A 72,089-nucleotide genomic window follows, 5' to 3' on the forward strand; every position below is an offset into this window, starting at 1 on the left:
CTCCCATATCATACTCTACCCTCACACCCAAGTTGAAACTGGTAAGAAACATCAACAAACAAAACAACAATCTACATGTTCAACCAAAACTCACAAAGAACAACAGCAAACAAAACAACAATCTATGTATAACTGGTATGCACTTTCGAAAACTCGTATCATAATCATCCCGCCTACTCCACCACAACCGGTGACGACATCACAACACCGTCACCAACAACCGCACCGCAGTGCGAAAATACCCGCATCACAACACGAAGTACCGTGCCCGGATCACCACCCGAGGCACCACAACCGCACCGATAGACATCACAACTTACTCAAACCCATAAACACCGACTCAAAGATAACTTCTCAGACAAGAAAAACTTACTTAAATCCACTTTATTAAATCACAACGCAACATATTATATGGATAAACAGATAAGCACCTCATGAACATCATCTCTACCATTTCACGGAATACGCATGTGTTATCAATACACATAAAATTATAACTAGACATGCCAAATCAATCAAATTATTACCTTTTTAGCCTCATTCCATTAGATTGTCGTACCCTACATATATCACAAACATTCATATAACATCTTTATAACTATCACACCATACCGCTTCTCGTGAGGTCAGAACCTCACACAAATATTTATACACATCATAGACTCATAATCACATCCAACTAGTCAATCCTGATCACGTAAGTTACCACTCGATAAAGGTTACTTGTCGCCCGAGCTTAACTCATATGCCCTTCATAACATATTTTCCCATTCGCATAACCATCACCTCATGCCATACCATTAATATTCAACCACTAGCGCTCGCCTCATATAACCACATCTTATACTCCCTTACAACCATACATATCAATCCGACCTTTGTAAACTCAACCTCTCTAGGACTGCTGTCTTTCTTATCTATCATCACCCTTAACCACTAGTGACAACACCACAATACCACCACTGCTCGTATATCAAACCTCTTACACTCATATCAAAACAACACGGTTTTTCTCCTATCTTTGGTTAACATCCCCAAATAAAGAACATCAAACCCATCAACAAAATTACCTCAACATTATTCCCAATACTATCTTAATTGTATCGTCATCTAACTTTCCACCAAAAATCTCATATCGTGTAAATACTCCACCAACTCTTACTTCCTTAATTCCTCGAAACTCATTATTAATCATGTTGTCCTGAAGCTCCCATATAACCGTTAACTAACATCCTCATGATAATATCACACATTTCGATGATTCCTAACCTGTATATCACATAACTCCGGTGAAAATTTTCCTTAGCTTACTTTTTACTCTTCTTTTCTCTTCACATTCAACAATACCATTTAATAGCTCAACTCCTTATTACTTCTATCTAATTCTTTAGTGCTCCGGTTACCTTCTCATTCCGCCAAAGCTCAAATCCCATTATTTCATGTCGATATTATCTCACTCTTTCTTACCATGTATCTTCTCTTATTATGCTATCGCTCACACTTGTCACTAACCTATCCATAAAATCAACGTTCACTGTTTAAACAACTTCATTTCATGCCGTTAAATGCCCAAAGAAATCACACGTAGTTTCACCTCTTAATAAACCAAATCTCCCAAACTCACTCTTTGTCTACAATTCCACGCAACATGTCTCCATAAAGTTCACTATATACCACTCTTCTCAACTCCTTTAAAACGAACTTTCTCTACATATATTCTTGACCCACACGACTCCTAACCATCTCACTCCATAATTCTTTACACATCTCAAGTTGCCACTATCCAAACCTTCCTTTCAATCTTTTCATTCTCACGTTCCTTAGACCCACATCATCCCTTACCCACTTTCACTTACTTTTACATCACTCAATTTCGCGAATAAATCACTCACCACGTCTCACCAAAACTTGCACCATGCCTCAATCAGCTCATCAATATTCTTTTTCTTTTTCCACTTCTCAGCACAACCACATATAGCTCATCTCCTCCAACCAAACTCATACTCACCATAAGGTGCCACTCACCACCCCATAAGATTGGGTAACTTACGTATCAAGACCAACTTACATGTAAAACAATGCATAAAGAAGTAAAATAACAACTTTGAATTAAACATAATATGCAACGAATGTCAAAAGATAAGCATATGACCTAAAACAGGGGTCACTAGATCGAGTACGGCCACTCGATCGAGTAAGGGACTTACTCGATCGAGTAGGTGAAGATCAGAAGCACGTAAAAAAAATCACCAGGGCTACTCGATCGAGTAACTAACGTACTCGATCGAGTTCCCCATTACTCGATCGAGTACCAAAGCTACTCGATCGAGTACCCCAATTCTCAAGATCAGTTTTGAAGTAAACGGTCATAACTCACTAATTTCTTGGTTGTTATGAGCGTGTGACCTATCGTTAGAATCGTAAAAGGACAAGCTATCACCTCCATTTGGAATCACATCAAAATCATTTATGCATCTCAAGTTATAACAGTTTAAAGACAACCTCTTTATAATCGAAAAACACAACTACTTGATTTTACTTCCAAACAACTTAAACAACAACCAAGCAAACAAAACCAGTCCAAAACTCATAAAACCAGTATTCATAATCATATGTTACTATTTTCAAAAGCCAAGCAACAACATTAATCATGCACATAGATTATTTAACTTGTCAATCACGATTTACCACATGCTTTTATTTTATAACTTTACGTACACAATAACATAATATACAAAATAAAATCCCCTATTCACATGTTACAAACATTGCCATATTATTAAAATCCATTACCCACATAAACATGTTCCACACATGAATTTCATATTTTTATGCAATTACTTACTTAATCTCTTCCAACCAATTCATTCATTACACCTACACACTTCTTACCACATATGCACATGAACAATAGTGGACAAGTACATAAACTTATCATGCAACCTTATGCAAACCAAATATACGTATACGACACAACATTCCTATGCACATGTTATTATTATGCCACATTATGAATTATCCATCCTGCAACATCATCATTCATCACATATTATCACATATGAACTACTTCCTTTTTCTACCACATCATTCATCATTCTCATATACTTTTCCTACAATTCAAAACAACATTGTAAACCAATTATTATTCTTTCAATCAATAGTTTGCGAAATCACATCATCACCATCTTTTCTACACATTCCCCATTCTTCACATACATACATCCACCGATTCATGCCACACATCACCATATAGGTACACAATTCACAAGATAAACACATAGCGATCCCGACTCATATCCCATGGTGACCGATTCAAAATTGTAGGGCGAGTTCGCGACTTTAGGACGTCTCCCACGCCTTTGCATTAGCTCCTACAACCTTTAGCCCGGGTTCATTTTAATTGACTTCCTATATTCATTAAATTCATTGGTTACAGGTTTCAGGATCGTCTCTCTAATACCATTTTGTAACACCCTCACACTCCAAGTGCCTTACCAGGACCACTCAGGTATAAGGATGCCACCATCTCGGTTACCCGAGGCATGATATTCATAAGACAATAACGAAACAACTTTAAAAGTAAATAAAGTTTAAAGTGATTACATAGCAATTCCAAACTGATAAAAAGAAATACAAGATTCTCAGACGGTCTACTAATAAAACTATCAAAGCTATAAAACATCGTCTGACACAGCGGAAGAATTCTAACTGCCACGTGATGACTCATCCCAGCTATCCCATACGCGTCATATCATACCTGCTCAATAACTGTTCACCACCCCCCGAATGGATCACCACAGCAGTTTTTAAAACATTTAAACGGGGTCAGTACTAATCACAAAATTTATATAATCCAACAACACAACAAACAACACAGCTCAAACGGTCACACACACACAATCACACCACTCCCATCAATCTCCGTCAACGACTGTCCACTGGACCAGCCCTGCCTGTGGGGGACCGCAGCCGTTCCCACCTAAGCCCCGCTCATCATACCGAGCGATAACCCTGTCCCATTAATGTGCACATCCCCTTCCGTGGCGGGTTCCACGAAGGGCGAAACTAGGTCGTGAAGCCACTCCCGCAAGTGACTCCACTCAGCCGAGAACGCATCTCGAGAACCAGAGACAAACAATCACATCCACAATCACAACCGTCACAAAACAATTACGATATTAAACAATCAATCTCAACACATCAACAATCATCCCATTATGGGACTAATACTGAGTAGGAAATAATCCTACTTGGAAAGCACAACCATCAGACGGTATCAACAGTTGTATCAAAAAGCCTCTTCTACAAAACCTCCTCCTATCATACAAACACATAAACACTACCAAATCACAATCTACACAAAACCCCCAAATCCCCATATTAGGGTTTAACCAACTTAAAGGAAAAACAATAAAAAAGGTACATAGATCTTACCCTCGACCAATGTTTTCAGGATCGGGATTCTACTTTGGATCGATAGGAAGGGTAGGATCGAATCGGTAGAATCGGATCGTAGAATCGCAAGATTCTACAAACTCACTAAATATAATTTTTTATTTGGTAAAAACATATAATTGAAAATAAAAACACTTATTTATTAATATTTATTCATAAAATATTGGTAATTAATGATTTTAGTATCATTGTGCGAACAACTTACACGAAATTTGGGTTTTACGGTGTCATTATATAAAAATATATATTAATTTTTTTATTATGGAATCGGATCGTAGGATTGTAAAATCGTAGGATTGTATTATGATCCCATCTCTAGAAATTTTTAAATTAATAGGATCGTAAGATTCTACAACTATGATAGAATCGTAGTATCCAGGATCGGTCAAGCATTTTTGGATCGTAAAATCGTAGAATCGTTGGATGGAATCGCGATTCTGACAACACTGCCCTCGACGCAAGGATCTCAACGGTATAACAAACGATGAAAACCGACCTTCCAAACTCCGGAATTTGCTAACAATGCGATTAAAGGGATGAACGTACTTGCTTTCTCTCTTTGACAGTAATTTAGGTTTTGAAAAGTGTTTAGAATGATGACGGAAAAGATTATATACCTTAATCGCATAATTAACAAAACCCGAGAAATAACTCCCTGTAAACCGGCTACTCGATCGAGTAGCTAAGGTACTCGATCGAGTGCCCCCTTACTCGATCGAGTATCTACGTTACTCGATCGAGTACCCAACAGGTCAGAAACTATTTTAAAACGCAACACACCCTTACTCGACAGAGTAAGGCCTACTCGATAGAGTACCCAGAGACTCATAAAACCGTAGTATTACACTTTTGACCAGAACCTTGAACAGTTGTAGCCGACTGGTTACCCGCCTTTACTCCACTTGCCTGATTTCCATTACCCACATTTTGCCTCTAATATGAACCATTCCCATACTCCTTTTTATTGAGGTACTGATTGTACATGTTGCTGTTGTAGTTACTTCTTTGATGATTCCCTGAATTGCTTCTATAACTGGACTGAGGAGTCTTGGAACCACCATCTCCTTTGCCATTATTGTAATTATTTCTTCCCCCTGATTTGCATTCGGCTCTTACATGCCCGAACTTCCCACAACCAAAGCATTGACGCTTCTGGATGAAGCCTTGGCCGCGGCCTCCACTGACCCCACGGCCGTATGTAACACCCCGGCTCAAACTGGGTCGGGAGCAGTTACTTATGATAGCTCACCAGATTGTGTACATGGCCCACATATCAACACGGGTCCTTTATAGTGCATTTTAGTCCTCCCTCGTGGGCATCCCGGAAACCTTCCCAGGAGGTCACCCATCCTAAGACTACTCCCAGCCAAGCACGCTTAACTTTGGAATTCTTTCGCATGGATGACCATAAAAAAAAGTGTACTTTGTTGATATGAGTAGTACATTCAATCCCTTTAAGCACTAGTCATTTCAGCCTATCACTGGACCTCTTCAATTAATGTGGGGTGTTACAATCATCCCCACTTGAAGAAAGCAGCGTCCTCATTGCGCCTAGGAGCATAACCGCTAACCCATAATCCTCCCCCGCTAGGTCGGTGATCATGCAGAAACATGGACCACATAACCTGACCAAAGGCCTGCAGATCGCCACACGGTCGCAGGGTTGCTCTGATACCAGTTGTAACACCCCGGCCCAAACTGGGCCAGGAGCGGTTATGATAGCTCAGAAGACTGTGTTTATGGCCCAAAGCTCAACACGGGTCCTTTATAGCGCATTTTTGTCCTCACTCATGCGAATATCGGAAACCTTCACAAGAGGTCACATATCCTACGACAACTCCCTGCCAAGCACGCTTAACTTGGGAGTTCTTTCGCATGGTTGACCATAAAAGAAAGTGCATTTTGTTTATATGAGTAGTACATTCAATACCTTTAAGCACTAGTCATTTAAGCATATCACTGGACTTCTTCAATTAACGTGGGGTGTTACACCGTAGCTCCCACTATTACCTCCACAGCTGCCCTGCCCGGCCCTATCAGTGAAATAGGCCCGAAACTGGTTATGCTTCTTACTCCTACCTGCTCCTTCACTAACCATCTCGGCCTTCCTCTTCTCCCCCTTTACTTTCTTCTCCTTCTTTATCATATCTGCTATCCTCTCCGCATGACCAGCTCGCTAGTAAACCTATTCCAGAGTGGTTGGCTAACCAGCAACTAGCCTCTTATTTATGCTCACAATCAATCCCTTCTCAAACCTCATCGTCGGCATCTCTTCATTGAAGTTCAGGTCCGCTACATACTCTGACAACTCCATAAATCGTTTATGATAAGTCTCTACCGTCATGTCATCTGTCATCTTAAAAGAATCGAACTATGCCCTCATCTTGCTCCTGATATGTTCGGGAACAAATGTAGCTTGCAGAATCTTCTTAAATCCTGTCCACTTCACGTACGGGTTGTTATTATTAGCACTAGCTTCTCTTATGGCCTCGTTACTGCGAGTCAACCACAACCTAGCTTTTCCTTTTAAGTAGAATGCAGCTTGATCCACTTGCATCTCCGCAGGACAACTCATTAGCTCGAATATGTTGTCAAACTCGCTACACCAGTTTCCTAGTAGTGATGGTTCACCCAAGCCATCATACTTCGTTGGATTGTGTCTTGCACTAGCAGAACTCATTGTTGCAGGATCTTGGGTCGAACTCTTAGCCTTTAGTGCAGCAGTCAAGGCTTCATTCGTAGCGATCAGTCGGTCTATCTCTTCTTTGGACATTGTAATAGGGACATATTTCTTTGGAGGCATTATGTGATTCTATTAAGAATTATAAGACAAGGAATAGGCATTTACTTATTGGAAATATTTAAAATATATTATATATATACTACTACTAATTGAAGACTTTAAAAGAAATGATAAGGATAAATCCCTACATCAACAATAAACTACTCAGTCGGGTTTATTTCACCCCGAACTGAGATAAATAATCTGGAAATGAGCCCTCCTTAGAGCACAAATTTCAGTCCTCAATCACTTTTATCCACTCTAACATTCACTTTATCATACACTAAACTTACTACTTGGCTTAGGGGCACACATTCCGTATGTTATATTCACAATACAGTACACAAAAGAATTCAAGGGCTCACTTGCACATTAACATGTTAAATAAACAATCAATAGTCACTAATAAACATGTTATCATGCAAATGAAGTATATCTTTTCCTTTTTATTTGGCATATTTCATGGAAACTTGGCATTGGGCACTTTACATTTATTTCTCTGAACCTTACGGTTCTACACCCTCCACGGGTAATTTCCTTTTTGCCATTAAGGCAAAATTTTATCATATTGTACCTTCACCTTTCATTAGTTACATAAGCATACAAAATAATACATAAAAGCATCCACACTAACTACCCACTCTCATTTACTCTCCCCGAGGTGCCGGTTCAAAACTAGAAGGGCCATAACCCGAATTAAAGACGTCTCCTAACTCGAGCTAAGGGGGCTCCTAATAGTTTCAACCCGGTGTTCATTTTACTTAGACACATCCTAGGTTCATTTAATTCATTTAATCTATGCCCTAGGACCGTCGCTCTGATACCACTTTGTAACAACCCCACTTATCCAAGAGCCTTGAACTAGGCATCTCATATAAAAGATGGTGTTACCATCTCAGTTACCTGGGGCAAATAGCATAGAAACTCCGAATCAAAGGTACTTTAAAAAATAAAATAATGAATGGTAAGCATAATTGTCCGCATTGGACTTATAATACTCGTGGCCTAAACGTGCCAATAAAATAAATAATGAACTAGTTTAAATAATTTACAAACCAATAAGTGAGTCCACTAGTAAAAAACATGTTTAAGTTGAAAATTAGGTGATGACACGATTCCATCACACTCGTCCCATCCCCAGCAATCATCCAGAAACAACTATACCTGTATTAATCTATTCCCCATAACGGAAACAAACATATAAGACACACAACAATCAAAACAAGTCAACCTCATGATCTATAATAAATAAAAGGACAACATGTGAATAATATAAAATAGACAGTGAAATAAATATGAAGTCACAATGCCACTGTCTCAACAATAAGTCACAAGTAGTCTGTTGCCAAGGCTCTCAGCCCAAGCTCAACCACACCATATGGACTAGCCACGCCAGGTCCAGGGCCAACTCCGAACACAATGCCCTGCCTGTCCTATCCAAACCAATGTCCACGACTCTTCAACATCCCCGTGCCTCGCCTATCCAAAACACAACCGTTCTCACAACCACGTTGCCAATATAACACTAGTGCCAATAACTATAACCAATAACAATATAAATACCAATCATAAGATCTTTCCACAATGCCAAGTTCCATTTGATAAGTGAACAATAACGGAATACAAGCCAGTGTAAAATGCAACAAGATAAAATTCCAATCTAACATAAATAAGGCCAACTAGACATAATAAATTTCAATGACACAATAGTCACACAATCTCATGGCCTAAGGCCCATACAATGATCAACAACTCAATTATTCAACACTTAAGCAACTAAACCATTAACCAAGACAATTAGCATATCATAAAACCCCGCAAGTAGATGTTGAGTAGCTAGCCTACCTTTGTGCAATTCCAAGCTTAGCAAATCATAAGCACTAGAACGCTTCCTCAACAAAACCGTCACCTAAACAAAACAAGTAATATACAATTACTAACTAGTCTAAATAAATTTAGTATAAAAGTTAATTAACTATGAAACTGAAGTGGTCAGCCCCAGCTTAGCCGATCATCCCTGACTTAGTAAAGATAAATGCAAGAATGTGGAAATAAATGAATAAATGAAACATATTTTTCATAGGTCCTCAACAGGTCAACAACAACCAAGTATCAATTTACTATCTGCTACTGAGTGGCTTGTCTTCAACATCTCGCTATCACCCTTACCAAACTACCCATATCCACAAGGTGTCACACGGGTTCAGCCTAGGCAGCCACAAGAGCCCCCTTTTTCGTCCAAAACACCCACCAACAGCCTTACAACACCACCACCATACTCACCCACATTAACCACCCTACACAACCTTACAAGGCAGCAGCAATAGCGAGCCAAAGCCCAGCCATACACGGCTTAAATGTGTGTTGGACAGTTGTAACACCCTGATACACCAAGGTGCCTTACCAAGATCACCCTAGCATATCAAGGTACTACCATCTCGGTTGCCCGAGGTTAAGTATATCAAATAGAACATCCAAGAATGTTTATTAAAAGATAACAAACTATTTATCAAAGATACAACTGAAAGTCTAACCAAAACTGTCTACAACGAAACAACCAAAAAGAGTAAAGTATAACTGTCAGCAGAAACTAGCTAAGCGATCGGTGATGACTCGACCCCCATCCAAACCCGCAAGCTATCCACAGCCATACCTGCTCAATCAACTGCTCACCATCCCCGAATTGATCACCACAGTTTTGAAAACAATAACGGGGTTAGTCAACTGCATAATCAAGATAAGGATTCACAACACAAACAATATTACCAATCCAATTTTAATATCATTCTCCAAACTCCATTAGTAATCAATAACTAACTACACACCTAAGTCTGTAGCCGTGCCAGGTTACCCATCGCAACAGGTAACCCTCACCGCCAGTGAGGAACCGCAACCGTTCCCACCTAAGCCCTGCTCATCACAACGAGCGCACCCAGATCATTAATGTGCACATCTCCCTTGTAATAGGAGCCACAAGAGGAGAACATGGGTTTGTAACCATCTCCCGAACATGGTCCCATTACAACAATACCAATCACAATATTACTCAACCAATCTCAATCCAATGCAACATATTAATCAATCAATCACAAACATTCTGAAATTAATTACGCAATCGACTGAGTAGGGAAACCCTACCTTATTTGCAAATCTGAATCAACAACAATAAGGTTGCTAGGATTGTTCTTTAACCAACTCATCACCTAGCAAGAATCACAACAATACAATATCAAAAACCATACTAATCAACTTTACCCCCATCATCAATTTTCAAAAGTTCGTTATAAGTTCGTTATTTGTGGGCCCATCTTTGGTGCGCCTCTTCCCCAACACCATATATCATATAATTGGTCTATTTGGCATTTACTTTTGTCCGGACCAGTATTTTATCTTCGAGCAGACAGCGAGTTGTCGTAGTATTTTATGTTCAAGTCGACTGTGAACTGTCACAATATTTTATCTTCAAGCAGACTGCGAGCTGTAGCAGTATTTTATCTTCAAGTAGACTGTGAGCCGTCATAATATTTTATCTCCTAGCAAGGATCTTCCAGTAAGTACTTCGCTTGCAGCAACGAGCGGATTTCCGACGGTGTTTCGACATGCCTCCATCAATACCCTATTATTTTCCCAGCGAGAGTTCATGACAGCCGATTGTACTTCCCGATAGATAAAGTTCGCTTGAGACCGATGCAAGCAGATCTCCCCAGCAGTTTTTATCGACGTTCTGCTGTCCACAATTTTATTCCTTTCGAGAAGGAAGTCTCATGTATGATTTCTTCTTATGGCTGGCGAGCTTCCTTACGTAGTCTAATGGACTTTAAACGACCCTCCCCGATAGTCGACAGACTCTTAAATGTTCCCGACGACAGGTCATTGGCTCAGACCCTTTGAGCCGCCTCGCGTCGCCATAGTCGTCAGGTTGTAATCTTCGAATGACCTGATGGCTATACTTTGACTTTTGCCTTGTCCAAGCCTCAGTCAAAGTGGGGGCTCTGTAGATACTTCATTTCTGCACCTCCCGCAAGCCACCCGGTGATGATTAGGCCGCATGTTTGGTATACGGAATGATTTATGACAGTTCGTAAGTTTATCGTCAAGTGATAGCTCAAATACTTGTGTCTACCCCTTGGTTATCATCTACGCGCTGATACAGTCATTTTGACAGTAATTAGAGTTCATTTGGAGTTCGGGTCAAAAACTGCTTCATTTTCTAATAAACCGTTTAAAATGACGATTCGGAATGTTCTAGAATATTCCGGATATTTTTTATTCCATAATTTAAATTTATATTCTTTTGGTAAAATATATCCCAAAAATTTTATTTGAAGGAATAAGGAAGTTGAGATCTACCGCAATTCCATAAAAGAAACGCAAAAATCTTTCTTCCGCAGGAGGAAACCTTTGGGGAAAGGACGCAGCAGCTGCTGCGCCTCTTCCAAGAGTTGCAGTAGCTGCTGCGCCTCTTCCCCAACTCTTTTCTGCGTATTTTCATATTTTTTTCGAGATTTGTTTCAAAAGTTTGAGTCATTCCATAATTCCTCCATGTGATTAGTATAAATAGGGACCTCCGTTCCACATATTTCTCACGCGAGTGTCCGCCCTTCTCTTCTCCCTTTGCATTCTAAGACCGTGCTCTAAGCTTAATGACGTCTACGTGCTTGATCAATCGACCACGTAAGCTCGGATCCTTTTGAGTACCAGTCACGTTGCATGACCGACCAATTTGACTAACTACACCTCAATTAATCAATCAATCAATTTAATCTAAATCCTCTTACTAGAGCACTTTCTTCATACATTCGATTCGAGCAATCACTAAACGTTAACTTAGTTAATCTCGTTTCGTCAAACATGTAAGTCTGAGGGTGTAAATTCCATCTTTTATTATTGTATTTGATTTTTGTACTAATTAATGTAAGATTTACGTCAAAAGTATACTTAAAACCGATTTCTAAAACCCTTTTGTTAAACTGTTTTTACGAATTAACAGTTGGCAGACATCAAGAAGAAACGCAGCAACTGCTGCGCCTCTGTGCCTCTTCCAGAGGCTGCCGCAGTTTCTGCTTTTCTTCTTCTTCGTCGCCTATCTGTTAATCCATCCTCGTTTGATTTCTTTTTCTTATTTTCTTCTCTTTTATTCGTATATAATAATTTTAACACGTATTCTTAATAATTATCGCCTTTAATTCCGACTTAAATCCCTTATAATCGATATTTGCGGGTTTTCGTCATCAAATCAAACCCGGATTTTTAGAGACTCGATTTGTTCATATCAAGTTTCTGAAGTTCGACTTTGTACATATTTTTACCGTTTATTTCCAGTTTGTCTAATTCGTTTCCGTTTCTATAAATAATCCTAGTTAATCTGTAATTAGTTTTAATTCGTATTAATTCGTTCTAATTCGTTTTAATTCATTTTTATCGCTTTCATGACAATTTCATATGTAAAATAATCTGCTAAATCACTTTTATCCAAGTCAAATATCCATAATCAACCATTAAATACACCAACGAATGTAAATAACCCGCAGTTCTGACTTCATTGCCAGAACTCACCTCAGGAACAGACGTAGTGACCACTGCACCTCTTCCAAGAGACGCAGCATTGTTGCGCCTATTCCGGGTTAAGTTCTGTCTTTGAACTTACATTCTTGCTTAGACCTAATTCATTAGTTTACGTATTAAATTGACTATTAATTGTAATATCACCCTTAATCTGTCCGTATTTTCTAACCTAATTTATTTTCTCATGTTTTCCTCAAATTATCCGTCTTAAATATATTTTTGACGTAAGTCAATTAATTCAATGTAATTATTGTAATTTTAATTATCGCAATTTATTTATTTATCGTATTATATATGATTTATTTACTTGTTTTCACATGTAATTAATTCTAAACCCTACTTCGACATTAATGAGTGCTAAATTATATGTCAACCGACTTAGTTAATTTTCACATGCTAGGACTAAAATGATGGATGTTGCATTGCATGCATATAATTAACAACATATCGAGTACAAACGATTTCCCTAATCATTAGTAGAGGCCGCTATTGAGGCGGGCGGTATTAGGTGTTCAATAAATGAGCTTCCTAATACATACACTCACCCCTTACTCCAGATCTATGTGAACATCCGTGTTCATTGGCATCTACGAGAGTCATTCTAGACATAGAATGCTAAGGGTAATGAGTTCTTAGTGTCTATGTCACTACTTTGTGTCTTGACATGACGCGAACTATTCGAATGGTTCCAATTTCCCATAAAAATTGGTGGCGACTCCACAAATGCAAACGCTTGTCCCAAGCGCCCCCGTGGCCCATGTCCACATAACCACAAATTGATTAACAAAGCATTAGAGACTTACCAACAAAACCGGTACGAAAAGACGGAAGAGTAGGCTCACAATCGATCAATTAGCCTTGGGAGTGGTTGATTAGAGGAGTGATGAACGTAGTTTAGGTTTTTATAAAATGAATTAGAAACTGTTAATAAGAAATATATATAATCTCTAATCACCTTATTCAAACTGCGGAAATTAATCCCGTCAGACCGGGTACTCGGTCGAGTACCTGGGGTAGTCGGTCAAGTATCTCACAACTCGGCCGAGTGTTCCCAAACTAGTAGCCTGTTTAAAAATACTTGACAGCCTACTCGACCGAGTATGGGCTACTCGACCGAGTAAGCTAAGACCACAAAACCATAGTATTACAGTTTTCCCTTCTTAAAACGAACTTCGTCCCCGAAATCTATACTATACCCAAAACAACATGCAAAACAAAACTATTAAACTCAAAAGACACCAACAAAACCCAACTCAAAAGACACCAATAAAACCCAACTATAACCAACTATGTTCACACAAACCGAAACGCAACCATACCGACCTCAAAACTACCCCAAAACACACATGCGACCATCTTCTACCCCCCTTAAAAGACAACGGTTACAACCCCGTAACCAAACATACCTGCTCAAATAGGTGTCGGTAGCGTTCCCTCATAGCCTCCACCGGCTCCCAAGTGGCTTCCTCCACGTTATTAATTAAATTATAGCACCTTTAGGAAGACGGTTTCACCATTCCTTGTCTTGCGCACCTTACGATCCAATATCTCTTTTGGTACCTCCGCATAAGTTAGAGCTTCATCCAACTCAATATTCTCAACTTCAAGCACATGTGACGGATCACTCAATATTTTCGAAGTTGTGACACATTGAACACATTGTGCACCCGATCAAGAGCTGGTGGTAAAGCTAGCCGATAAACTACTTCACCTACCCAAGACAAAATCTCATAAGGACCTATGAATTTCTAACTCAACTTCTCTTTCTTGCCAAACCTCGTAACGCCCCGCATAGGTGACACTTCCAAGAGAACCTTGTCACCCACTGCAAACTCTATGTATTTGCGATATAGATCTGCATAACTCTTTTGCCGATCTTGAGCTACTTTCATTTTCTGTCGAATCAAGTGCACTTGCTCAACCATATCTTGTACCATTTGTGGTCCCAAAACCACAGCTTCAGCGTTATCATTCCAACACATCGGACTCCTATACTTCTTTGCGTACAACATCTCAAAAGATGCCATCCCAATTGCTCGAGTGATGGCTATTGTTGTATAAAAACTCTATCAGATCTAGTCTATCCTCCCAACTCCCACCAAACTCCATAGCACAAGCTCGCAGCATATCCTCTAAAGTCTTGATAGTCCATTCCGTTTGACCATCTGTTGTAGGATGAAATGTCGTTCTCATCTTTAAGGTAGTCCCCATCAATTCCTACAACTCTTGCCAAAACCGTGATATAAACCTCAAATCTCGATCCGACACGATATCCTTTGTACCCTGTGTAACCGTACCACATGCTTTCTGTACCCAAAGAGCCAACTGAATCATACTCCATGTATCCTTCATCGGAATAAAATGAGCTGACTTTGTCAAACGGTCGACGATCACCCAAATCATGTTGTTACCATGCTGATTCCTTGGTAACTCCACGATGAAATCCATAAAAATCGATTCCCATTTCCGTTCCGGTACCTCAAGTGACTGAATCTTACCTTGTGGTCTCTATTGCTCTCCCTTTATCCTCTGTCAAATCAAACACCTAGCCACGAACTCTGTAATATCTTTTTTCATACCGGGCCACCAAAATGTCTTCTTCAAGTCTTTATAGAGCTTGTCTCCACCCGGATGTACCGAATAAGGAGTACAATGAGCCTCCGTCATGATCAACTTCTTCAAGTCAATGTCACTAGGTACACACCACCTCCCATCAAAGCGAACTCTCCCATCTGTATGGATAGAAAATCTCGAAACTGTGCCATCTCCTACTCTTGTCTTCCATTCCTGAATCTTGGGATCAAGTTCTTGTTTCCTCTTTATGTCATCATATAGTTCAGGCTCGATAGTCAAAGCATCGTTGGCATATCCCTTGCAAATCATATGAATCCCCATCTTAGTCATCTCATCCCTCAGTTTCATTAGTGACATGGCCGTGCTTAGCGAATGCACACTCTTTCTACTGAAAACATCCCCTTTCCCTCGTGATAGACGATCTCCATATCATAGTCCCCAATCAGCTCCATCCACCGTCTCTGACGCATGTTCAACTCCTTCTGAGTATAAATGTACAACTCTTATGATCTGAAAATCCCTTAAAGGTTGCCCCATACAGGTAGTGCCGCCATTTTGAGCAAATACAACCGCGCCCAGCTCCAAGTCATGAGTAGGATAGTTTTCCTCATACGGCTTTAACTGCCTTGAAGCATAGGCAATGACCTTCCTATTCTACATCAAAACACAACCCAACCCATTCTTCGAAGCATTGGTATAAACCTCAAAGTTCTCACTTCCCTTAGGCAAGGCTAGAATGGGAGTTGTAGTCAAATGCTCCTTTAATGTTTGGAACGCCGTCTCACAAATCTCATCCCAACGAAATCGGGTCTCTTTTCTCATCAATGCTATCATATGTCTAGCGATTTTAGAGAAATCCTTCACGAACCTCCTGTAGTAGCCAGCTAAACCAAGGAAACTCTGGACCTCAGTAACATTCTTCGGTGCTTCCTAGTTTGACACCGCCTCGATCTTAGTAGGATCCACCGATAGACCCTCTTTTGAAATCACATGTCTCAGAAAAGCCACTTTTTCAAACCAAAACTCACACTAGGATAACTTTGCATATAGCTGATTATCTCGCAAGGTTGGTAGTACCAACCTCAGATGCTCCTCGTGTGCTTCCTTAGTCTTAGAATAGAACAAGATGTCATCAATGAAAACCACCACAAACCTATCTAGAAACGAACTAAAGATTATGTTCATGAGATCCATGAATACTGCCGGTGCATTAGTCAATTCAAAAGGCATCACTACATACTCATAGTGACCATACCGCGATCGGGAAGCTGTCTTAGGAATGTCCTCATCTGCAATCTTCAGCTGGTGATAACCCCATCTTAGATCAATCTTGGAGAACACCCCAGCTCTAGTCAACTGGCAAAAAAATATCATTAATCCTCGGCAAAGGACACCTGTTCTCCACGGTAACATGGTTTAGCTCTTTGTAATCGATGTAAACCTCATACTACCGTCCTTCTTCTTCATAAATAGAACTTGTGCACCCCAAGGCGATGCACTAGGTCAAATGTATCCCTTATCCAACAACCCGTTCAGCTGTTTCTTCAACTCTACAAATTCCTTTGGTCGCATACGGTACGGAGCGTTAGATATAGGTCCCGTCCCCAGTTTAAGCTCAACACTTAAGTCAATGTCCGTCGTAGGAGGTAATCCTGGTATCTCCTGCGGAAAGACATCGCCGAACTCACTAACCACTGGTATCTCTACTGATGATGGCTCCTCTACTCGAGTATCCCTCACATGACAAAGGACTAACGGACACATCTTCCTCACACATGAATTCAAAGTAATCACTGAAATCAACTTCATCTTGGGCTTTACAATAAACCCTCTATATGACACCTTGACTCCCTTAGGACCCTTTAAAAGCACTTTCTTTTTATGACAGTCTCTCTTGACCCCATACTTACCCGACCTATCCATCCCGATGATGACCTCAAACCCATCTATAGGAAACTCAAGCAGATTAACCGGTACATCCACTTGCCCAACTACCATAGACACTTCCCTATACAACTTGATACATGACACTAACACTCCCGATGGTATAAGCACATTATCTTTCACCTACTCATAAATCCCCAAACCTATAGATAAGGCACGACCCCTAGACACAAATGAGTAGGTTTCCTCTGAATCAAACAAAATCAAAGACGACGTATTATTAACAAGAAAAGTACCGGTGACCACATGAGCATCCTCCTCAGCCTCCTGCTTGCTCATCATAAAGAGTTTACCATTATTTTTCTGACCTCCACCCTGGACCATGGTCGTTGAAGTAGTAGGCTTAGCCACCGAGTTCTAAGTCACACTGTTGGTCAGACGCTGATAAGACCATCCATTATTGTGGTTGTAGCCGCTATTGTTGTTGCCTTGGCCTCCTTGGTTGTTCAATGACCCAGCTGGCCTATTACTTGCCAAACTCTACCTCGTGTTTGAGAGTAATTCCCCTGATATGATCTCGGAAAGCCTCCTCCCCCCTTGTAGCGCTCATACACTCAAATCATTTGTGACCCGTCCCACCACAGTTGAAGCATTGAAGATTGGAGTTCTCACTAGTACTCCGACCGCCTCTTCCCCATGCGCGAGATCCCCCGCCATAGCTAGACCCTCCTGGAAAGGTTCTAGCTTGGTTTTGGTTACCCTTCTTGTGGCTTGACTGATAGCCACCCTCACTCTCAGCCTTTCTCATCTCAGATCCCTTTTCTTTGGCCTCCTTGGCCATATCCATCAACCTCTCAGCGTGCCCCGCTCTTGCATAAACATCTTTCAGATCCGAGATTACCGCGGACGGTAGCTTTTCCATGATCTTCAGTCCTAACCCTCTCTCAAAACTAAGTGCCAAACTCCATTGACTCAGTTGCATGTCCTCCACATAGCGTGACAGATCAATAAACCTATGGTAGTACTCAGTGACGGTCATGTTAACGGCCAAAGAAAAGGAATCAAACTCAGCCCTCAACTTTGCACGGATGTACTCCGAACGAAGTGATCCCTCATTGCCCTCTTGAACCCTGCCCATGGAATTGTAGGTTGGACCAGATTCCTATAGTATGCCCGAGCTCCTTTGCAACAAAATATGTTGCATTGTGATTCATTTTTAAGCCAAAAGGAACAGTCCAAGGAACGATTCACAATTGAATGCATTTCATCGCTTTTTGAAGTGTCGTTACAGCAAGCCTAACTTCCAAGCTCTATATCTCAAGTTTTACTCATGAAAATATGATGATTCTTATGTCATTGGAAAGCTTGAGATCTTAGGCAAACCATGGATTTTGAATCACGTCCATATCAGGTAAATAGCTTGAGTTATGGCCGATGCAAACAGACTACGCATTATTGGACAGCCCATGACCTATGTGAGCTAAACGTTGAATAACTCAAGATTTACTCCATATTTTAGGGTGATTCTTTTTTGAGGTGAAAGTAACTTCATTAGCTTTCCAATGAGCTATCATAGGCCTTAAAATTCATCCGGAGCTAAGAGATATGGCTTCTAAAAGATGCGTCTAAATTCCTGAGTTGTTCTCCAACCCGGTTTTGGTCCTTCTCCAAAATCGAGGTCTACCATGAAATTCGTCTAAGAAGTAATGTCTCCAACCGCCCTATTTCACATCTTTGGTGAGTTTAGGACATTTTTGTTAGGATCTTTTATCTCCAAGGGTTACCATTCAGAAATTATTTGAAGAACTAAAGCAAAGGTACCAGGGGACCCGGTTTTGAACAATGAGCAAAATGTCGCTATCAATCTTTCCTCTTTTGATCCAACAAAGCTCAAGAAACTTTTAGGACTGCAAAAGAGCCTTACACGGTTCTCCAAGGCCTCCAATCAGTCCATATAATCATAAATAAGAAGTTGAGCTAACAAACAAGGAAGATTGGACTATTAGTTTATTTTAGCTTTTATTTGATTTATGTCATTTTCTATTTCAGCATTGTGTAAGTACCTTGGCTGCCGTTTTTATGCCCTTTAGCTACTCATTTTGTAGCCCTTAGATGTAACTTGTAATCAAGGGTCAAGATTGTAAGCCTTGGTCTATATAAACCAAGCTAGGCACATGAGAACTTCAGATTTGAGTGAATTAAAATATGAGTTTGAAACTGAAGTTTTCAATCAATTTTCTTCTTTCTTAGTGCAGAAAACCCCTCATTACTTAGTGTTTGAGGCGGAATTAACTCTTGCTTCGTGATCTTGAGCTTAATTCCAAGGCTTAAACCTGCTTCGTGATCTAGTTTAAGTCATATCCCGGTTACTTGTTCTTGTTTTCGTGTCAAAACAGTCCCAAACTTTCCGTTTTCTTTGCTTTCAGTCCTTGAGAAGATTGTTATTTGAATGTTTACTTCATAAGCATTTAAGTTACAAACCTATTTTCCATTATCGTCATTCAAGCTAATCGTTTCAATTGTGTTGTTTGTCATGTCCCAAATCAGATTAGTTGAGTATTAAATCGTGCACACTTGAGTCTTTTATCTTCTTAATCCTTAAACCATTTAGTTAGTCTTTGTTTTGAGTCCAAATCAGTCCATTTGTTGAGTCTAATTCCAACAAATTCAAATTCTGTTTTCGAGTCTTATTTGTCCAGAAATCTAGTCCTAGTAGTTTTATTCCATCCTTCCCTCTCGTTGTGCCACCAAACCCCAGCCTCATCCCTTAGGTAGAACGCAGCCTGTTCTACCATCATCTCTGTCGGACACTGAACCAATTCCAACACACTCTCCATCTCCCGATGCCAGTTGTCAAGCAGCTTAGGCTCACCAGTGCCCTCATAAGTGGTAGGGTGAAAGCGAGAAATGGTGGTGCTCAGATAGGATGCATCCACCGGTTTCCCATCCTTTTTCCCCATATTTTTGAGCGCCAGCATGAGTACTTCTTGCTGCTTAATCATTCTAGCAACCTCTTTAAGGCTCATCTCTAAGGCTTGAAGGTACACAGCTGACCTCTTTAGCAGCATCTTGGACTGATATAACCAAGAAAAACGTAACACATAGCCTATGGCTTAAAACAAATATCACATCTGCCAAAGAGGTACTTGGCCGAGTACCTGAGTTACTCGACCGAGAACGAGCTACTCGGTCGAGTATGTTGACTACTCGGCCGAGTACTCCGACTCTAGTAGCCGATCAAAAATACACATAAAGCACACTCGGTCGAGTACCTTACGTACTCGGCCAAGTACGCCCCACTCGGTCGAGTATCGCCCCTACTCAGCCGAGTGGTCATATTCCAGTAGCTACTGCCAAAACCACAACCCCCATAGCTCGGTCGAGTGATTGGTTACCCAGCCGAGTACCCTCTTCTCGGTCGAGTACCTGCCCAGCTCGACCGAATCATGCCAAAAACGATCTACCCTTCAACTTAGCAACATACATATAGGTATACAACTTCCTAAATATGTTACTATCAGTCAAAAGCAAAGTAATAACACTCAAACATGCCTCATTCCATTTATATAACATCAATTCATCTATTCTCCATATTAATCCAATTCACATAACCATCCAACCCGATTATAAGATATATACTCAAGACATACAATGACTCCCCTTGACACCCCGTAGTGATCGGCTCAAAGTTGTAAGGTCCAAATTGCGGCCTTAGGACATCTCCCAAGCCTTTGCAGTAGCTCCAAACAACTCCTACCCCAGTTCATTTTAGTTAGACACCCTATGTTCATTTTGTTCATTGGTTTTAGGTTCCAAAATCGTCACTCTGATACCACTTTGTAACATCCTCATACACCAAGGTGCCTTACCAAGACTACCCTTGCATATCAAGGTGCTACCATCTCGGTTGCCCGAGGTCAAGTATGTCAAATAGACCATCCAATAACGTTTATTAAAAGATAACAAACTGTTTATCAAAGATAAAACTGAAAGTCTAATCAAAACTCTTTACAACGAAACAACCAAAAAGACTAAAGTATAACTGTCAGCGGAAACTAGCTATGCGATCGGTGATGACTTGACCCCCATCCAAACCCGCAAGTTATCCACAGCCATAGCTGCTCAATTAACTGTTCACCATCCCCGAATGGATCACCACAGTTTTGAAAACAATAACGGCGTCACCTAACTGCAAAATTAAGATAAGGATTCACAACACAAATAATACAACCAATCCAATTGTAATATTATTCTCCAAACTCCATTAGTAATCAATAACCGACTACACACCTAAGTGTGTAGCCCTACCAGGTTATCCATCGCAATAGGTAACCCTCACCACCAGTGGGGGGCCGCAACCGTCCCACCTAAGTCATGCTTATCGCAACGAGCGCACCCAGTTCATTAATTTGCATATGCCCCTTGTGACGGGAACCACAAAGGCGAACATGGAGCTGGAACCATCTCCCGAACATGGTCCCATCACAATAATACCAATCACAATATTACTCAACCAATCTCAATCCAATGCAGCATATTAATCAATCAATCATAAACATTCTCAAATTAATTACGCAATCGACTGAGTAGGAAAACCTTATCTTATTCGCAAATCTGAATCAACAACAATAAGGATGCTAGAATTGTTCTTTTACGAACTCGTCACCTAGCAAGAATCACAACAGTACAATATCACAAACCATACTAATCAACCTTTACCCCCATCCTAATCAATTAGGGCAAACCCTAAAAGACAACCACAAATTGATTAACAAAGCAATAGAGACTTAACAATGAAACCGGTTCGAAAAGACCGAAGTGTAGACTCACGATCGATTAATTAGCCTTGGGAGTGATTAGGGTGATTATAGGAGTGATGAACGTAGTTTAGGTTTTTATAAAATGAACTAAAATATGTTAATACGAAAAAAAAAAAAAATATATATATATATATATATATATATATATATATATATATATATATAAAATCTATAATCACCTTAATTAAACCGCGAAAATTAATCATGTCAGACCTGGTACTTGGTCGAGTACCAGGGGTACTCGGCCGAGTACGATCTACTCGGCCGAGTATCTCACAACTCGGCAGAGTGTTCCCAAACCAGTAGCCTATTTAAAAACACTCGACTACCTACTCGACCGAATAAGCTAAAACGAGAAAACCGTAGTATTACAACCGCCCTCCAACACAACCCCTTACCACCCATACAACCATGTATAAGACGTTCTTAAGACGAGGTGTAAGATAGTATAACAATTTAACACAACAACTAATGTAGTCCTATGGTTCATATAAAATGATTATGGCCAACCACCCTTTCCCATGGTCAGTCACTACCACATAAAACCGTCTCAACAATATATAATTAAGACCCCCAATTTCCAATTCTAGGGTTACTAGAAATAAAGGCATAAAGCATACTAATTAAGCTACTTAATCAAATTAAAGAGGTTAGGACGAGTTTACTTACGATCTAGGATGAAAACAAGATAGAAAATCGTCTCACAATCAACTCAAAATCCCTCTTTTCGTTCTTCGTATTCGTCCGTCGCCTCTCGTCTGATCTCTCTGATTTTTTTTTGTTTAATGTTATAAGTGTAAGAAGGTGTAATATGTGAGTATATATATGTTGGGTATTGGGCTATAACTTAATCGGCCCATACCGATGTTTGTTACTATGTTTTTGTTTCTCTTTTTTTTTTTTCTTTTCTAAAACCGTCACTAATTACCCATCTCAACTTTATAAATCCCGTCTCATAATTATATATATAAAATATAAAATTCTAATTAAACTTTATAAAATTACGGGAAATTATGGGTAGTACAGTTAAGACCGATTTTATGCTAATGCTTTGAATGTGGTTTACATGTCTTGGAGTATTTACCATTATGTTGGTAATATTCCTTGTCAGGTTCGGATTTGCAAGCTTGACATGAATAATTTGTAAATAAAATGTTTACAGTGTGTATGCTTAACCTTTTCATCACCGTACTCGTGTTAAATCGACATGGCATATATATTAGCCAAGGATGACATATGATTTGGTCAAGATAAATATGAAAATAAAATGAATTAAAACAGAAAGAAATATGTTTGATATGAGCAACCAAGGATGATTTTGGCAATGGTCAAAAGGTTGCAAAAGGTTTAGAAAACAAATAGTAAAAACCATGAAAGAAAAGAAAGAAAAGATGATGAAATGTTGCAGGAATGATGAACTCAAACACGTTTGAGTTCTAACCTGTGAAGCCAGAAGGGGCGCGAGTCCATTTGCATGGCCAATAGCTTATATATCAGGCCAAAACTCAGTTTTGGCTCGATCTTTCCATGTTTTAGCTAGATCGTGTTATGCATTGTTCATGTTTATAAAGTCATAAAAACAATAAAAACATGAAGTGAAAAGTTTGTTACACCCTCATACTTATATGTTCGGTTGCTTGACGAGAATCGATAAAGTGTTAAACTCGTGAGTCGGAAAACCCGTTTTAAAAACCAATTTTGTAACAAGAGTATTGCTTTGCTTTAATGTTGATTGAGTGTAGTTGATCGAAGTGGTCGGTTAAGTGTTTTTAATGCACGATGACCGTACCAAACAAAATATGTATGGCTCGTGTTTTGGATCTGTAGGTCCAAAACACGTGTTGGTTCTTGACTTAGGAAGTCGAGTCTAGAAGTTTAAGGGAGAGGCGAGGGGCGGACACTCGCGTACCCTAGAGAGGTGTACATGAGGGGGTGTTTATAGAGAAATGGGGGTTTTATTGTGTTGGTTGAGTTTGCTTGCTGGTTAAGTTGTAGGCCACTAAGTGTGCGGTCGTGTAGGCGAGTGAAAGGGGCGCCTTGTCCTTTTCGCCAATTTAGATTTTCATCTTTGTTCTATCCTAGGTTTTGGTGGGTTATAATTTCTGTTTGCTTAGCCGTGTAAGCTTACTTTTGGGTGTTATTTGGACTGGGTATTTTGTGTTTGACTCGGGTTTGATTTGTGTTGAGTCGGTATTTGAAATTCGTGTCGGCTTTGGTTCCAAAGTTGGATTTTACTCTAATTAGTGACATACAGATGCTGTCGACGTGCATAAAACATTATATGTATTTTTAAAATGTTTTGAAATGTTTTTCATTCTCGAAATCGGTTTTCAAAATAAATTTTCCGATGCGTTGTCATACAAATTGTCGATTAGACGCAGCGATTTCTAGAACATGTTATAGTCCGATAATCATCGGTTGTTTGTTGGTAACCTGCAGATACCATGTATCTACACACCTTTAACCAATGGTTGAGTAGAATAACTAAACAATTGAAATGAAAATATAATAAATGACACATACGGAAGAATAATAAATACAACATAATAATAAACTGTAAAGTTATCCCCGTCCGCAGACCGAGGCAAACCATACTCCGTTATCCCACCAACTCTGCCCGGGGTATACAATAGAAAGTCATACCAATCTGCAATTGAGGTAAGCCATACTCCGTCATCCCGCCAACTCCTGGTCCGGAGTATACAATAATCATCCTACTCCGAGACTAAGGAATACCAATAAGATCAAGATCATCTACAATAGGTACAACAACATAATCAATACCAAAGGATAATATATATTCCAACATCAATTATTCTCAATAATCATCATAAGAGCATATGCATATTAATTCATCTAATAAAACCGTCTGGCAATTTATTAACTCATCTTAAGATGCCAATTATTCAACATACATGTAACAATTCAAGACAACAACAATTGAAGGCATAAAGATTGAGTAGTTATCCTACCTTTCAAGAAAATATTCCAAATAATATAAGCAATTACATCAATTAGAAGACACCCACCACAAATCCTTCATGAAGATTCGGCGTGTAAAGATCAATAATGCTCCTTAGTCGCGCCTCTTCCCTTCTCTATATTAAATTAGAGTTTTTGTGAATGTTGTAATATCAAAACTATCTATAACGTATATATGAAGGGTATATATAGGCATAGGGTCGAGTTAGATCAGTTTAGGGTTAATATAATAATATTGGAATCAATTAAGGAAAGAGTGAAATTAGGAAAGTAATTAACGCCTAGCTGACTCAGCAAGTTCAGCTTTGTGCACCGAATTTTAAACAGTTGCTATTTCTTCGTTACTTATCATAATAAAACTTGTGAGCATGTGTTGGAAAGTTAAGACAATAATATTTCACCTCAAATTTGAATCACCCTCATCGGAGCTTTATGACTCTAGATATTACAGTTTGAAAATGCCTCTAAAACAAGTGATTAGATTTTCAAGTATGAGACATTTGCTCAAGCTTCCTATTAGTCTTTCATAATTTACTTGTACTTAGACATACATGAAGGGTCCTATAACTATGAAATATGAGGGGTATTACAGTTTTCCCTCCTTAAAATAAATTTCGTCCTCGAAGTTCACGCATACTACATACCACTCAAAACCCACTTAAAACCGACACCATGCAAGCCATCAAAATGCTATTGTCACTAACCCATATTATGACATTACTTACGTATGTCACATAACTATACATACATAATTAACTTCACTAGTATGACAAACATACAACTCCAAATAAGCTTTTTCTAGGGTTCTAGTGAAAGTTGATGTAGCAGGGGACTTAACTACTTCAGTCATGCTGAACTCTCCATATCATGGTAAAACTACACAAAGAATTATATATGAATGGTTGCCACATTACTGTCATTGCTGTAGAAAGTTGGGACATACAAAAGAGCATTGTAAGTTTACGAATATAAATAACAAATTGGATGAGAAATCAAAAGCTACACAAGGGGCTAAGGAGTATAGACCAGCCCATAATCTAACTGGTAAACCCTTGAACATCTCTGGAGCAACATACTCAGGAAGCCATGTTCTAGGCCACTCTCCTCCCGTATTAGGGTCTGAAACTTCAACTGAGATAGTAGGTGAAAGCTGAGAATGTCATGGGCTAGGCTCCGCCTCACCAGTCTTAGTGGAGCTTTCTTCACCTAATGAAAAGGAGGAAGGCTCAGGATGTAATGTGACATGTCAAATTTGCACTGAGAGTGTGAGACAAACCAGTTTTAACTTAGGTGGGACTATGGTAATAGAAGAGGTAAGGCATGAGCAAGATGGCTATGGAGTTCCTATACTGAACACATATTCTATGCTGCAAGAGGATGAGGGTACACTGGGATCTGATACTATGGTAGTTACTAAAGCAGAGGGACCACCTGATCCAGGTACAAATGATAGCGTCCTATTGGAATATTAGAGGCTTTGATGACCCAATAAAGCAGCATGAAGTTAGAGGTTATTTGTCTTAAAATAAAATAGAAATGTTTTGGGCTTCTAGAAGTTATATCAAATAATTCTACCGCTGTCATTAGGACTTTTTCATCTTATAAAGTTTTGAAAATTACTCTGATCATTACAATGGTAGAATTTTTTTTTTTAAATACTAAAATGGTCACACTACTCTCTTCCAGAATACATGATAAACTAATACATGTGAAAATCTTGCATCATATCATAAATAAAATTGTTCACCCCACTTTCATCTATGGGACTAATGATGGTGGGCAAAGGGAGAGGCTATGGGATGAGCTTAGGAGCTTAGCCAATACAGTTACAACTTAGAATATGGCTTTTATCAATGTTTGTTGGACTGCTAATTAGATGACATACAAAGCTTTGGTTGTGAGCATACTTGGCCAAATAAGAAAGATGTTGTTTGGTCTAAGTTGGATAGGATGTCAATTAATCTTCTCTGGTTAGTTGATTACCCTAATACTCAGTTGACTGTGCGTCCATCTGGCATATCAGATCATTCACCATTATTGGTTGGGATTCAAGAGAATTATAAAATGAGGAGGAGATTCAGCTATTTGAATTATTGGGTGGAATATGAGGGTTATGATAATACAGTTCTACAAGCATGGAGCATCCCTGTTAAAGGGAATGTAATGTTTAGATTATTCTCTAAACTAAAAAATGTTAGGAAAGCATGATTGAATTACATAAGAAGCACTTTACAAAGCTATCTCAAAAAGTTCAACAAGCTTAGAAGGCTCTGAAAGCATGTCAGGTTTAGATTCAACTGGCTCTACTAGATTCTCACCTTTTGGCTCTGGAGAAAGCATTGTTGAAAACTTATTTGAAATTAAAGGGCACTGAAAGAAGTTCTTTATTGTAGAGAGCTAAGATCCAAAATATTCAATATAATAATGCTCCCACAAGCTACTTCTTCTTAAGGATAGCAGCTAGAATACACCAAAGTCTTATTGGGAAAATTAAAGATAGGCAAGGTAATGTTCTTGAGGGAATCCATGAGGTTAATGCAGCTTTTATAGAGTACTATCATTGGTTGATGGGAAATAAAGAAGATACAATTGCACTAGATTCAGGAACAATGGAGGGTTCAAAGGTTCAGGAGGCTGATTAGCCTGCTTTATGTAGAACTGTAGAAGAAGGAGAGATTAAAATTGCTCTTTTTTCGATAGATTCAACCAAGAGCCCAAGCCAAGATGGATTTTCATCATAATTATTTAAGCACTCCTGGGTTGTTATTAAGCAGAATTTCTGTAATCCAGTCCAAGATTTCTTCAAAAAAGGAACAATGTAAAAACAGGCTAACACAACTCTATTTGCATTGATTTCTTAGAAGCCTGTGGTTTCTAGAACAATGGACTATATGCTAATTGCTTGCTGCATGGTCTTCTATAAGACAATTAACAAAATCTTAGGTGAAAGGCTCAAACCTTTGCTGCATAATATTATGGAGAAGGAACAGGGAGCTTTTGTGCAAGGGAGAAATATGTCCGAAAATATAATGCTCACACAATCCATGGTAAAAGGTTATGGACAGCAAGGTGTCTCACCAACATGCCTCATAAAGGTGGATATCAAGAAAGCTTTTAACTCTTTGCAATGAGAATTTATAGGCCAGATGCTACAGGCTTTCAACTTTCCAGTGCAACTTCAGAAGTGGATATTGGATTGTATCACTTCAACCTGGTTTAGCATTAAGATTAATAGAGATACTGCAAGTTTTTTCAAGGGAGAAAGTGGGTTAAAATAGGGTTATCCTCTCTCTCCCTTTATTTTTTTTTAAGTATGGAGGTGTTGTCTAGGCTCCTTAGGGGAATACATAAGGAATCTCAGGTCTCATATCATCCTAAGCGTGGAAGAATGGGTCTTAATCATCTCATATTTGCTAATAATTTGATGATATTTACTCGAGGAGACCTACCATCTGTGAAAGCAAGTTACTCAAACATTGACCAAATTTGCGAAGTTATCTAGGCTGCAAGCTAACCCTGACAAGACCAATATTTACTTGTGTGAAGTAAGGGATGAGTTTAAGCAGTTAATACTATGTGGTACTGGGTATATTGAGGGAGATTTTTCATTTAGATAACCTGGTGTACCACAAAATGCAGGAAAGCTCAATAAAGAGATGTTTGGAGACTTGTTAGCCAAGGTTCAACATGCTCTGAATCATTGGTCCACTTACAAAATCTCTTATACAGGGAAGATTAGTCTCATATATAATGTCACTTTTAGATTAGAACAATTTTGGTGTTCTACCTTATTAATTACAAAGGGGATCATCAAAATGATAACAAAATTCTGTAGAAACTTTCTCTGGAACTCTGAGGAGGGATAGAGGAAACTCATATGGAAGAGTTGGACTTCTAGTTGTGCACCTTATCAGGAAAGAAGTTTCCAGATTAAGGAGGTATTATATAACACCCCGATTTATTTAAGACCCTTTACTAGGCATTCCTAGAAAATTAAAGTGTTACTAACTTAGTTGCCAGAGGCAGTGATTACAAAGGTAAACGAAACCACAGTACTTTAAATAAATATAACGTTTAAATGGCCTTATCACATTGTTCCAAAATAAATAACTGTAATTAATTAAAATACAACTGCAATGGAAACTAAATAATAAATAATGGTTGTCCATTATAGGTGATCTAGACTGCTAAGTAAATGCCAATGCCTCACGCCCTTCAGCTCCCATTTAAGCCAACTCTATTACTTGAAATCAATCTGCCCCCAATAATTGGTTCATCATAGGTATTTAACGAATACACGGTCAACCAAACGGTTGAGTAGGAATATCTAAACAACAGGAATAACACAATAATAAGAAAATCAAATATGCAAATGCTCAAAACCCGTTCACAACTCTGAACACCCATATATATACTCCAAACACCCATATAAATACTCCGAACACCCATATATCCCGTCAACCCTGGACCAGGTCTTCATAAAACAACAATACAAAAGTATGCAACATGGATAATAATTATTCTATGGATCAACAATAACAATTCTTGACAATAATCATTCAGCAACCAATATTCAATTCCAAACAACATCCAATTATTAAATATCACAAAAGCACATTCAAGTTGAGTAGATAACCTACCTCACCAGCTATAATCCAATAACATAATGCAAAGAATAATAATCAAAGTACTTCACTTCAAATCTGTCACATAAATAAAATATTATAATTTAATTATTAATTATTCGATTTACTATTATTACTCAACCAATTATAATTTATTTACGTTAATTATATTCCCGTATAATTTATTTATAATTCAAAAACCCGTTTTAATAAACAAACCCAATCACCCATAATCCAAGTCAACCCGTTAACAACCAAAACCCACATTACCCCCACCAAAACACGGTTGAACCCGTGTTCAACCATGCTCCTTAACCGGCCTAACCTGACACCACCAGGCCACCACCAACTCCACTCAACCCAGCCACTGCAAGTCCTCACCAAGACCCACCCACTCAGCCCTTAACCACCAGCCAAACCACCCTCAACAACCTGCAAAAACACGCCCTAATCCCCCTCTTACCCGACATCAACAACAACACCAACAACAAACACTCACACCCTTAAACCACCACCACCCACAACCAGTGCCCACCACCGTGGTCTCCCTTGACCCACGGTGGTTCCACCAGTTGCAACCAAACCCCAGGTCAGGTCACGGTCCACACACGACATCCCATACACGACGACCACCGCACCAACCACCACTTGCAACCACCCCATCATCACCCTTAGTGTCGCCCAACAACGACGAGTTCAACCAACCCAGTACCAAGTCATGTCGAGTCAAAACAAGGGTTATAACCCGTCTTAAACCTCTCGACAACCCCCTTTTTAGACGCCCCAAACGCCACCCACGGTGGTCAACGACGATCACGATTGGTCCCACTAAAGTCATGGTGATATACGCAGCTACTAAGGTTATCGGAGTAGTCCATAGTGGTTTATACGGTGTTAAAACGATGTTTTAATTGAATTGCGCGAGAGAAATTAATTATAAGATGGTCTTACCTTGAGACGATAAACTTTATGAATTTCCTCTACTTTTCTCACTTTAGATCTTTCTCCCTTGCCTTTAGTAAATTATTTATGTTTTTATGATTGTATATGATTATGGAGTAGGTAAGATTAGCTTATATAGTTGTAAGAAGGAAAGAGGGAGGAAACTTCCTAATTTCCAATTCCCTTATTATTATTATTGTTGTTGTTGTTGTTGTTGTTGTTGTTGTTGTTGTTGTTGTTGTTGTTGTTGTTGTTGTTGTTGTTGTTGTTGTTGTTGTTGTTGTTGTTGTTGTTGTTGTTGTTGTTGTTGTTGTTGTTGTTGTTGTTGTTGTTGTTGTTGTTGTTGTTGTTGTTGTTGTTGTTGTTGTTGTTGTTGTTGTTGTTGTTGTTGTTGTTGTTGTTGTTGTTGTTGTTGTTGTTGTTGTTGTTGTTGTTGTTGTTGTTGTTGTTGTTGTTGTTGTTGTTGTTGTTGTTGTTGTTGTTGTTGTTGTTGTTGTTGTTGTTGTTGTTGTTGTTGTTGTTGTTGTTGTTGTTGTTGTTGTTGTTGTTGTTGTTGTTGTTGTTGTTGTTGTTGTTGTTGTTGTTGTTGTTGTTGTTGTTGTTGTTGTTGTTGTTGTTGTTGTTGTTGTTGTTGTTGTTGTTGTTGTTGTTGTTGTTGTTGTTGTTGTTGTTGTTGTTGTTGTTGTTGTTGTTGTTGTTGTTGTTGTTGTTGTTCTTATTAGTAGTAGTAGTAGTAGTAGTAGTATTGTAAAATTATACTTCCGTCATACAACTCCATATTACACGAGCCACACGTGCCACACGTGAGCTCCAATAATTCCCAATTCAACATTATATAATTATTTTATTTCCGTCTTACCACTTTATTATCCAATTTATATAATTATTAAATACCTTTTTAAAACACATTTTCATATAATTCTACCGTCTTAAATACATGGTATTATAATTTTCCTTCCTTCAAAAGAACTTCGTCCCCGAAGTTCACCCAAAACATCCAATTAGCCGAACTAATAACCCAAATTAATTTAAATTCTATTAAATTACTTATGAGGTACTTTTATTATCAAATTATCATAAAAATATCATAAAATACGAGATGTTACATCTTATCCCCCTAAAATAAGGGTTACATCCCTGTAACCAACTTACTTAAACAAAAAGACTAGGATACTTGTCTCGCATTGCAGTTTCAGCTTCCCATGTAGCTTCTTCCACCATATGATTAAACCATAAAATTTTCACCAACGCTGTCTCACCATTACGAGTCTTTCTCACCTTTCTATCCAAGATTTCCTTAGGCTTCTCAACATAAAACAACTGCTCATCAATCTGCTGCGGGAGATAAATTGATACAGAATTTGTTGTAGGAAATAAAGTGTTGTTGAAAGTGTCTCAATGAGAGGAGTGATGAGATTTGGGAAGAAAGAGGGAAGCTGAGTCAGAAGTATATATATTGGGCCATATGAGATCTTAGACAGAGTTGAAGAGGTAGCTTACCGTTTAGCACTACCTCCAGCTTTGGATAGGGTCCATAATGTATTTTATGTTTCACAATCGAGGAAGTATGTGAGTGATCCTACTCTTGTACTAGAGCCTGAGCATATTGAGATTCATGAGCAGTTGTCTTATGTTGAGGAGCCTAAGGAAATCTTGGATATAAAGGTGAGAAAGACTCGTAATGGTGAGACAGAGTTGGTGAAAGTTTTATGGTCTAATCATAAGGTGGAAGAACTTACATAGGAAGCTGAAGCTGCAATGCGAGACAAGTATCCTAGTCTTTTTGTTTAAGTAAGGTTATTACGGGGATGTAACCCTTTTTTTAGGGGTATAGGATGTAACATCTCGTATTTTATGACATTTTATGATAATTTGATAATAAAAGTACCTCATAAGGAATTGAATTTAATTTGAATTATTTGAGTTATTAGTTCGGCTAATTGGATGTTTTGGGTGAACTTCGGGGACGAAATTCTTTTTAAGGAGGGAAGACTGTAATACCCCGTATTTAAGACGGTATAACTATATTAAAATGTGTTTTAAAATGTATTTAATAATTACATAAATTGGATAATTAAGTGGTAAGACGGAAATAAAATAATTAAATATTGTTGAATCGGGAATTGTTGGAGCTCACGTGTGGCAAGTGTGACTCGTGTAATATGTGGTTGTATAACGGAAGTAAAAGTTTACAATACTAATAATAATAATAATAATAATAATAATAATAATAATAATAATAATAATAATAATAATAATAATAATAATAATAATAATAATAATAATAATAATAATAATAATAATAATAATAATAATAATAATAATAATAATAATAATAATAATAATAATAATAATAATAATAATAATAATAATAATAATAATAATAATAATAATAATAATAATAATAATAATAATAATAATAAAGGCTAGAGTTCCGGTGAGAACGGGGCTTATCGTGAGAACCGTGAGAACAGCTCTCAACCGTCCATCAAATTATCTGACGGCTGAGATTAGACGCGCGTTTCTTTGAAAAGTAGAGTTTTGCGGAAAACAAAAAATAAGACGGTACATGTGAGCAATATCAAACCTACGTAACAAAATCAAACCACACGAAACAAAATCAATCGATTTCATCATTAATCCTTCCTTAATTTGTAAATTTTTTTTTTCGACATCAAATTTAGTGATCTAAAATCGGTTATTCATCATCAATTGTTGTGTTCGAAACGCAAATCAGATTCAATTTGTTCAAACTTTTGCATTTATCAGTTATTCAGTTATTTCAAGATCAAAACTTTGTAAGGAAAATCGGAATTGATTTTGTCATTCATCTGGAATTATTGTTTTCTACAGTCAATATTGAGGTATGTTCATTCAATGTTATTTAATTCCTTTCTGAATCGTTGTTAAATTGATTTTATGATGATGTTAAAGTTGAATTTAATCAAATTCAACTTAATTTCGGATTTGATTAAATTTAGTTAACTAGATTTAATGTCCAGAACCACAAAAACATTAATTTTATAATGAAAAGTGTTAAATTAGGGTTTATAGTTTGTTTGTTTGATTTTAGGAGGATCATAAATGCAAATGTACTTTGTGGTGAGAAAAAATGTAAAAATAATGAGAAAGGAAAAGTGTGCAATTTGAAGTAACTGAAAAGTAATTTTGCATGTAATAATAATGTGTTGTGTTGTGCTGTACACGTTTCATAAGGAAATGTTCAATCAGTCTTAGTGAAATATGCATTATATATAATAAGGATGTGCAAGTAATTATTATCTTTTGCAAGTGGTCTTGTAACTGTTCACAATAAGTCAAATGACGGTTTGTAACTTGCTTATGTGGTGAAAAGACACAACTATTCACATTAATTTGAATATTACTTCTAAATGTACATTATATTAATTATAAAAAAACATGTTCTATCAAATAAATTGTCCACTATTTATATTCATAATTTGCATTTTCTGATAATTAGGTGCAACTAAAATATCATTAAGCACTGTTTGGAAAATGTACATTATATTATATTTAAATGTACATTAAATTATTTAAAAAAGAACATGGAACATTATTTGGAAAATAAATGTGCTTTCAGTTTAATTCAAATGTCCATTACGTATTTTCATAATGTGCATATACTGTTTTATGCAAGAGGTTTAAAAGCAAACCTTAAATGTACATTATATTATTTTTTAAGGTACATTTTATTATTTAGACAGGTATTTGAAATATCAATTAAATTGAACACGTAATACATATAGTCGTTTAAGTAACATTGATAACTTCATCCAATTTATTAATTACCATGATTATATTTGTGGCAGTTGAAAAGACACAACTGTTCACAAAATTTAATCTCTTATACTCAATTAATCCACTATATAAACCCAAGAATAGACAACCACTTTTCCATCCTACCTTCATTTCTAAAACCTTTTCCAATAACCAAAACTTTTAATCTCTTCAGAAAACTACTTAATTTTCTTTAAAAAAAAACAATGTCTTACTCAAAGTGCACAATAGTCCACTACAAGAATGATGCTTACAAACAAAATTTCGTGCAAAATTATTAGCAATGGAAAGTAAGCCAGTTTTCTTCAAACTGGTTTGATGGAAGAGTGATTCCTGTGGAGATGGATGTACCATCACACAGTCGTACTTTACATCATTTCCTTACTACTCCGGCATTGCTCCGGATTATTTTTAAGCGACTTGGGAGGGAAGAAAAGAAAAACATGGCCTGGGTGTGCAAGGCCTGGTCAAGCTGGTTTCTTATAGGGACCGACTCAAAGGTAATTGATAGGGATTATTACCGAAACGTGGTTTGGGGAAATGAAAATGGTATAATTACTGTCACAAAGAATGATCGGGTCCTTGAAAGATACTGCCTTTGCAGGACTATGTCTAGTCGTGAAGAAATAATTAGACATCATAAACAACAAGAACGACAATATAAAGAACACAGACAAGAATATGATATTGAGGAGCAGTCTGGTGATGAGGGTTATTATGACTCCGACTGTTAGATTAGTTTAGAAATATATTAAGTTAGTTTTCTAGTTTATTGTTATTTTTTATTATCTTGTGTTTTTTTTTTTTTTCCAGTATAAGCCTTAGTAGGCTTTATGCTTTTGAAAGCCTTAAATGACTTTTGTAAATATTTTTCAAATATTAATGAAATAGTATTATGTCTATTTGTTTGTTTACTGTCATTAGCATTCAATACATTTTATATATGCTATATCAAAATGGACTACAATATTTTCTATGAACATTAGAAGTAAAATAAATTTCCTTTAAAGGCATGATAATGAACATTGGCAGGAATACATTATATATGAACCTTTATTTGTACGAAATAAATTACCAATCTTTGTAGAGCATATTAGAATTGGATTACTGCATTATTGATGCAATAATATTCAATATACTTACTTACTTAACTACTGTTGAAGCAAACAATGAGTACAAGTGATGCACCTACGTCTTCTTCTACAAATAACAGCTTTAAAACACCAAGAACAAGAATTGAAACATTAAATGCACTCCAGTACATTCCATTCTGTCCAGAGGAAAAGAAATCTAAAGTAGGACAAGTATTCGAAAAATTGGAATCAGCAGAGTTATTCTACAAAGAATATTGTACAATCTGTGGGTTTACGCCAAGACTTGCAACACCAAAAAGGATTAAAGGCAATGAGTTACCAAACAGTTTTGCATCAAGGAATGTTTTCTGTAATAGGCAAGGTGTAAAGGAAAGTAGGAAAAGGAAGAGGACTGATACTGATACAGATACTGCTGACAATGATGCACAATCTGATGTGACAGACATAAGCCGTGTGAGGCCGATTACAAGAATTGAATGTCGTGCATTAGTGCAGTTCAAATACCAAGAAAATGGAACTTATATTGTTACCAGATTCGGTGAAGCCCATAACCATCCACTTGCTTCGCCTGAATCTACAATATTCTTGAAAGAAAACCGAAAAATGACAGAGGTACAGAAACAATTTGTCACAAAGGTAAAGGTGCTAAAACTAGGTGGTGTGAAAGCCTATAGAGGTTGGAAGGAGCTGTGTGGAGTTTACGAGAACATTGGTGCTACTGAGGTTGATTTCAAAAACTTTGTCAGGGACATAAAAACCTACATTGGTAATTTTTATGCACAAATGTTTGTTGAGAATCTTATTGGGAAAAAAGACACATGCAGTTCATTTTACTTTGATTTTATAGTAGATGAAAACAAGTGCCTTCGAGTGTTTTGGCGGATCCGATCCGCATAAAGAACTACATGCTATTCGGTGAGGTGTTATCAGCAGATGCTACATATGGAACAAACAAGTACGATATGGTGTTTGTGCCTTTCACAAGAGTTGATCACCACAAAAGGTACATAACCTTTGGAGCTGGGTTGATAGGTGATGAAAGTATTAAGTGTTACACATGGCTGTTTAAGACATTTATAGAAGCAATGGGCGGGTACCAGCCGAGAATTATAATTACTGATCATGACAAATCAATGAAGTCGGTAGTCCCGGAAGTGTTTAAGGAGTCAACACACAGACTGTGCAAGTGGCACATAATGAAGAAACTAAGAGAAAAGGTCAGTTATCAACTAATTCAAGATGAGGATTTTAAGACCAGGCTCAATAGGTGTGTTTGGAACAACCAACTTGAGCCTGATGAATTCGAAGAACTATGGGGGAAGATAATGATTGATTATCAACTTGTAGAACACGAGTGGTTTTCAGATTTTTACGATCTCAGGGAACAGTGGATCCCTGCCTATTTTAAAGATGTTTCAATGTCTGGCTTGATGAGGGTTACTTCTAGGTCTGAGAGTGAAAACTGTTTCTTTGACAGGTTCCTCACACCTCATTTGACCCTTGTTGAGTTTTGGGTGTGCTATGAGAGTGCCTTAGAAGCACAAAGACACAAGCAGTCCAAGTTGAACAGTGACAACAAACACTCTGAAATCCCACGGAAAACAAAGTCAAACCTTGAAGTCAATGCTTCTGAAATATACTCGCACAACATTTTCAAAAACTTCCAAACAGAATTGGTTGCAGCTTTGTCTGATTGCCGTTTTAAAGATGTGGAGAAGATTGATGAGACAAAAATATATACTCTAACAGACTTGCAGATGCCAAATAAGTCATGGAACGTAGCATATTCACCAGGTAACATGGATATTACTTGTTCATGTTCTATGTTTCAGAGAATGGGCTTGTTGTGCAGGCACTGCCTTTTGATTCTACACAACCAAGATTTTCAGAAAATACCAGAACAGTACATAATGAAAATATGGACAATAGGTGCAATGAGTAAGCTTGCCTTTGATAAAGATGGAAAACTGATAGATGTCTCTCAAAAGTTTTCTGACCGGAAAAGTTTGAGTACTGAGCTGTGGCAAGAGGTTTATTCTTGTGTCAGCGTAGCTGAGTGTGATGATAATGACATGAAGCTTTTGATTGAAAAACTGAGAGATATTAGATTGGATATGATTAGTAACAGAAGTGTTCCAGCAAAGAAGAAAGACAAGATGAAAGAAATAGAAAAGTACGTGGGCTGTAAAATACCTCAAAAGTTGGTGATTCATGTTCCTAAAAAATCTAAAAACAACGGTAGGACCAAGGGCAAGAGAATTGAATCACAAATGTTAAAAGCCCTAAAGAAGAGAGGAAAAGAAAAGAGGTACTGCAAAACATGTGGCCGCCAAGGACACAACTCTAGGACTTGCAAAGAAACAAACCATCTGACAGGTATGTATAATTTGATTTCTTGTTAAAGCATATTACATTAATGTTAAATAATTATTAAATTATACAAGTATAGCGCATAGTGTTTACCTTCAAAAATAATCACTCTTATATGGAGGCACATAAGCTCTTTGTGCAATGAACATTATGGTTGTTCTGAAGGCACAGATGAGAATTTCGACAATGTATATTTTGTTAACATTAAATGTATATCAATTTAGTTGTTCATTTTGACCATTTTCTCGTTATAAAATCTAATACTTAATTTACATTTTGTTGCATATTCACCAAATACTACCATGAAGATGACGACGATGAAGGAGATGAATCTGATGATGTGGAGTACGACAATGGAGAAGATGAATCTGATAACAAAGTGGAAGGTGCAAATTTTTGATTCAAGGATAGACATCCATAATATACACTACGAGAATATTCTTAAAGGCTTGTATGTACAATTCGATTTTACTGCCAAAGTACATTACTCTTATAGGGAAAGTATATTACATTTGTATTAAAGAATCATTATTGTTGTTCTGCAAGGAACATTCTTAAAGGCTTGTATGTACAATTCGATTTTACTGCCAAAGTACATTACTCTTATAGCCAAAGTATATTACATTTGTATTAAAGGATCATTATTGTTGTTCTGCAAGGAACATTCTTAAAGGCTTGTATGTACAATTCGATTTCACTGCCAAAGTACATTACTCTTATAGCCAAAGTATATTACATTTGTATTAAAGGATCATTATTGTTGTTCTGCAGGGATATCATCAACTTGATTGGAATTGTTTTCCCAGAGTACAATAATTTTAGGTGATTTGCACAATAAACATTATTGTTGTTCTGGAAGAACATAATAAACTTTATTGAAATTTGTTTCCGGAATATAACACTCTCTTGAATTAAATTTTTTTCAAACTTCAGGTTGTTCGACTCGTAGCTTCCTCAATATATGTTACATTACTCACACACATGTCACAAACAAAACTAAAAAAGTTTTTACGGCTTGAATTCAGCATCTTCATCATCGTATTCTTCCCATGGCAGTGGGTTTGAACGGAAATCCATTGCCTTCTTTAGTACAGAATCAAAACATACATTGCCTTCTGTTGAAATCATATATGAAATGTATTTCTTCCGCAGAATCAGTAGGGGAGCATCCTAGAAAAGTAAAGAAAACAAGGGGTTAGAACATGTACAAATGTGTACTGAATTATGTATTAAAAATAATTGTATTACTTCTGAAACTCACATCGCCTTTTTTAAGCCCATAGGTCCAATTTAGATTACCCTTAAATGTCTCCATATGTCTCATAACGTAAACACCACAATCAATCTTGTTAATATTGTTCCTCCACTTCATCTTTGCAAGAATAGGCTGCAGTTTTTTGATGCGATCAACTTTTACCTTTGAAACACCGATGTCTTTCAAGTATTCTGCTAGAACATTACGCTGGCGGAGAAGGGGGGAAAACATTAGGACACTAATAATTATGATCTACAATATCACAAAAATAAGAAAATTAAAACAGACCATATTTTTGGGGAAGGTACACTCTATGTAAAGTCATTGTACATTCACAATAATGAATAGAAACAGCATGTAGTGCTGTTAAGCAAAAGAGAGCATAAAATCTTACAAAAGACAGTGGTCTATCGTGGAAAAATTCTTCTGGTTTTCCGTCACGATGCACATTATCAATGATGATGAATTTATACTTGTTGCTGTCAATGACTAGTAAATGGTAATGCCTTTTATATATAACTGGGAAGAAGAACTGTAGTTTTAAAAAGATTTAATTAGGCAACAAGTAAATTAAATATAACATGCAGAAAGAGTGTATATTGTCGATGCTAAGCAAATCAATTCTATCTGGGTTAACCGAGAATTGGGTAAACTCTTCTTTCATTATATCCTTAATCACCATAAAATTTTCAACAGTGTCCAGTTCTCCTTGAAGCATCATCTGTATGAAAGACAAGTAAAGTTTCTGATGTTAATCAAGGGAAAAAACATTACAAAATTTACTTGTTGAAATAAGTTTATATAAATATTTGACTTACACACACAACTGTGGTGAAAAAAAATCGATATGGCTCTGAAGAGTTTCTTCTAGATTCCTTGGCATTCAAAAGTTTTGCCCAACAATCGATCACATCACTCGTTAAGTACTTAGATTGTCGTAGCGTTGCCATTTCAATACGCCGAAGAGAAATGTCACCCACATGCACAAGAAGTTCCCTGGTTCAGGACTACCAGTGTTAACTCAAAACAATATACAGAACATTTTAAATTTAAATATTGTACATTAGTAGATATATATATATATATATATATATATATATATATACACCTGGCTAAATCGGTATGTTTTCCTCTACTATACGACACATAATCAACAATGCAATTCTAAATGTCACTAAGAGGAGTAATAATGCATGTATATGTGCTTAGTAAATTACGATTTGCAAGGATGGTCAGAGACTCTGGTTGACTTGTTTCATGTTCATGAACATTTTCATTGTTGATGACTTTGCCCTTTGTAGTGTCAGCACTGTCAAGCAGATTATGCTCATTTGTACTCTTGTCTTTTATCCTAGCTATGTCGTTTGTATTACTCACATCGTCATCTTTGTCATTGTTCTCACAAGCATCATTACCATCTGGTATATTCCCTTCTGTACAACCTACCTCCATTGTTCTCTTCTTAACCCTAACAGTCTCATTGTTGTCAGGGACACCAATATCATCGGTACTATTCTCTTTCTTTCCAACTACCTCCTCTCCTATCTTATCATCCCCAACAGTCTCATCACCCTCGTAGAATTCTTCATCAGACGAGTCCAGTTTCTTTGGGAAGGGCTTCTCTTGATACTACTTCACCTTTGTTAAAACGTCATCACAAATAATGTTGCACTTGGATGAAACCAAAGTGCAAAGATATTTGATTCTCAATATTCGAAGTCCATCCATCTACAAAAGTTAGAATATCTTGAGGATAGGTAACTTATAAACAAGAATGTGCTTTTAATATTTTAAGAAAGATAATTTAATTAAACCAAAAGTACATTTACAATTATTGGATATAAATTGTTTAGAATCTTACGTTGTTTTTTGTCAACCCACAAGTCCAATACTGACCCCCTTGTACGTTTCCATGTGTTTCATTGTGTAAATACCACAGTCAACAACATTTTGATGGTTTCTCCAAGGCATTTTCAATACAGCAGGCTCCATTGCTCTTACTCTTTCCTTCAAATCACCAATGTCATTGAAATATTCTGCCAAAACATTACGCTGCATGGAAAAATTCAGATCAAACTGTCTAGAGAGACCGTGCAAAAAATATGACATTGTAAAAGAAAAAATAACCAATAAAAGGCAACAGAACAATTACCATATTCCAAGGTTTGTTTCCATAACGCGTTTTTGGGGTTTTATCATGCTGTTGATTATCAAGAATGACAAACTTGTTCTTCTCCATATTGAATACGAACACGTAAAAATGCTTGTCGGATATTATTGGGAAAAAAAACTGTTTTATATAAGAAAATATTAGAAGATACAATAGACATAAAATTTGTTACGAGAGTAAATTAGCAGCAGAAAACACTATGTATTGACTATATATATTGTTTGAGCTAACCATATCAACTTTTGTCACATCAATAATCCCAGCATAATTTAACTCATTTCTAAGATGCTTCTTGAATACTTCCAATTGTCTTTCAAATTTGAATTCTTTCCTTTGCCCTTGAAATGCTTGCTGCACACACAGAACATAATATTCTTCTATTAATATACACTTGTATAATATAAAATTATTGTAATATAGAATGAAATAAAATTTTATTTACAAATATGAGGGTTGAAGCAAAGAATCGACGTGGTGCTGAAGATTTTCTTTCAAGTTCATTGAAATTCAAGTAAGCTGACCAACAATCAACCACAACATCTGCTATATACTGAGGTGGTTTTAGAGATGCAAAAAGATATCGGGTACCCACGACATTCTTAAACTCAAAGAGCTTTTCACTGGTTCAGACGTTACACAAAACAAGTCAGTTAATTACACATATGTACATTATCTTTATTAATAATGCACATAATACCCAAACGAAATGTACAGAATGATTAAATAAAAGAAACATAATGAGTAGAATAAAATATACCTAGCAAGAACAGTGCCTTTTCCCTTGGTATAGTAGACGTAGTCAGCAATACAGTGCTGAAACTCAGATGGCTATGTACATGGGTCAGTGTCTCCTCTTAGTAAATCAAGTTCATTACTAATATCTAAGCTTGGATTGGGATTAGTTGCCTTGGGTTCTTCACTATAATCTTCAGATAACATGCTACATACAAGGGTATTTATAAGATTATCCGTATTGGCTCCTTCCTCATTCTCCCCGTCACTATCAACATAAAGATGGTTCGAATCATTTCGTACATTCTTGTCATCATCAGACGTTTTGTTTTTGTCACACTCCCCTTCTGACACCTCTTCCTTATTGTCTTCATTCCCATTTTCAACTTTTTCAACTTTGTTTTCCTCAAACTCCCCTTCCGACGCGTCTTCCTTGTTATCTTCATTCCCATTTTCAACTGATTCAACTTTGTCTTCCTCTGACTCCCCTTTTGACATCTCTTCCTTCTTGTATTCATTTCCATTTTCAAATGCTTCAACTTTGTTTTCCTCTGACTCTCCTTTTGACACCTCTTCCTTGTTAAGTTCATTCACATTGTCAACTAATTCACCTTATTTTATCAATGCACAAGGCTTCTGGAATAGTTAAAATGTATCAAATTAAAGAACAATACACTTAAGCACCAAGTTAACATAATATAACAAAAAATATGATCAACATATTTACCTTTTTGTATGTATAAAAAATCGGCCTCTTCAATGACATGCTTTCAACCTGAATACTATTTTTTAAAGTTATGTTTACATTATTCAAAGCTTCATGAACCAAAGGATGATTACTAACATCTTTCTCAGCAGTAGGAACAACATCTGGAATATCAGCAACAATAGTACCAAAAGAACTTTCACTATCAGTGGAGCTGTGCTCCTTTGACAAATTGAGTAAACTAAATGCAAGATCATGGAGGTTCTTAGCAGGCTTGTTCTCCTTAATTATTGATGCTCCTTTTTCTAACTTAGCCTTAACAGATGATAGGTTATGAGCTAAACTAGTTATATATTTAGCAAGATAAAGAATATACTCCTCGGTGTAGTCCTTTGTTTGATATACAGATTCGACACCTGTATTGTCAACCACCTCCTCCATTGGTGCTTCCAACTTACCATTTCCAAACATACCGCTTTTCATCTCATCCTTCTCTCTCGATGATAATAAACTACTGCTCCAACCTACCAACGTATAATAATCTCTTTCAACTTTTTGTTCCACATGAACAACGCGATCAACATAGATGAGCTGCAAAAAAAAAAAAAAAAAAAAAAAAAAAAAATTAATTAGAAGAGAATGAAAACGTACCTTGCAATGTTAAATTAATTTATGAACTTCAAATATATTTTTTGAGACTTCTTACCTCGAAAAACAACAGTGGCCCGCCGAAGTGAGTCTCCTTTTCCACCCACTCAATCTTGCTTTCTTGGAGACTTTTTAACAAAAAAGAACACCAATTGTAATCTTTGATTTCATAAATATTCATCAACGATTTCAAAACATGATGATTAACCAAAGGCTTTAGGGTGTTTCTCATGAGCAAAGAAACAGCAAACACAACAAAGTTAACCTTGAATTCATCACCACCATGATCATGATTTATCAACCAATTCTCAAGCGCTTTGAGTGGAACTTGTCCATCTTTTATACCAAATTGTTGTTTCCATTTGCCATAAAACTCTTGAAACTCTTCTGATTCAGTATGGGTTTTGGATAATTCAACTGTTTTAGGGCCTATTGGAAATCCAAATGTTGATCTTACATCAGAAACCTTCAAGAACAACTTCTCACCATCAAGAAGATCAATACAGTTTTGGTATGGGTTATACTGCTTAATTAACCAGTACCCAAACTTTAAAGGAATGGAACGAACTCTTAACCAAAATAGCCCACTAAATCCAATCTCTTCTAGCACGCACCACTGTTCGTATGACAAACGTTCAACTACCTCAACTACTCTTGTAGGAGACATTTTCGTATATGCACTTTTAAACGAAGAGAAATCAAACTTCTGCTTACACTTGGAACCCAATACCATCATATTACTTACTTTACCCTTTTGAGGACTTTCTTTCTTTGCAGTAAAAATTTGTTTATTAACAAAACAATTTGTTTCTTAACTGCAAGATCATCGTCACTTTCTTCATTTATCTTCTTTGCGAAAGATTGTATAGACTTAGATTTACTGTTAATAGTAGCTGATTTACGCTTTCTTGTAAATGGAGCACATTCATTTTTACCATTAGTGCAACTTTCAGTTGGTGGAAAAATAAAAGTAACTTTTCTCCGCTTTTGAGATTTTTTATCTTCCTGCTCCATAGTCTGTAATAATAAAATGAAATTACAAAACAAGTAGAGATAATCAGCAGTTACCTAATTTTAGGAAATGTACATTAATCACAAATATAATGTTCTTTACATGTTTTGAATCGAGTTCCTATATTAAAAACAACAAAGACATTAATTTAAGCTGAATGTATTATATTATTACGTTCAATTGAAAATACAAAATTGACAAGTAGAGATAATCACCAGTTACCTAATTTTAGGAAATGTACATTAGTCACAAAGATAATGTACTTTTAGATGATTCAGAACAATTTCTATATTAAAAACAATACGCACATTAATTTAAAGCTGTATGAACAATATATATTATTACCTTCAATTAAAAATTCAAAATTAACAGAAACTAGAAAGTAAATGTTGAAAGAATACTTCAAAGATATAAAATTGGGGAAGAACAATGCGAATGTATTTCTAAAAGAAAAAATAATTCATGCACATTAATCCGAATGAATTTTTAACAGTAAAGCAGTATAAATATCTGAAATCAAAACATCAAAATTATACTGCTTTTGAACAATTAAGTGATCCAAATTAAACATTATATTAGAGTTATGATAGAGAAGAAACAAAATTGAAAAGAAAATACCTTAGTATAACGGAAGAAATTGGGCGTAACGTCAAAATTATACTGCTGTTGAACAATTCTCCTTTGACAACGTCTATACTGGTAATGTAAAACGACTGAGCTAAAATCTGGTTACTACTTTCATTTTTTTACTCCCTTTCTCTATTCTTGTAGGTAGCTAGTTACTAGTGTACTATAACTGTTACAAAATAAGGGAAACGATAATACATTTAATACCCTAAAATAGTTAGTTAGTTACCTTGAAGCTTGGCCACTGCAGTCCCCGAAAGGGGTGGCTTACATGGTCCATGTGGTGGTGCGGAAATGCATGGGCCCGGGGGGATTCAACCCCCACGTCATCAAAAAAAACAAAATACAAAAAAAAGACATCCGACGGACCGAGTAAACCCATTTTTTTTTGGGGGGGGGGGTATCCTAAAACGGGACGGGAAAGGGTTAAGGGTTTGATTAAACGGATCCTTACTTCTCATTTGAAGGCGGCAAGACAAAAAGACACCCTAGAGAGGCCGAGTGAAACATTTTTTTGGGGGGGAAGGGGGGCGGGGATCCTAAAACAAGACGGGAAAGGGTTTAGGGTTTGATTAGGCGGACCGCTACCGCGGATCCCCCTAATCCAATCCTAAACCCTTTCCCTTGCTTCTCATTTGAAGGCGGCAAGACAAAAAGACACCCTAGAGGGGCCGAGTGAACCCTTTTTTGGCGGGCCAGATATCCTAAAACGGGAAAGGAAAGGGTTTAGGGTTTGATTAGGCGGACCGCTACAGCGGTCCGCCTAATCAAACCCTAAACCCTTTCTCTTGCTTCTCATTTGAAAGCGGCAAGACAAAAAGACACCCTAGAGGGGCCGAGTGAACCCTTTTTTGGGGGGCCGGGTATCCTAAAACGGGACGGGAAAGGGTTTAGGGTCTGATTAGGCGGACCGCTACCGCGGATCCCCTAATCAAACCCTAAACCCTTTCCCTTGCTTCTCATTTGAAGGCGACAAGACAAAAAGATACCCTAGAGGGGTCGAGTAAACCCTTTTTTGGGGGGTCGGGAATCCTAAAACGGGACGGAAAAGGGTTTAGGGTTGGATTAGGGGGACCGCTACCGCGGATCCGCCTAATCCAACCCTAAACCCTTTCTCTTGCTTCTCATTCGAAGGCGGCAAGACAAAAAGACACCCTAGAGGGGCCGAGTGAACCCTTTTTTGGGGGGCCGGGTATCCTAAAACGGGACAGGAAAGGGTTTAGGGTTTGATTAGGCAGACCGCTACCACGGATCCCCCTAATCAAACCCTAAAACCTTTTCCTTGCTTCTCATTTGAAGGCGGCAAGACAAAAAGACACCCTAGAGGGGCCGAGTGAACCCTTTTTTGGTGGGCTGGGTATCCTAAAACGAGACGGGAAAGGGTTTAGGGTTTGATTAGGCGGACCGCTACAGCGGATCCGCTTAATCCAACCCTAAACCCTTTCTCTTGCTTCTCATTCGAAGGCGGCAAGACAAAAAGACACCCTAGAGGGGCCGAGTGAACCCTTTTTTGGGGGGACGGGTATCCTAAAACGGGACTGGAAAGGGTTTAGGGTTTGATTAGGCGGACCGCTACCGTGGATCCGCCTAATCCAACCCTAAACCCTTTTCCTTGCTTCTCATTTGAAGGCGGCAAGACAAAAAGACACCCTAGAGGGGCCGAGTGAACCCTTTTTGGTGGGCCGGGTATCCTAAAACGGGACGGAAAAGGGTTTAGGGTTTGATTAGGCGGACCGCTACCGCGGATCCCCCTCATCAAACCCTAAACCCTTTCCTTTGCTTCTCATTTGAAGGCGGCAAGACAAAAAGACACCCTAGAGGGGCCGAGTGAACCCTTTTTGGGTGGTCGGGTATCCTAACACGGGACGGGAAAGGGTTTAGGGTTTGATTAGGCGGACCGCTACCGCGGATCCCCCCTAATCAAACCCTAAACCTTTTCCCTTGCTTCTCATTTGAAGGCGACAAGACAAAAAGACACCCTAGAGGGGCCGAGTGAACCTTTTTTTGGTGGGCCGGGTATCCTAAAACGGGACGGGAAAGGGTTCAGGGTTAGATTAGGGGAACCGCTACCGCGGATCCGCTTAATCCAACCCTAAACCCTTTCCCTTGCTCTCATTCGAAGGCGGCAAGACAAAAAGACACCCTAGAGGGGCCGAGTGCACCCTTTTTGGTGGGCCGGGTATCCTAAAACGGGACGGAAAAGGGTTTAGGGTTTGATTAGGCGGACCGCTACCGCGGATCCCCCTCATCAAACCCTAAACCCTTTCCTTTGCTTCTCATTTGAAGGCGGCAAGACAAAAAGACACCCTAGAGGGGCCGAGTGAACCCTTTTTTGGGTGGCTGGGTATCCTAAAACGGGACGGGAAAGGGTTTAGGGTTTGATTAGGCGGACAGCTACCGCGGATCCCCCCTAATCAAACCCTAAACCTTTTCCCTTGCTTCTCATTTGAAGGCGGCAAGACAAAAAGACACCCTAGAGGGGCCGAGTGAACCCTTTTTTGGGGGGCCGGGTTTCCTAAAACGGGATGGGAAAGGGTTTAGGGTTTGATTAGGCGGACCGCTATCGCGGATCCCCCTAATCAAACACTAAAACCTTTCCCTTGCTTCTCATTTGAAGGCGTCAAGACAAAAAGACACCTTAGAGGGGCCGTGTGAACCTTTTTTTGGGTGGCCGGGTATCCTAAAACGGGACGGGAAAGGGTTTAGGGTTGGATTAGGGGGACCGCTACCGCGGATCCGCCTAATCCAACCCTAAACCCTTTCCCTTTTTTCTCATTCGAAGGCGGCAAGACAAAAAGACACCCTAGAGGGGCCGAGTGAACCCTTTTGGGGGACGGGATTAAAACTAGGGGCTGAGTATCCTAAAACGGGACGGGGAAGGATTCATGGTTGGATTAGGCAGACCAACGCCTAATCCACCCTTAAACACATTCCCTTATTATAAGAGGATAATCTTTGAAAGAAATGCGGATGTAAAGCTTTGGTACATCGTTACATAATAATATGGACATTTCTAAAATGCTGAAGGTACATTATAGTTGATCACTCTTGTAACTGGCTTTAAATTAGAAAGGGTCAATTCTAAACAGTTAAAGCTTAGGTACATGATAATAATTTAGATTCAAATAAACATTCATAATAAGCTGCAAATATGTTTAGACAATAATACTTAATGAAAACGCATATGTTTCTAAACTTAACCGCAGATTATAATTATACAAAAATTAACATCAAAGTTCTTAACCCTTTCTGGGTTTACTGCAAACATAAGCATTAACACTGCTCTCACCCTCCAGCAAGTCCTCCCTTAGATGTTTCTTATAACCGTCTATTAATTCCATAGCCTTCACGACTACTGGCCAAGGTATAGTATTTTCACAATCAAGAAGAGCATATGATTCTCATACAGCTGTGACACCGGTGAGAAAATGACGGTCCATGTCAGCCTCTGTGTACTGTTTTTGTCTATTAGCTTCAAGTTGTCGGGCTATGTTGTCTCTTTCAGCCGTGATAAACTTCATCTGCGCTTCAGCAATGTCCAGCCTCTGTTGTAGTGACTTTGCATTCGTCTGGGGACTAAAGTATATATTTCTTTTCACAAGATAAAAAAACATACTGATTAATCAAATAATACTTATAAATGAAATAATCTGAATGTTATATAGGCTACTATTTACATAAAGATATGCATTTCTTTTACAGGGATAAAGTAATAAGAACAAAAAAAAAAACCAGAAACCAGAGCACCTTTTCAAGGAAGTGAAGACGTTTTCTATATGATTATTCCATAGATTTTGTAATTAGCACACTAATTTAGACAAGTATTTATAGTGAGTTTTATATTTAAACTGGTTATGAAACAGTCTTGAATGGCTTTTGTAAGTATTTCAAATATTAATTAAATAGTATTATGTCGTTTACTGTCATTAACATTCAATACATTTTTTATATATGCTATATCAAAATGCACAACAATATTTCCTATGAACATTTTCAATAAAATAAATGTTCCTTTAAAGGCATAACAATGGACATTAGCAGGAATTCATTATATATGAACCTTTATTTGTATGAAATAAATTACCAGAGCATATTAGAATTCCGTTACTGCATTATTCTTGCAATAATATTCAATACACTTATTTACATAAAGATATGCATTTCTTTTGCAGGGAAAAAATAATAAGAACAAAAAAAACAGAAATTAGAGTACCTTTTTAAGGGAGTGAAGACGGTTTGTATGATTATTCCTTAGATTTTGTAATTAGCACACTAGCTTAGATAAGTATTTATAGTGAGTTTTATATATAAACTGCTTTGGATAAGAATAGGAGAAGTTACAATTTATGAGTGTAGTATTATTTGTCTTTTCACATGCATTAGTTTACAACTGTCATTTGACACATGTCTCATTTAATCAAATAATCATGAATAGTGGTGTCTTTTCACCTGAATTATTTTACAACTTGCATCTGAGAGTGTAATTATTAGATGTATTAATTTATATTATTTAATTTAAATGGTACATTGTTAATGCACGTAATGGACATTGTAAATACAGTGATGAGACAATTCTTTTCATGATGTATCGAAAATCCAAAAATTACAAAAGGTACTACGTCAATATAATAAAATATCATTAACAAATAACAGAATGTACTTATATTCTTATATTCTGAATGGACATTGAAAATCAACAGTAGGTACAAGGGGTATGAGGTAAATATAAAACTTATACTCAAATGTACCTCATCTCTTTATATATAGTATTACTCGGTTTGATTTAATAGAGAAAAAGCAAGTTCGACCGCTGGTCGGGAAATTGATGTCGGGATAGAGTTAAAATATTCTTCTTCACTGTCTATAACAACAAGATTTCCTAATTCGGGTGCGAAATGATATTGAAACAGGTGCAATGTCCTCCTTGTTAAGAGATTGTCTGTCAAGTAACAAAGACACCTTCGGAAAACCACTACATTATCCCTGGTAGTCGTTCTAACCCAAATGAAATGCTTGTCTATAATCTCCTTTCATATTCCTCTCTTAAACGGGCTTCCTCATTGTGTAAGATAAATATCTTAGCCCAACACTTGCATACTGCTTCCATGTTATGTTTGTTAGCATGATTAACTTTTTGAAAGATTTGTAGCATGTAAGTTTCATCTTGTAGTACTGTGTTTTTTGCATAGTTGTCCTCCACCCCTGCAATTATGGCGTCCTTCCCATTAAATAGCCATCCTAACATTGTCTTCTTTGCGTCAAGAATTTGTTACCAATCCCAAGCAAAATAATGACATGATTTCCTCTGTAGACAGATTAAGAATGGTTACTCCAAAATGTTCATTGAACGATAGCATTTAGAACATCATACTGTAAACTTTAAAAACACTATTAATTGAACGATGAACACTGTGAGCAATATTCGAAATTGAGTAAATTGTACAATTAGTATTTTTATTTACCTATTACTCCTATTTCATATGTTGTACACAATTTTCATACTTGCCCCAATTACCCCAACACACGTAAATCTCACACAATTGTAATCAATAAATAACATCCCATTAAACTTAACATGAACATCCCATTAAACTGAAACGACGAAAATGTAACCAACAAAAGAGGCGAGATTTTCAGGTGATTTTGTCAATGATTTAAATCAACCAAGTATAATTACCTAAAAAATACACCAAAAGAATGGCCGAAATTCAGGACAAGTTAGTAAATGAACGTGATTACCTGGCAATGAAGAAGTATTGAAAACGAAGGTGGAGTATAACCAAAATTTATGGAGAAGTTACCTAATACTCCGTAGTTGAAAGAAGTATTTTCTTTGGCTATACTTCCATAATAGGTATTATTAGGTTCACCCTAGATTTACGTGTGTTGGGGTTATTTGGGCAAGTAGGAAAATTGTGTGCAACATATGATATAGAAGTAATAGTTAAATTAAAATAATAATTGTACATATTTACTCAATTTCGAATATTGCTATTTCCCTTCTCTTTTCTGCCCTCTTCTCATATGATTGTTTAAATATTAGTGTATACGGAGTATATTTTTTTATTTTCCTTAAAATGAACATTCTCGTATTAAAATGACCACGCACGATATAAATTAATTGTATCAATTGTGAGATCCTAAAGTAAGAAAGTTACACAGGATGTAAATTTTTTTTCCTTAAAATGAACATTCTCGTATTAAAGCAAGAACATCATTGATTTTGGTGAACATTTGTTTTCCTTAAAATGGACAATTGATCATTATAGAATGTACATTATAACAAGTAGCTTGGGATGAATGCACATCCAGTACAACTTTGGTGTACATACACCAAAGATCAAAAGTACATTATCAATACAACAAACCCAATAGACATCAACTAACGCTAGATATGCCGACAGCACAAAAGAAAACTAATAAATCATATTCAGGAACTATTTGTGAGTGTCGTGAGGCGCTAATGCATGTCTAATAATGGTGTTACGATGTTTGTTATGCTCAAATGTTAGTAGCGTGCATAGATACTTGAATCTCAGCATTGTCAACGATCTCATCTGCAAAAAAAAAAAACATGAAATTAGAATTTAATAACTAACAAGATAACATTAATTTGGTCTAAATAAGTTACAATTAAAATGTAAAACTCATATCAATTTTGGACAGTCTACAGTCCCGAGTGGCTATTCCCATAAATGTTTCCATGTGCCTCATGGTGTAAATACCACAGTCAAAAATATTTCTGTTATTTCTCCATGTAAGCATTGCTATTGTAGGATCCATGCCCATTACTATATTACTTTTCTCCATAGTTGATTGATTTTCACCCAAAAACCGTGCAAAAGCATCACCCTGTAACACAATAATAAGAATTAGACGAGATGAACCATAATGTACATGAATTTACCAATGCAAATGAACGATAATAATTCATAGTTGAGGAGAATGTAAATTTACCAGTTCAACTACACTATCACCATACTCTTCTAAGACACTCCCCATTCTAATGCGATTGTCAAGAATCATGAGACATTTCTTTGGCAGGGCGAAAACATACAACACAAAATGATTCTCAAGTGCAATAGGGAAGACGAACTAGCATCAGGGAAAGAAACAATTGTAAGGTCACTGACAGGTAAAGGTTAATTTCATGTTAAGTAATAGCACATTTTGAAAACTTTGACGTACATTCACTGACTTCTATTCAAATAGACTACTAAAGTAATACTGAATTTAATTTCAATTACTAAATGAAGTGAGGGACTGACTAATTCAATGGATGGTAGATCAATCCACTCAAACTCATTTAATTCTACTTCGATGCGACGCTTGAAAGGTTTGTAACGATGATCATCAATAGAAGCACCTTTGTTCTTCATTAATAACGACTGCACAATGAAGATAAAATTTTAGTAATGTGAAAATGTTGGAAATAGTAAACTGAAATACATGAAAACAATGACCAAACTTATATATGTAAGTGTACTAAAAAAGAATCGTGTGGGATTGGTTGGATTCTCATCCTTTACTTTGTAGTTTAGATATGCCGACCAAGAATCTATGACAAAGCTTGAGATATAGTTATACGGTTTTAATGAGAACAGTTGATCCCAACCAAGGACATTATTTTTGAACTCAAATAACGTATTACTGCACACAAAAAAGTAATAGCATTATGATTAGCAGAAAATATGTAAAGATGAACTATGTAAATGAATATAAAATATTAAAGATGAACAGTTGATCCCAACCAACTGTTATCCACAGAGCCCTGGCCAGAGAACACATAATTTGAAATCTGATATTGCATTGATGTCAAAGGTATGAAGGCATTTGTGTCGTCAATAGCATCAAGGAGAGGTTCACATGAAGGACTCCTACTAAAATGATATTGATTCCCTGTTTTCGGATATAAAGGTGGACGATCAGCAGACAGTTTCTTTCTTTTTTTACCCCGCTCTGGTGCTGCATAAACAGAAGAGTCCTCATCTTCCGGGAACACACCTAAACTGAATGACACAGCATCGTTTGTAGGCGCATCCTTATTCCTCTCAGCAATCAATTTATCACTTTACGAAGAACCGCTATGTGTTTGCTAGCAGAAGTGGGTTGTTTGTTGAAAACCTGGTTTGTTTGATATGACGTTTGAATAGGTGTTTCAGTTAAATGAGCAAGAATTTATATCGGTGACACTTCTGCACAGCTTGTTCCTAAGGTGGCCCTAACAATGTCATGTTTGTCCCTCACAATCTATTTAATGCGTGGCCAGTTACAAGATGGATCAACAATCCCATCTTCAATGGGGTTGTCAGGAACATCAATCAATAAAGGATAAGGGGAGTTTTTTAAGATGCTACACGAAGTGCGGCGAACTCTAGGACGATTAATAATATCTTCTATTGTAGGGCTGTCGGGAACATTAATTATCGCAACAGAAGAAGAGTTTTTGTCAACTGTATGTAAATTATGACAAATGCTAGGATGATGTACTACTCCTATTGTAGGACTCTCAGTAACTTCAATTATCACAGCAGAAGAAGAGTCTTTGGTGAATCCTCGATGGAGGTTGACAAACAGTAGGTGAATCAGGACTGATTTGCACAACCATAGTGACATCTGTGTTCTTCAGTTTTAAATGTTGTTTTTAAAAAAAAAACATATAAGACAGAAACATAAAGCCATTAAAAATACAGATATCCAGAAAGGACATGCTAAACATTAAGAAAGTACATGAAGAAAATACATCCTAAATATTAAGCCATAGCAAAGAACATCAAAATTATTAGGAAATAATGCGTACAAATTCCGACATATTGATATGAAGCACAAGTATCCAGAAAGTAAATGCTAAACATTAACAAACTACATCAAAATCATTAGCAAACAATGCGTATAAATTCCGATATATTGATATGAAGGACACGTATCCAGAAAGTAAATGGTAAACATTAAAAAAGTACATGAAGAAAATACATCCTAAACATTTAAAAATATTAAGCCATAGAAAAGTACATCAAAATCATTAGGAAACAATGCGTATAAATTCCGACATATTGATGCACCTGAGAAATAATATTAGGACTGATTTATACTGAACATCTTTGAACATTAATAGCTACGGAAACTATGTAAAATTCGAAGCAGACAAAACGTAAACACAGTTGTTTTTAGAAAATAATTAAAGGCAAAGAGTATAACCTTCATTCCGATAGAGAGAGATAAAGAGTAAGTGAACGATCTGAGAATGAGAAAACGTGCAGCTACAATTTAATTGACAGATTTATCAAAAAGTAGTAAGATGTTAAAGAGAAGAAGTTTAAAGTTGCGGTATTTTTTTAAAAAATTGGGTCATACTATAATGCCATAAGTCCATTCTTTTTTTTTTCTTTTTTTGTTTATTCCAACTGCTAGAACCGTTTGAACCTCTACTTTTATATACCCGGCCATTTTATACTTAAGAACTTCAGATTAGGTCAAATTAGGATATATGGCTAATTAACACAATGGTAATGTTATAATTTGTCAATGTATTTTCTAAAAGTTCTAAATGTACTTTTTCGACATTCATAATGTACAAATTAGCTCAAGTTGTTGGATTATGAACGGCCACAAGATCGAAAGACACCCTATAGGAGGCGAGTGAACTCTTTTTGGGGACGGGATTAAAACTAGGGGCCAAGTACCCTAAAACGGCATGGGAAAGGGTTTAGGGTTGGATTATGAACGGCCGCAAGACCAAAAGACACCCTAGAGGGGGCGACTGAACCCTTTTTGGGGACGGGATTAAAACTAGGGGGTCGGGTATCCTAAAACGGGATGGAAAAGGGTTTAAGGTTGGATTAGGCAGACCGCTACCGCGAATCCGCCTAATCCAACTCTAAACCCTTTCCCTTATGTGTGGTTTGTATAGCCGCAAGACCAAAAGACACCCAACAAGGGGCGAGTGAACCCATTTTTTGGGAAGGGATTAAAAATAGATCTTTGACAGTTTATTAAATAGGTTTTCCTGTTTACACTGTATATATTATGTAATTTATGTAAACAGTTTAATTAAAATGTCCATTATCTATATTCATAATGTGCATGTTCTGATAATTAGGTGCAACTAAAATATCATTAAGCACTGTTTGGAAAATGTACATTATATTATTTTTAAAGGTACATTAAATTATTTTAAAAAGAACATGAAACATTAATTAAATTGTAATGCATGTGATCGTTTAATAAGATAGAAAATTTCAAAAGTTCATTCATATACTTAGATTATGATGTCGCTATAGATAGATCTTTGACGTGATTTTATACCTATTTTCCTGTTTTCAATGTATAATAGAAATAAATGTGCTTTCAATTTAATTCAAATATCCATTATGTATGTTCATAATGTGCATGTACTATTTTACAAAAGAGATTTAAAAGCAGACCTGAAATGTACATTATATTATTTTGCTAATTCAGTACATCATAAGTCTCTATTCAAGGAGATAATAACGTTCAAGTAAATAGCACGCTAAAAATAGACAAAGAAGTACTTTAATTAAGTGCAACTAAACATTGATTCACAAATTCAACATTTTGCTTATGCAATTGCAAATCATTACACATACTAACGTACACCAGAATTTAAAACATCATACTACATGAACAGGGGTATCATCAGGCAAATTCTAACGTACTGCGTAGATAATATTTGAACATTAAATGTAATCACTAGCTTTAGAGAAATGACCCTTCTTCGCATGATCAGCGACAGTTTCACGGCAATCGTTGTGGTCGAACATTAGTAATGTGCATAGATATTTGTATCGTAACACTTTAAGCACGCTCTGCTGCAAAACAGAAGCCAACAATTAACAAGATAGGCAAAACACAATGAACATTGATTTCTTTTCTTTAAAATAAGAACCAACACTCACATCATTTTTCATCAGGCCACATTTCCAAGAGATTAATCCCATAAATGATTCCATGTATCTCATTGTGTAAATACCACAGTCATCAACATTGTAGTTATTTCTCCAACTAAGCTTTGCAACAATGAGATCCATTGCCAACACAGCGTTGTTAGAGTCAGAAGTTTTTGGGTTCTCACCCAAAAACCTTCCAAGAGCATCAATCTACGAAAAAACATTTTAAACCAGTGTTAAGCGCGACTAATAGCCCCAATTCAATAGAACAACAAGAATGTGTCAAATTCAAACATACTGTTAACAGTGGAGATACACCATATTTCTTGATGGCGTCTTCATCTGAGAGTGAGTTGTCAAGAATGACGAAACGGTTCCTCACTAGGTCAACCACGTATAAGAAGAAGTGTTTCTCGTGTACAATTGGGAAAAAAAACTGAAATTACAAAACAAATGACGTACAACCATAAGTACAGTCAAACTCTTGGAAGGGTACATTTTAACTAATCGTGAGGCACATGTAAAAAATGAGAACGGTAAATTGCAATATAAAGTGACCTCATTTAATACAAACACAAAGAAAATTCCCTTTGACTCAAGCAGTTGAAATAAAACAAAAGCAGAATGCAGACATGGAATGATAGTATGACTCATGGTCTATGTTCCCAACGTGTGCATATAGTTGCAACTGCTCATGCATATTAGATATTCCCCACATTGAGAAATTACAACATTAACATTGTAAGTATTTAAAAAGTACATTTAGTACGTTTAGAAAGTACATTGAGAAATTATAGCATTAACATTGTGTTAAATGGCCATTTATCCTAATTTGGCCTAATCAGAACTTTTTTAATATAAAATGGGTATATACAAGTTGAGGTTCAAATGAGTTTAGTAGTTGAAATTAAACAAAAAAAGAAAGGACTTATGCGATAATAGTATGTCTCAATTTTTTAAAAATGCAATACAACAATGGCAAAGAAAATTGCAAAGTATTTCAAGCAAATAATAACAACTTACGAGTGCGATTGAAGTTATGTCTATTCCCGGGAAAAGCTGCAACTCCATTTTTACACGAGACTCGAATAATTCACAAATATTTTCATCACTTAAACCTGGGCTGGGTTTCGCTAATACAGACTGCATGGAAAAGTAACGAAAGAGGGAAGTACAATATTTCAAAATACATATTACACACAGCATTTAAGAGTGTATGTAAATGTACTTACATATACAAGCGTGGTAAAAAAGAATCGCTTCGGAGTACCAAGATTATTTTCTTCCTCTTTACAATTCAAATATGATGACCAGCAATCAATTACAACACTCGAAAAATGTTCAGACGACTTTAATGACCACAAATGCATTCGCTTTGCAAAATAAGTCTTGTACGAATATAAGTGCTCACTAGTGCAAAAAATATATCAAATTACTTGTCAGGTGTGAAACAGTGAAAATGACATTCACAAAATGGTAATTTAGCAAGTACACATTTTATATTACCTGAAACGACGATTGTTAGTATAATACTACGGTTTTATGAGTCTCTGGCTACTTGATCTAATGTGAGTGCATGTAATAATTGTGGATCGTGAGTTATGAGTATGGAGATAGGTGCAGGTATAGAGGATTATGTCATTTTGGCAGTAATAGGGAATAATTGAAGTTTTGGTTAAGCTAAAGATTTTGAGGTAGAGGTTAGGTGGTGTGACGAGTGAATTGAAGTATGAGAATTGTTTAAGTAAGAGAGCCTTAGATATATGCATGGCGAGTGTTTAGATTATAGGTGGTTATCTTTGACATGCGGTGGTGATGGGGATAATGAGAAGAAATAGCTAGAATTTAGTATTAGTGAGTTACGAGGACGTAACATTTATCTTAAGAGGAGTAGGATGCGATACAAGAGATTTTGATGGTTGTGCATATGGTAGTATAATTGGAAGTAGAGTGTTGGTGTAGCATAAAGGATGGATAGTTGTTTTGATTGATTTTATTAAAGGTCGTGACCGTGCTTATAGTAGTTCGATGTTTAGGAACGGGAGAATATTTCAATAGTATTGACAGTTGGATGATGATGTTATGAGTGTGAGTAAACTTCGAGGACGAAGCTCCTTTTAAGGGTGGTAGAATGTAACATTCCGTTTGATGCTTATGGGTGTCTTGGTTTTGGATTTGCTGGTGGATAATATGTTAGTGAAACGGAGATAGCAGCGTTTGTGGATGGTAGTTGCTGTGGAGGTAGACGTAGTTGGTGGAGTTGGTGTTGAGAGTTCATGTTTTATAGGTTGGATTTTTGTTTGAGTTCTTAGCTATGTTGTTGTGTCTTGGTCGAGTTTGTGTGTTTGTTTTGAGTATGGGTTGAATTTCGGGGACGAAGTTCTTTTGAAGGAGGGAAGACTGTAATACTACGGTTTTATGAGTCTCTGGGTACTCTATCGAGTGGGGCTTACTCTGTCGAGCAAGCATGGTTTGATTTACGAATCAGTGTTCTGCCTGTAGGGTACTCGATCGAGTAGCCTTGGTACTCGATCGAATAAGTGGCACTCGATCGAGTATGTTAGTTACTTGATCGAGTAAGTCGGTTAACGGGTTATATCTCAACGGGTTTTGTTAATAATGTGAATTAGTATTTATATTACGCCGTCATATTTTGTAAACACTTTTAATAAACCTAATACACTGAAAAGAGATTGCAAACTACGTTGTTCTTTCTATTCGCATTATTGGCAAATCCCGGAGCTAGAGAGGTCGGATTTCATCGTTCTTTGTATCATTGTGATCCTTGCGTCAAGGGTAAGTCCTACGTACCATTTTTATAGCATTTGGTTAAGGTTGTTTAAACCCTAATTTTGGGATTAGGGGTTTTCTATGTTTATGTTGATGTGGTAGTGATTGTATGATTATGTGTATAGGAGGAGGGTTCGTAGAGGAAAGGTTTTGAGACAGCTGCTAGATCGTCTGCTGTTTGTGTTGTATTCTAGGTAGGGTTTTCCTACTCAGTATTAGTTACATGATTGTGTGGTGATTGTTATTGTTATTAAGTAATTATCGTACTGGAATTGGTTGTTGGTAATTGTTGGTGTTGTGACGGTTGTTGTTTATTGTCGTTGACTGTTGTTGTATCTGTCTGTGTTCTTCGGGGTGCGTCCCTGGCTGAGTGGAGTCACTTGCGGGAGTGGCTTCACGCCCTTGATTCGCCTCCTGTGGAACCCTCCACAGGAGGGATGTGCACATTAAGGAACATGGGTTTATCGCTCGATGAGATGAGCGGGGCTTAGGTGGGAACGGCTGCGGTCCCCCACTGGCGGTGTGGAGTACCTGTTGCGATAGGTACTCTGGCAGGGCTACTGTGACACCCCGCGATAAAGCGGAAAATATAACTTATAAATTCAAGCGGAAAATAGGGAATTTTTGAAACTTTTAAAATTTAAAGCGCGGGTTCACCAAAAACTAAAACATAAGTAAAGAGTGCGGAAATAAAGACTTTAAAATTATACAAACGTGATAATCAAGGTGAGGGAAAAGATATCCCTCGAATGACAATACAATAAAAGGTGAGTCTAAACAATCCTAATAAATCGACTAAAAGGCCAAAGTGCTCGCTAGCTCACACATGTCTTCACCCCATGAATGCACCAACTAATACCTGTCATTCATGTAAACATGAACGCCATAGTCAGTGGGGAGTAACTCAAGGTTCTCCCAGCCACAAAATGTCGAAACGAACATAACAAAGAACTAAAACAGGTAAGTCATGTAAGATACTTACAAAAGATATGAATATCAAGTTTATATTTAAGCATGGCAAATAAATGAGATGGAATATGATAGATCAATATTAGCATAATGGAGATTCAACTAATCATGTGAGACAATTAAATAATATGAAAGACAAGAATACGGTCATTTATGCAAAAGTACGCATTTCAAGGAATTACAACATAGATATAAGATTAGAAACCGTAGCCATTATTTGGAAAACCACTTAGCAAACATTGCACGGGACGTGGCTACTAATGTCACATTCATACTTATGGCTTGCATCTCACCATAAGAACGGATGGGAACATCAATCCCGACGATCATATCGCAACTAGAGGGCTTATAGCTCACCCCTAGTATCCAATAGGACCAAGACAAACAACACAAGGCATCACTCTTACCTTGAAAGACAAATACCAATAACTTTAACCAAGCAAGACCTTTACAACTCATATATCAATATATAATTCCCCTGGTAGGACGACAATGGTACTCCCAAGACTCAGTCCTAGTCTAAATCTGGCCAGACTCTCGGGGCAGAACGGTCCCCGATTCGACATGCGGCAGAACAGTCCGCATCCAAGACTCGAAGACAGATCGGAAATCGAGAACCCACAATCGGCAGGACAGTCCGAAAGAGGTGGAAGATATGAGCTAAACCCACAATCGGCAGGACAGTCCGAAAGAGGCGTAAAGATAAGTCAAGCAATACGGTATAACATAAAGGCATTATCAAGAATACGACTCAACCAAGCGATACGAATCAACTTGGAAAGAGACTACTACATGTAACGAACCGATGATAATCCAAGTGAGACCTTTCATGACAAATTATATTCATGAATATGAATAAGTAATCCATTTCTTCACTATTTGTCACTTGAATAAAAATGTAAACAAACGGAGATGAACCATTTATAATAAGCAAAACAAGCATACAATTATAAATGACTCAATTGTAAGATGAACCATTTATTACTCACAAGGCGTGAATAATTACATTGGACTCATATTAAAATGGAAACATGTCATTTCATAGACAAATGAGATAATTAATAAATGTATTTCATAAATTATAAGTCATGTGAGAAGAATATAAGAATGAACTATATTTAACGAATTACGTTATATAAAGCATGAGACGAAAATTAAATAAATAACTACTCTTAGACCATTATCTCGAATTTTAGACTCTTGTAGTATACATGGGTTTTACGTGACACTTCAATATGGTAATTTCAAGCTTCAAAAGAAATTAAACTCTTACAGGATACAAATACCACATTAACCTTAATCTCAATCATGTATTTTCCATTTAGTGAACCAATTCATACCCTTCACACAAACAACTTCATTGGTACCAAAATGACCAGTGAAAATTGTCAGCAATACCCGACTAGGCGCCAAAAGAAACTATGACCACGACTCAAGGAGCCACTTGGGCAGCCCCTTTCACGACCCCAAACAACCAGCCGTGACCAAGGCCGCGATCGGCCAGCCATGGTCACTCACAGCTCGTCCCGTGCCCACCACCTCCCCGCCGAGGTCGCAGCCCTTGCCCAGACGCTCGGCCTTTAACATCTAGCTAGCTGTGATAGACCCTTGCAAAACAGGTCGCCATTGACCAACCAGCTTGCAACACGACTCCAAAACAGTCCCAAAACAATCCTAGAAAGGCATACAACCCGTCCCAAAAACTGTCCCGAAGTACCTGCAAAGACTACCTCAAAATAGTCCCGAAAATTATACGAAAACCGTCTCCAAAACAGGGTACAAAACGTCCTAAAACAAACTACTCATCACCTTATATCAGTCCCAAAAAAAAAACAAGAAACCATAACAGATAACAAGTCCCAATGGATAAATAATCTGCAGCTACTTGGAAATTTTCCACACAACCCATTCCAACTCCACATAAAGTGTCATTACACTTTATCAACCTGAATCTCAAATATCCAAACTGCTCTTCCCCAGTACAAAAGCCCAAACTCAACCGACATCCAGATTCCGGAGTCTAAAAAAAGAACAAAATCAAGCTCAACTAATTTACAGACTAGGAGTACGAGATTGACAGTCGCAAATAAACGTGATAAACAAAATCAACCTATATTACGCAGCTGCAAGATACAACCCATTGAACGATCCCGAGAAATGTCCCAATTTCCATCTTTAAAAAGTCCGTGTCAACCCCTATAATCTCCATGGAACCGTGCCAACAGAATTCAAACGCCCCATTTCAAAGATCAATTTGAGACGGAAATTTTAAAATACGAATGAGAAAAACATAAAGGTTCAAACTTTATCAAACAAGAGCATAAAAACACCATAAAAACGACACAAAAGACGAAACTTTCGACATTTGTCGAGTAACCTATCACCGTTACTGTTTTTGATCTCCGAAAGTCCAAGGAATCGCCCAAGGATGATCTTAAACCCAAAAATGAAGAAATTAACCCAAAATCCGAATCCTTTGTAAGACGGCCGAATTGAAATAGGACGAAAGCTTAGCTCTTTCTTACATATAAAGAAGGAGGACGAGGAGAGGAAGCTATTGGTGTAAAAATTAGTGAAAATGGTTGGGAAATGAAGTCGGGATCTGAGTTTGAATGTCGGGTTTAATGGAGGTGTTGATGTCGTTTTGGTCGATCAGATTTGTTGTTGCTATTGTTTTGGTTGTCATTTGGTGAGTCACGAAAAGGAAGGGGAAAAGAAGGGGGGTAGGGTCGGGGGTACAACAACAACAACAACAACAACAACAATAATAATAATAATAATAATAATAATAATAATAATAATAATAATAATAATAATAATAATAATAATAATAATAATAATAATAATAATAATAATAATAATAATAATAATAATAATAATAATAATAATAATAATAATAATAATAATAATAATAATAATAATAATAATAATAATAATAATAATAATAATAATAATAATAATAATAATAATAATAATAATAATAATAATAATAATAATAATAATATTTTAAGTTAGAGATAAGGTGAGTGTGAGTGTGTGTAGTAGGAATCGGATTAGTTCGAATAAATTAGTTTCAAAATGAAAATGTGACGGTCTTATACTAGACAGGAATACGTCTCAAACCTATTACAATTTAAGAAGAAACTTTTCTATTATTAATATTATCATTACTATCCTGGTCGACTAACAAAATATATTTTTACATAAACAGGCTTATAAAAATATAGTTTTTATAAAAATCTTGTTTAAAATAAAATTAATTAAGTTAAATAATTTAAAATATAAATAAAATAAGAGAACGGTCAATTAAATCATAAATGCTAAAAGTGGGAAATTCGCGGGTGTTACAATCACCCCATCTTTTAAAAAGTTTCGTCCTCGAAACTTGAAAGTAAAAATGAAAGACTATATAAAATGAAACTGGAATTGGAATCGGTAACCAAAACATTTAAAAGGTTACTTGTAGGAATTAAAATTCTTTAAAAAGTTTCAACTAAAATTTTTCCGACAGAACCAAGTCGAAAGGCAAATCATTTGTATAAATCCAAATCGAAACACTTTGAAAACATTAACGGAGAGTTTTCAAATGTGTAAGTCTCATTCATGGAACGAAATTGCTCTTGTCGTGCACACAAGAACGCTAACTTTCCAACTCAAAGACAAACTTAAAACAAAAATCACTCGCCGTCAAGCGTAGAACAAGTTATTAAACGTCTCCAATAACGAGTTCTAACATCCGATCAACGTTAAAATCAAAAGAGAAAGGTAATTTACTCAAATTTTCTTTCACAAAAGCCAATATAAAAATAAAAATTTCACTTTTAACTCAAAAAGGAGTCAAGTTTGTGAAAAGATAGCATCAAACCTTGGCAAAGCAATCACAAGTAGATCAAAGTTAACAGAAATTGGATAAAATTTAAAGAAATTTCGGGTTTAGCATTTAAAATCATGATAAAGAAGTCTATACTCAAAGAACAAATCGGGAACTGAATCAAATTTTCATTTTCAAATTTTAAAATAGGTAAGGTTTGTAAGAGTAACATAGATTCTTAACAACGAATAAAATGATAGCTTGAAAGTTTAGACATTGTATAAAATGAAAAGCAATTTAGACAATATAAATATTAAGTAAGCTAAGAGAGTCCAAACTTAACCAACAAAAAGAGCTATGATGAACATCGTAGGGGTAAGAATTGAAATAAGGTCAACAAGGAGGTCAAAGATAGAGATTTTATAGGTCACTAGCATCTAACTCGGGGGAGGAGCAAGATGAAGCGAGGAAAGAAGGTATGAACGGTAACACTTATGGTCAAAGAGGAAGGGGAATTAGACAACAAGGAAACGCCAGGTACTCAAATCTCGAACAACAACATCATCTTGAACTGTTCCGAAAGCTTCCTAACCATAAAACTTATAACCACATAGCACCCAAAGATTTTCCAGAACACTTGTGTTACTTCACCTTAGGCTATCCCATGAAACAAGTTACTTCACTAAAAGTGTGATTTCACCACTTCAAATCCTCAACCTCTACAAACAACCTCCACGAGATCAAGTTCAAAACTTCTAACAAAGCTATACTCATATCCAACTAGTGTCAACTATGAGTTTCTCAAAATGGTAAAACTCTCAATCAAAAATCCAAATTCAAAAGTTCTTTTGCATATTCTATCATCCCAAGGAGATCTTGTTATACTCTCGCAACCTAAAGCATAAATGGTGACATTCTCCAAGTTACGAGACAACCACCCAAAACATCTAACTCATCTCAGCTCAACATCTATCGATCCTAACTTATAATTACATCGCAAAGAACTCTAGCTAATAATCCTCATTACCGCAAAGTGAATACCCAAATGAGATTCCAAAGCTAACAACAACTCTCGCCTAACATGGTTCTTATGTAATCATCACAACACTCACAAAAGTATACTGACTATGCTAACCTCAAGCTCAACTCAAACTTCCAATTAACACTTTCATCACCAATGACCAACAACTCCCTAGAGGTGTTTCCTTCTAAGCTCTCATCATAAACCCTACTCCATGTTAAAACCCCAAGCAACAATACTCGAGTTACCAAATTCTCAAGTTCTAAGTATGAACAACAAGGTCAAGTTCTATAACCTTAGTAACATATGCAACTCACACTTAACACACATAATCCACCAATCAATTATACTCACTTTATCAAAGAACTAGGTATAAGAGTCACTAAGTATGTCTCACCACATTACCTAAGTCCTTCCAACATCACAACTTCTCAAAACCAAGGGTTATGGGTCAACCACAAACAAACTCCACAAAGCTAAATTATCCAACCACAATTAACATCTCACAAAAGAAAGAGAACTATCAAAAGGCGTTAAAGGAGGATAATCAAGGAATAAAGGACAAGTTGAGAGGGTACAAGAGTAACTTCCAAGGAAGAAGAAAAGAGAGTTTAGAAGAAGGATAAACACCAAGAGATAAAGAGTAAGGCAAGGTATACAAAGAAAGAGAAATATCTCTGAGGAAGTAGAAGCATTCTTCAAAGGTTGAACAATTCTTCAATCCCCGGCAATAGGCACCAAATCTTGATCCTCATGTAGGTAAGTTCACGGTCATTGATCCACGGGCATAACAATTATTAAATGACAATCAACAAACATGTTAGGACCTAACAAAGAGCAAACACACTACAGACTACCACCTTAGGTCCTTAAGTCTACCCATCTCTCATTCATTATTTAAGGTCAACTTCACATTTAAGTTTGGGGCACACATGTGTGCGTCGGGAGCAACATAGGCTCTGATACCAACTGTGACACCCCGCGATAAAGCGGAAAATATAACTTATAAATTCAAGCGGAAAATAGGGAATTTTTGAAACTTTTAAAATTTAAAGCGCGGGTTCACCAAAAACTAAAACATAAGTAAAGAGTGCGGAAATAAAGACTTTAAAATTATACAAACGTGATAATCAAGGTGAGGGAAAAGATATCCCTCGAATGACAATACAATAAAAGGTGAGTCTAAACAATCCTAATAAATCGACTAAAAGGCCAAAGTGCTCGCTAGCTCACACATGTCTTCACCCCATGAATGCACCAACTAATACCCGTCATTCATGTAAACATGAACGCCACATCGGTGGGAGTAACTCAAGGTTCTCCAGCCACAAAATGTCGAAACGAACATAACAAAGAACTAAAACAGGTAAGTCATGTAAGATACTTACAAAAGATATGAATATCAAGTTTATATTTAAGCATGGCAAATAAATGAGATGGAATATGATAGATCAATATTAGCATAATGGAGATTCAACTAATCATGTGAGACAATTAAATAATATGAAAGACAAGAATACGGTCATTTATGCAAAAGTACGCATTTCAAGGAATTACAACATAGATATGAGATTAGAAACCGTAGCCATTATTTGGAAAACCACTTAGCAAACATTGCACGGGACGTGGCTACTAATGTCACATTCATACTTATGGCTTGCATCTCACCATAAGAACGGATGGGAACATCAATCCCGACGATCATATCGCAACTAGAGGGCTTATAGCTCACCCCTAGTATCCAATAGGACCAAGACAAACAACACAAGGCATCACTCTTACCTTGAAAGACAAATACCAATAACTATAACCAAGCAAGACCTTTACTACTCATATATCAATATATAATTCCCCTGGTAGGACGACAATGGTACTCCCAAGACTCAGTCCTAGTCTAAATCGCCGGACTCTCGGGCGTAACGGTCTCCGATTCGACATGCGGCAACAGTCCGCATCCAAGACTCAAGACAGATCGAAATCGAGAACCCACAATCGGCAGTGGGATCCGAAAGAGGCGGAAGATATGAGCTAAACCCACAATCGGCAGGACAGTCGGAAAGAGGCGTAAAGATAAGTCAAGCAATACGGTATAACATAAAGGCATTATCAAGAATACGACTCAACCAAGCGATACGAATCAACTTGGAAAGAGACTACTACATGTAATGAATCGATGATAATCCAAGTGAGACCTTTCATGACAAATTATATTCATGAATATGAATAAGTAATCCATTTCTTCACTATTTGTCACTTGAATAAAAATGTAAACAAACGGAGATGAACCATTTATAATAAGCAAAACAAGCATACAATTTTAAATGACTCAATTGTAAGATGAACCATTTATTACTCACAAGGCGTGAATAATTACATTGGACTCATATTAAAATGGAAACATGTCATTTCATAGACAAATGAGATAATTAATAAATGTATTTCATAAATTATAAGTCATGTGAGAAGAATATAAGAATGAACTATATTTAACGAATTACGTTATATAAAGCATGAGACGAAAATTAAATAAATAACTACTCTTAGACCATTGTCTCGAATTTTAGACTCTTGTAGTATACATGGGTTTTACGTGACACTTCAATATGGTAATTTCAAGCTTCAAAAGAAATTAAACTCTTACAGGATACAAATACCACATTAACCTTAATCTCAATCATGTATTTTCCATTTAGTGAACCAATTCATACCCTTCACACAAACAACTTCATTGGTACCAAAATGACCAGTGAAAATTGTCAGCAATACCCGACTAGGCGCCAAAAGAAACTATGACCACGACTCAAGGAGCCACTTGGGCAGCCCCTTTCACGACCCCAAACAACCAGCCGTAACCAAGGCCGCGACTGGCCAGCCATGGTCACTCTGCCAGCTCGTCTCCCGTGCCCAGCCCCCTCTCGCCGAGGGTCGCAGCCCTTGCCCAGGACGCTCGGCCCCCAGAACATCTAACTAGCTGTGATAGACCCTTGCAAAACAGGTCGCCATTGACCAACCAGCTTGCAACACGACTCCAAAACAGTCCCAAAACAATCCTAGAAAGGCATACAACCCGTCCCAAAAACTGTCCCGAAGTACCTGCAAAGACTACCTCAAAACAGTCCCGAAAATTATATGAAAACCGTCTCCAAAACAGGGTACAAAGCGTCCTAAAACAAACTACTCATCACCTTATATCAGTCCCAAAAAAAAAAAAGCAAGAAACCATAACAGATAACAAGTCCCAATGGATAAATAATCTGCAGCTACTTGGAAATTTTCCACACAACCCATTCCAACTCCACATAAAGTGTCATTACACTTTATCAACCTGAATCTCAAATATCCAAACTGCTCTTCCCCAGTACAAAAGCCCAAACTCAACCGACATCCAGATTCCGGAGTCTAAAAAAAGAACAAAATCAAGCTCAACTAATTTACAGACTAGGAGTACGAGATTGACAGTCGCAAATAAACGTGATAAACAAAATCAACCTATATTACGCAGCTGCAAGATACAAGTATACAACCCATTGTAACAGTCCCAGAAATGTCCCAATTTCCGTCTTTAAAACAGTCCCGTGTCAACCCCTATAATCTCCATGGAACCGTGCCAACAGAATTCAAACGCCCCATTTCAGCATCAATTTGAGACGGAAATTTTAAAATACGAATGAGAAAAACATAAAGGTTCAAACTTTATCAAACAAGAGCATAAAAACACCATAAAAACGACACAAAAGACGAAACTTTCGACATTTGTCGAGTAACCTATCACCGTTACTTGTTTTTGATCTCTGAAAGTCCAAGAAATCGCCCAAGGATGATCTTAAACCCAAAAACATAAGAAATTAACCCAAAATCCGAATCCTTTGTAAGACGGCCGAATTGAAATAGGACGAAAGCTTAGCTCTTTCTTACATATAAAGAAGGAGGACGAGGAGAGGAAGCTATTGGTGTAAAAATTAGTGAAAATGGTTGGGAAATGAAGTCGGGATCTGAGTTTGAATGTCGGGTTTAATGGAGGTGTTGATGTCGTTTTGGTCGATGCAGATTGTTGTTGCTATTGTTTTGGTTGTCGCTGGTGAGTCACGAAAAGGAAGGGGAAAAGAAGGGGGGTAGGGTCGGGGGTACAACAACAACAACAACAACAACAACAATAATAATAATAATAATAATAATAATAATAATAATAATAATAATAATAATAATAATAATAATAATAATAATAATAATAATAATAATAATAATAATAATAATAATAATAATAATATTAATAATAATAATAATAATAATAATAATAATAATAATAATAATAATAATAATAATTATTATTATTATTATTATTATTATTATTATTATTATTATTATTATTATATTTTAAGTTAGAGATAAGGTGAGTGTGAGTGTGTGTAGTAGGAATCGGATTAGTTCGAATAAATTAGCTTCAAAATGAAAATGTGACGGTCTTATACTAGACAGGAATACGTCTCAAACCTATTACAATTTAAGAAGAAACTTTTCTATTATTAATATTATCATTACTATCCTGGTCGACTAACAAAATATATTTTTACATAAACAGGCTTATAAAAATCTTGTTTAAAATAAAATTAATTAAGTTAAATAATTTAAAATATAAATAAAATAAGAGAACGGTCAATTAAATCATAAATGCTAAAAGTGGGAAATTCGCGGGTGTTACAGCTACACACTTTAGTGTGTAGTCAGTTGTGTGGAGATTGATGATGGAGACTGAGGATTGATGTGTTGATTGAGCTGCTTGGTATTTGCTTCATGTTGGTTTGTATCGTGTAATTAGTACTGACCCCGTTTAAATGTTTTAAAAACAGTGGTGATCCATTCGGGGGTGGTGAGCAGTTATTGAGCAGGTATGATATGATGCGTATGGGATAGCTGGGATGAGTCATCACGTGGCAGTTAGAAGTCTTCCGATGTGTCAGACGATGTTTTATAGCTTTGATAGTTTTAGTCAGAGGCGTCTCGAGAATCTTGTATTTCAGTTTAAGAGTTTTTGTTTTGATCATGTAATCACTTTAAACTATATTGTTATTTAAATTATGTTTCTTCATTGTCATTTGATTATCATTGCCCCGGGTAACCGAGATGGTGACGTTCTTATACCTTAAGTGGTCCTGGTAAGGCACTTGGAGTATGGGGATGTCACAGTTAGTGCCCCAGTCACTGAAAACATATTCAGCCACTTGAAGGTGCACCGCAGTAAGAGGTGTTAACACATTGGTGTCATCTTGGATAGTAGAAAACAGCGGATCAAAAAGAGATGACTGTTGCTTGTTCTTTGGATAGAGGTATATAAGAAGGACTTGCCATGAAATGGACCCTTTTGGTAGGTGAAGAAGATTCACCAAAGGATGACAGGCGATCCGTTTAACCCCTTTAGCTACGGCTAACCTTGCCTCACTCTCAGCAAAGTCTTTCTCCAACCCTAAATCGAACGAAAATTCACCAAAGGATGTGTACGGATGAATTTCTCCACTTAGCACATTGTTCTCTGTGTTTAGCACGAGCAAGTTTCAATTTGTACGCTTTCTTTGCATTGTTACAAAGAATAAACTGTTCATCCTCATCCCGGTGTCTTTGGATTCCCACGGCGGTGCACACGACACATCTTGGTACCACCACCATATGTCAAATATACAAATTCAATTTCTTTGAATAGGCTGTTTGACACATTCTTCACCGGGAAACATTGCAAACCAACCGCGTATTTCTCATCTAACACAACCATATCTTCCATGACTCTCTTTCTTTCAAGCAGTGTAGTCATCTCGCAAACTCCTGGACAAGGGACAGTATGAAGGTACATCTTTAGTACTATGAAGGTCCATCTTTAGTACTATGAAGGTACAAAGAAAATATTTCAAAGTGAATCTTGAAAAGGAATAGTGAATATTTCAAGAATCAATGGATATATCTCCGGAGACGAGTACGAAATTGGATATTTTGTATCAGTACTAACATCCCTTGACACTCTCTGCACTTTTTCAACCACTTGTCTACATGGATTAGAAAATCTAATTCTTTCCATCGGTCGACCTTTTACACGACCAAGACCAAATCGACCAGACTTCCATCTCCTGCTTTTCCCTTGAGAAAAGTGCATCAGATGTCCAATTCAAAAAAGTATAGTAATCTCTTTCTATGAATCGTTTTTCATGGACAACACGATCAACATAAACAAGCTGCAAGTAAAAACAGGATTATTACTGGAAAATGGCAGGTTTTAAAACCATAATAACTAACAATAGATGTAACCCAAAAGATTTGTACCATTAGAAACAGGAGAGGTCCACCAAAGTGATTCTTCTTCCCCTTCTTAACCCAATCCTTTGTGTTATACCGCAAACTCTCCATGACAAATTGACACCAATCAAGCTGACCAATGGCAGACACATTCCTCAGCGATTTTAGTACATGGTGATTGACAAACGGCTTCTGATTGTTGCGCATTAACAAAGAGATAGCAAGCACCACAAAATTAATCTTAAGTTGATCACTGTAATCATCATGACAAATAATATGCTCTGCAAGGGTCTTGATATCCACTTGACCATCAACATGAAATTGAGCTTTTCAATGCGCGTAAAACGCATCACATTCTGCATCTTCGTCACTACAGCATAAAAGTAAAACAGGTTTTCCTCCAATTGGGAGGCCAACAGCATCATGAATACAAGAAGCAGAAACACGAAAGCGCTGTTTATCAAGTAGAATGATGAAATCCGAATACGGGTTGTAGTTCTCAAATAACCAAGGTGTAAAGGAAGCCTTGTAACCCTTAGCCAGAACAATGAAGAAAAACCAATCTCTTCCAGAGCACACCATTGATTGTAATCAAGGTGTCGAAGGACATCAACAAAACTTTTAGGTGACATCCGGGTGGTAATACGGGAGAACGTTGGAGTAGGATCATCAACAGTAGGACTGAGGTTGTTCAACCTCGGAGAAATACGGCGTGTAACAGTTCAAGGATCGCCTTTGCGCTTCAATAACTGAAAGTAGTTTTGCATGTAATATTAATGAGTTGTGTTGTGTTGTACACGTTTAACGAAGAAATGTCCTATCAGGTTTATTGAAATGTGCATGATCTACAACAATAATGTGCCCGCAATTATGACCTTTTGCATGTGGTCTTAAATTGATGCTACTTACGTTAAAAGTACTTAAAATTCAACAAAAAACCAAAAAAACACAAATTAGATCAAACTAAAAAAACAACAAACAAATCGAAATGTATAAACAAGTTACGAAATCAACAAACAATGCGACAAATACAAATTCCGATAGCATGCAAATGAAAACGCAAATTTCGATTTTAACAACAATACTGAACTCAAAATTCATCAATAAATGAATAATCCGGCAAAATGAACATAAGAAATATTAATTTAGGTTACAGTAGAGTTACATAAAACGGACTAAATAAATTAAGGACGAAATCGAAAAAAGCTTGAAGTTAAACAGTATATACCTTCATGACGAAATAGGTAAGAGAAAATCCAATAGAAAGATGA

At 37.0% G+C, this 72,089-nt stretch overlaps 3 protein-coding genes across 3 annotated transcripts; 2 read left to right on the forward strand and 1 right to left on the reverse strand.

The window, feature by feature from the left end:
- Positions 1–16,879: 16,879 nt before the first annotated feature.
- LOC141629696 (uncharacterized) lies at positions 16,880–17,644 on the reverse strand. Its single transcript, XM_074442666.1, has 2 exons — positions 17,464–17,644; positions 16,880–17,367 (listed from the first exon to the last, which is right to left on the reverse strand). The coding sequence occupies exons 1-2, from the start codon at positions 17,642–17,644 to the stop codon at positions 16,880–16,882; spliced, it is 669 nt and encodes a 222-aa protein (XP_074298767.1).
- Positions 17,645–35,596: 17,952 nt separating this feature from the next.
- On the forward strand, positions 35,597–36,418 carry LOC141629697 (protein FAR1-RELATED SEQUENCE 5-like). Its single transcript, XM_074442667.1, has one exon. The coding sequence runs from the start codon at positions 35,597–35,599 to the stop codon at positions 36,416–36,418; it is 822 nt and encodes a 273-aa protein (XP_074298768.1).
- An 8-nt stretch (positions 36,419–36,426) lies between these two features.
- Positions 36,427–38,291, forward strand: LOC141629699 (protein FAR1-RELATED SEQUENCE 5-like). Its single transcript, XM_074442668.1, has 2 exons — positions 36,427–37,705; positions 38,200–38,291. Exons 1-2 carry the CDS (start codon positions 36,427–36,429, stop codon positions 38,289–38,291), a joined length of 1,371 nt encoding a protein of 456 aa, XP_074298769.1.
- Positions 38,292–72,089: the final 33,798 nt, after the last annotated feature.

The sequence above is a fragment of the Silene latifolia genome, chromosome Y, assembly GCF_048544455.1.
Source record: "Silene latifolia isolate original U9 population chromosome Y, ASM4854445v1, whole genome shotgun sequence".
Lineage (NCBI taxonomy): Eukaryota > Viridiplantae > Streptophyta > Magnoliopsida > Caryophyllales > Caryophyllaceae > Silene > Silene latifolia.

Excerpts from the sequence above, each read along its gene's own strand:
- LOC141629696 (XM_074442666.1), bottom strand. The coding sequence starts at position 17,644 with ATGGTCCAGGGTGGAGGTCAGAAAAATAATGGTAAACTCTTTATGATG. Across the intron at positions 17,368-17,463 it reads GGGTCGTGCCTTATCTATAG|TTGGGCAAGTGGATGTACCG; the intron begins GTTTGGGGATTT and ends TGTCTATGGTAG.
- LOC141629697 (XM_074442667.1), top strand. The coding sequence starts at position 35,597 with ATGAGTACAAGTGATGCACCTACGTCTTCTTCTACAAATAACAGCTTT.
- LOC141629699 (XM_074442668.1), top strand. The coding sequence starts at position 36,427 with ATGCTATTCGGTGAGGTGTTATCAGCAGATGCTACATATGGAACAAAC. Across the intron at positions 37,706-38,199 it reads AATAGAAAAGTACGTGGGCT|ATGACGACGATGAAGGAGAT; the intron begins GTAAAATACCTC and ends ACTACCATGAAG.